The 72,089-nt window shown below is 45.2% G+C and overlaps 1 protein-coding gene across 4 annotated transcripts; it reads right to left on the bottom strand.

Moving 5' to 3' along the window:
- Window positions 1-22,036: 22,036 nt before the first annotated feature.
- On the bottom strand, window positions 22,037-36,910 carry LOC120699168 (quinone oxidoreductase-like protein 2 homolog). Of its 4 annotated transcripts, none has more exons than XM_039983057.1 (6): window positions 36,489-36,910; window positions 27,415-27,523; window positions 26,482-26,573; window positions 26,124-26,382; window positions 23,277-23,420; window positions 22,037-22,566 (listed from the first exon to the last, which is right to left on the bottom strand). In XM_039983057.1, the coding sequence occupies exons 1-6, from the start codon at window positions 36,833-36,835 to the stop codon at window positions 22,477-22,479; spliced, it is 1,041 nt and encodes a 346-aa protein (XP_039838991.1). In that variant the 5' UTR covers window positions 36,836-36,910; the 3' UTR covers window positions 22,037-22,476. The 4 variants fall into 4 exon arrangements, with proteins under 4 accessions (XP_039838991.1, XP_039838993.1, XP_039838994.1 ...); XM_039983059.1 differs by having other exon boundaries at window positions 22,140-22,654; XM_039983060.1 differs by having other exon boundaries at window positions 22,140-22,620.
- Window positions 36,911-72,089: the final 35,179 nt, after the last annotated feature.

The following is a 72,089-nucleotide window of genomic DNA, read 5'->3' as shown; positions in this document are numbered from 1 at the left end:
TTGGGTGCCCAAGGATGTCATCATCAATATGAAGGGGCCTCAAATGGTGTGGGTTCTAAAGGAGACTTAAAGCCAAGGACGGCTACGGGGGATTTGGATGCTTAGCTTACAAGTTGTTGTGAAGGTTCAAGCCAAAGAAGCTAAGCTCACAACTTGGACATTTATTGCCCAAGTCCCCCATAAGGTAATGGTAGCTAGAATTCAATTCAAGCATCATATAGCTCCATTGCTTTTTGCTAGGATAGTTGCATTGCATCTCCTAGTGTTATATATGGTGGGTTGCTTGTGTCATGACTCTAACCCATGAGCAACCTACATGATTTGATAAGTGTGTAGAAAGCTACACAAGATTACCCTTCATGGTACATGGACTTTATAAGGTATGTTCTTCATATGTGTACCATGAACACAAGCTATAGGGTAAACTTCCCAATAGTGTCAAAATCAATGTGCATACATTTGCTTAGTGATTCAAACACTAAATGCACACATTTAGGGGGAGTTCATCCTATGGCTTGTGATTTTGAGACTAACATGTTTACAAGTTTATCTTTTGTAGTCTCACGTGGAGTTAGCACTCTAAGAGAATGTTTCTCATGATCAATGTGAACAAACAACTCTATAAGAGTGATTAGATAAATTATGCTTTCATGCATATTGAGCCATGCTTATTGAACTTAAATGCTCATATCTAAGTTCATAGGCTATGTGCTCATACATTTGCTTAACCTTGGTGTACCAAGAGCTCACCTCTTAAAGACTTTCAATTGGTTGCAAGTCACTTTCAATTGGTACATGCAAGGTAAACAAAGTAATACCCTCGGAGGTATGCAAGGTTCTAAATTCCTCACAAATGGTATCTTTGTCAAATCCTATTTACATTAGAGCTACCTCCGTGTATGATGTGATCTAAGCTCTCTAATTATAATATCTAGTTGTGCACTTGATTTTCACATCATCAAGTTGTGTACATACTTATGGAGAGTTTAGCTCATGTCATGCTAGTTTCGTGATTTTGTGATCCACCATAGTAAAATTTTCAATTGATATCTTCATTGATATCATACAATTGGATCATGAGTCATGGAACTAACTCCCTAGGCTACTAATCTTCTCTTGAGCTATATTGTTTTTGCAAGACCTTTTTTAGGACCAAGACCTTTTTAGGTGATTTGACTCCAAAGGGGGAGCAATGTGGATCAAAGCAAGGTATTTTCTCAAGGAGAAGAAGCATATCCCAAAGGGGGAGAAATACCTAAGTGAATCAAGTCATGAGGGGGAAGTAGCGAAAAAGGGGGAGAATCAAAGGGGGAATCATGGTTTTAGGGGGAGGCCAAGTCATCATTGGATGGTGGTAAACATCCAAGCAAGCGTAAGCGTTTTTCAATTGATTTCAATTGGTATCAAGTGGTTAATTTGTCAAATTTTGCAAATTTATGCTTGCTTTGATTGTGTTGTCATCAATCACCAAAAAGGGAGAGATTGTAACGAACATGGCACCATTTATGCCATTTCGAGTGATTTTGGTGATCGAATGACAACACAACACTTGGACTAATATGATTGTTAAGATGACCATTCTCAGGCTTTTAGGTTCAAGTGATGACAAAGAGAAAGAGAAGATAGGCGTAGCAAGGCCCGAAGGGCTGCCCCTACGGTGCATCCGATGGTTGTCGGAAGAACCGACGCCATGGCAGATAGGCGTAGCAAAGCCAAGTCAGCTTATGGGCACCGGATTCACCGACGGGTCAAAAAGGGGCATCGGTGCATTGGGCATCCTATGTTCCAGAGACGATGCAAGTCGCACAAGAGCCAAGTCTTCAGCACCGGTTGAACCGGTGAAGCATCGGTGCATACCATCGGTGTAATGATGTCAGCTGTCAGGAGTTCAATGGCTACTTCGGTTTATGAGTGATCGGAAGAACCGACGCTACCCCGCCAGAGGCATCGGTTCTTCCGGTGATACGCAGATTTTCTGCTGACCGTTGGAGCAACGGCTACAAGACTTGGTGGCCTATATATACGCCTCACCCCGGCCATTTGAAGATTGCTGGAGTTGCTGGACATCCCACACACACCCAAGAACATCTCCAAGCCATACAAAAGCATCAAGATCATATCCTTAGCCCTTAGCACACTTTGAGAGTGTTGTGTAAAGGATTAGCTCTTAGTGAGTGAGATTGCAAGGCTTCGAGCCTTTGTGCTGTGGTTCATTAGCAAACCAAAACAAGAGCTTGGTGCGCCGGCACCTTGGAGCGTGAAGCTCGCCGACAACGTCATCGACCCTCCAACTTGGTGTGGAGAGGCGACGACATCTTTGTGCGGGGGACGTGGAGACCCCCATCCTTTGTGGAGAAGCTCCTTAGTGGAACCCGGGGCCAAGGTGACCGTGATTGTGTTCTCGGAAGAGACTTGGTGGCCGAGTAGCAATACTCTTAGTGAGTGCTACAACAACGTGGATGTAGGTGTGCCTTTGTGGCTAACCGAACCACGGGATAAACACCCGCGTCAAGAGTTTGCTATCTCCTATCCCGCTCTTTAAGCTTCCGCATTTCATACTAGCAATTTGTGTGCCTTTACTTTCATAGAATAGTTTCTTGATAGGAAAGGCTATAGGTTGCTAAACTCTTTTGGGATAGGGGTTTCACACTAGAACAACCTAGTTGCACATCTAGATAGCATGTTTTAGTTTAAGTTTTGTGCAAACTAGTTGGAGCCATAGGTCTAAGTTTTTAGAGTCCCTAATTCACCCCCTCCCCCTCTTAGGCTAGAGCACCCGATAACTTTCACTCCTCAACCTCCTTCTCAAGCTCTGAGATCTTGACATTTTTTCTCTCAACATCGACTTTGAGCTGGCGAACCTCCGTTTGAAGGTTAACAACTTTCGTGGCATCTCTCTCTACCACACCACGAAGGTTCTCAAGAACACTTTCATCTAGACTCATTTCTCCTGCATCTTTGAAATGGTCTCTTCCTGTTCGGACACTCTCCCCTTCAGGAGTCCATTCTCCGCTGTCAAAGAACCGCGAAGGTTCTCCAAAGCCTTTTTCTCCTTCTCCAAAGTGCTAATCCGCTCCAACAGGCGAGTCTTTTCAGCAGAGTGAGCAAGAAAATTATGCTCATCCTTCCTCGCACTACCCACAACCGCGCGGCTGGCAAGCAAAGCCTGAAAAGAAAACAAGGTTTAAAACCAACAGTGCCATTCATAGAAAAATTAACAACACTCGTCACAAACCTTCGCGCACAATGACGCTGTGATTCGGCCAAGACTTCCGGTCCCGTAAACTCCCAAACCCTTCATAAAACCTACACAAGACAAAACACATGACAAACCTACACAAAATACAAGACCTAAAAGAAGACAAGGCCAGAGAGCCATACCCTCAGCATCAAAATTCTCAACATCCCCAGGGAGAGCTGGCTGGTCCCTCAACGCGACCCCAGCAGCCTCATCCTCCGAAGGTTCCAGCTCCAGCAAATCCCCGAGCTCCTTCATCACGCTTGCAACATCTAATTGAAGGGGGAACCGAAGATTAGGTTCAATGTCAGGCCCTTGGAAAGCAAGGCGCCCAGAGATCGAGAAGGTACCTAGTTCAGAAAAATGATCTTTCGCTTCAACCAAGTGGACATCAGCCCCCGCGGTCCCTTGGGTCTTGTCGTCTTCGCCAGCATGAAAAGCAATTGAATCCTTCGGGGCCTCCATGAGATCATTCTTCCCGTCAGCACCCTGGGATCCTCCTGTGAGAATATCCTTCCCCCCATCCTTGTCATCATCCTTCTCTAGGGATAACTTCTCTTCAAGCAAGAGCCGGGGGGTGCTCCACAACTCTCTTAGGCTGAACCTTCGCGAGAACCGAAGGTGCCTCCTCGTCACTTTCCTCGTCCAGAAGATTCACAACGCGAAGGGAAGATTTACCCCCCCCCACCCTTTGCACTGCCATCAAGACAGCACCTACAGTATCTGGCTCTGCACGGAACGAACCAAATTGATCAAGATAAAGGTGAACCCTTTCACCAGTGCGCGAGCGCCAGGGAATGCTACTCTCCATAGCACGAAGCTCCCGCCTAAAAGCATCGCTACCCAAATCCTCCCTAGCAATATGAAAAGAGTAACCGCAAGGAAAGATACCTTTTCCCCCTTGAATCTTTCACCGCGCCCGCCGCAGGCCTGATCCTGGAGGTGCCCGAAGGTTTCTCAGCAACTACCTTCGGAGCCCTCGCAGACTGAGAAACAACGGGCTCAGCCTTCTTAGCCTTCTTGGCGATCGGACCTTCGGATAACCTCGCAAAGGGCGCAGAAGTATTTGCCCCCTTTTCCTCTCACGAGGAGCCTCGCGGGGGCCATACGAAACGCCCATCTTCAGAAAACTCCGGTTCACTCTAACCTTCTTGGAGCAAATAGCCTCAAATGAGTCGCGCTCCTTCGACAAAAAAGGACCAGCAATAGCAACTGCCTCCTGGTCGATCTCTTCGACGATCATATCGTCAGAAACACCTTCGGGTTTCCGCAAGCCAAAATCTGGGAAAGGAAGCTTATCTTTCAAGCCATCAACTTGAACCTTCGAAAAAGCCCCTGGTAACCAATCCCTCGTCAACGGCCAGACCTTCGCGGTAAGGTATTCTTCAATCAGATCCTGACTGCTCACGACACGCGCCGCAAAAACAAACGCGGAGCAGCACTCCTTGTAGCCGGCTGCTGTCCTCCGGAAGTCTGCCTTGGTAGTATGTTTGAACTCCGCAACCTTCGAGGCAAGGGGATAGGAGACTCCTTCCGAAGAATCAACACTAGGAAAACCAATCTTGGCATAAAACCAGTACTGCTCCCAATCATCTTCCCATTTGTACTTCTGGCAATAAGATAGCTCTATTCTGTCGATCCCTTGGGTCTTCTTGGTCCTCCTTGGGTGGAACGAATAGCACCCACTCTGAGCAGAATATACTTGTGGATCTTCGCCAAAAGAAACCTTCCGCATCTGTGGATGCATCTCGTAGAGTCTACAGAAAGCATCCACGCTAACCGGCCCATCGAAGGTTTTGACCGTCTAGAAGAACTTTGACAGCTGCACGATGGTGTTGGGGGTAAGATGGTGCATCCAAAGACCAAACCGGGCCAGAATCTTCGGAAAAACGGGGTCCAGCAGAAAACGCAGACCGGCAGAAAAGAAGTCCCGGAACACAACACACTCTCCATCGCGAGGGTCTGGTGTAATCTCATCACCAGGGGCACGGCAAACTCCAGGGCCAAAATACCCTTTCTGCACATAACTCTCGACCAACTCCCGGGTCGCCCACGACTGACCAAAAATGAGAGTAGCAGGATGCTTCTCCCGAGACCCCATCAGCTCCGAATGATCAGCGTCCACGTTGGTCAAATCCTCCTCTCCCTCAGACAACTGCCTTCTCTCCTCTTCCGATGGCTCGATGTCCTCGGATCCAATTGGCCTTGCAGTAACCTTCAACCGAGCCATCCCTAAACAAAGCAAATGTTCAGAATCGAAATGAACAAACCTCGAAGATCCCAGAAAAAGTCAAAGTGAAAACTCACAAAGACTTAGCAGAACAATCCTTCCCTTTCCACAACCGCCGCGAAGAATGGGACGGAACAGGTCGCTTTCACAACCCGAAGACTGGGACGAATCCGAAAGCGCCGCGTGTCAAAATTCGACAAGCGGGCGAAAGTTCATAAGGAATAAGAGCGTGAAAGCGACAAGTCCTCCCCGCCCCCTTTTATAGGGGGGTAACTTCGCACTGTTCACACAACGGTAAAAACGAGGAGAAGTCAGAACGATGGCAAATCAGACCGCGACACGTGTAAACAACACACCTTCGGGTCTCGCCCACCTCCGACCTTCGGGGGAGACGCTTTTGCACAAATGTCTTGACCGATCTTTGTTTTTTCGAGGGTTCGGCCGGCCGGAGTCGGACCTCGCCCGCGAGGGCTACTGTTGGGGATCGCCTCCTCCCGAAGGTGGCGTGACATGAAGGAGTACCGAAGGTTCCCGAAGGTCACCAAAGGTTATGCCGAAGCTTCAGCCAAGATGACGAAGCATCAACCCGAAGGTTCTTCGAAGATGATGAAGCATCGAAGAGTTCGTCGAAGTTTGGCGCCAGAAGATGGAATCCTGAGTCGCCAGGATGCTTCGGGAAGCGTGGAGGCAAAAAATGATGAAGGTGAAGTCCCTCGAAGCTTATTGAAGGTCGTCGCTAAAGGTCGTCGAACATCACAGAACCCGGAGGTCCACACTCTCGAAGGTTATGACAAGAACCTTCGGGTGCGGTGGGCAACTCAAGAATGGCGAGTGATGAAGGCGGCGCCACACGAAGCTTGTCAAGGACCGCTACCGAAGGTTCCCAAGGGGCAAAAAACACGTGATCCGGGTAGGAGTATCCAAGTCGGACTGTCCAACCTAGGGAAATTACCAAATACCCCTGTTGTAACCTCTTGACCTTCGTGGGGACCACAGGGGCATTTCTGGAAAGATGTAATAAGGTTGGGGGTATAAATACCCCCTCCCACCCAACGTTGTACACGTTGGAACATTTTGTACTGGCTATAGTGCAATTTCTATTGTGTAATTCGTGCTTTAGTGTTCTAACCTTCGTTCGAAGAGTATTCACTCTGTCTGATGATGGGTCCAATGATCCCAACACATGGCATCTTCGATAGGCCCGCAACCATATATCCTTGGCTTGGTTGGAAATCTGCCAATGTAATGTAACCACAGTACTCCGAGCATTACTCAGTGCCAACAACTTTTTCACGCAGCTCTTCAATTGGCCAGAATATTTAAACTCGGCCATGGCATGAAAATAATCACCAACTAATGGTGACTCTAATTTTATCTTCTTCTAATTTGATTCCTCAGGATCCGATAACTTTGCTGGCAGTAGCACCAACATATCGGTCATAACTGGAAGACTTTAGTGATGTGACAGCCCTTAACTTGAGAAAACAAATGCAAACAGAATGCCAATTCCATCCTTAACCAATAATTATTTTGAACAATGATGAACTGTACTGCAACTAGACTGTCCTTGGCCGATCTCTCTATTTCTAATCAGGAGATCGGTCTGATGGCTCGAAGCTGGTAGCTTCCCTGACTAAACCTCGATAATGCAATATAAGCCGATGAACAATGGACTGAAACAAAATCATCGGCTGATGGTCACAGCTACACTTAGCTCTGTCCACCTGGATCCCAAGGAAAATAATCTCCAAGTAGCCGATAATTTTGAGCAATAATTTTTTGTTCTTGATCACCTGGCTTCCATGGAAAATAAATTCCAAGCAGCCGATATTTCTGGATAATATTTCTAGGATGTGGGCAATAATTATTCCAAGAAACCATCTTCTTCCATGCCTCTACCATCTTCCGATCAACGGCCACTGATTCCTTACCCTCTTGGTATGTCAATGCTAGAGGTGTCTCTTTCTGGCCGTTGACTTCAACTACGTTTCCTGGAACAGGTTGCACGCTAATTTCCATCTTGATAGCTGATTGTGACTTGTCGGCTCTACTGATCTCAAATCCGTACTTCTCAAATTCCTTTCCGATGCATGAGCATAAGATCAAATCGATCTTAACCTTGTCATTATCATCAGCTGGAATTTCATCCAATTCAACGTCTTCTCGCCCAATAGCCAATTAGACCTACTGATCCGTTGCCAATTGTGGTTGTGCTACAACACACTGATGATCAATTGGCTGTGGTATATTCATTGGCTGCTGAAGTTGAGCGATTGACTGTTGAGGAGGGATCGCCAGCTGTAATTCTTGAGGTGTAAACTGCGACTAAACGTCTTCAACTTGAGCCGATATGACCGGCTTTGCAAATCACTGCGGTTCTAATACAACAGACTGATTGGTTAGTGGTTGATAAGCTGCTTGTTGTTGAACCAATCCTTGCGACTCCCGATTCCTTGGTCGCTGCAACTGGGCCGATAGCTGAGAAAACTGCTGCCCCCGGGCCAAGACTGTTGAGCTATTGGTCGAGATTGTTGAGCCACCCACTGTTTGTCCATAGCTCGTGGCTGATAAATTTCAGGCTGACGCATTTGATATGCCACTGACTCATGAACCAATGTTTGTGGCTAATATGCCATCGGCTGTAAAGCTGATACTTGTAGCCGATGGCTATCCAATTGATGTGAATAGTAATTAGACGAATACTGCGATTGAAAAATCATCGACTGAGGAACCGATGTTTGTTCACAATACTGGACCATCGCCTGTGATTTGGTCCAAGCTGCTGCATTAGCCGAGTATTCCGGCTATTGATAGCAAGATCCCATGTAGACTTGCCGACAAGCCATCGGCTGCAGAGCCGATGCATAATATTGATACATGCCTATCTGAGCCGATGTTTGATGCTGATAAACCATCGGCTGTGAGGTATGATTGTAACACCCGGTTTATAAAAGGACATAAACCGAGCAATCATATACGTGCCAGAATCAAGTCACACGTATATACAACAGAATGAACAATATATCACAGCACATATCACGTAAAAAGATATAATAAAGCGAATACGAATGTTAATTATTACATTAATGACAAAATGTCTGATACAGAGTATGCGGAAGCGTAATACATAATCGATAACTCTCGTCAGAAGCTGAGCAGGGCGCCACAGGGACGTCGACTAGGAGACGAACGCCTAGAAGTCCTCGTAGTCCTGGTAGCGCTGAGCGAACCCCCTCGCGTCGGCAGGAACTGAGCAGCAGTAGAGTGTTCCCAAGAGGAAAAAGAGTAGAGTAGGCAAGAGTGAGTACACAACTTGTACTCAACAAGTATAACACAAACTATGAGGCTCTAAGGTTGGCTGACTCAACTGCATTAGCTTTTAAGTCTTGGCAAAATTTTATTAGAACTAATTACTACAAGTTGGTGAATTACCATAAACCCAGTTACATAATAATTAATCAAAATTAATCATGTTACTACTGAGAACCAAACCGAACCAAGCCACCTGGGGAAACCTGCCTCGTCAAAGGAAGATAACCCCACTAATCAAAAGGAGGATCTGGGCCGCTCATGACCGTGAGCACGGCTAGTATACCAGTTTTACACTATGCAGAGGTTGCACATCTTTACCCACAAGTCGTGAGCTACGCCAGTTGTTCATCACACTTCCTTAGGTGAGATGACTAGCAAACTCACTACGAGGCCGTTACAGAGGACACGTTGGTAAGGTGTAACCGCTAAGGAATCAGGCTCCGCAACGATGGTGACCACCTCGAGGGGTACGCAGACCAAGCCTCGTAGCCTAGGGACCATTGAAGCTCAACCACCCCTCCTGCCCCGTCGGTAAGTTACTCCCGAACCAAAATGACCTAATTAGTAAGCCAAGACCGTCCCATTCCAGTCTTGTGGTAGCGCTGTTGTCCCAGGTTGTCGCTCTATGAATCGGTCCTTATGGAGAGTGGCCAACCAGGCAGTAAGCACCGTGCTGGCCCCCTAAACCATGTTTCTAACAAAACCAATTTTAACGAGACGTGAGCCCCTCAAACGGACCACTCTCAGAATTAAGTTGCATATACCATTAATCAAATTAATTAAAAAGGACCAAGTGTGTTATAGCGCGGCACCTAGCACAACTAACCAAAATGCATCCCAAGGGATATATATATATATAAAGGATGTAAAGTGGCTAGGAAAGTCCTTATAGGCATACAGTATTAAAATGCAGTATGAAAATGTATTTAAAGTGATAGGTGTTGTTCATGTTATACTTGCCTTCCTCAAACTGTTCCTACTGCTCGAACTGCTCAGAAGATGGCTCCTGGTACTGGTACTGGGGTTCCTCAGATGGATCGATGTCTACTCACGAGCACATGGCCAAAAACAAGGCACAACATAAACATACATGCAAACAATAGCAAAAACTAAGAAACAGTATATCAATACATGAAAACAGCAAACAAAGCTATGCTAGAACTATTCTATGCGTTACAACGATCGCGTGGACATAAAGAACGCCTAAAACGGAGCTAAAACGCAAAATCTAGGCCTAAAACAAGTTCTAGGGGCTTATCTGCGAGAAAAACTAGGTTCCAGGGGGTTTTCTGCAAAAACCGAGGGCCCAAACGTAATTAAACCTTGGATCTGGGGTCTAACACGTAAAACTACCAGAGCTGGATGGCGGGTTCTGTATCTAAAAAGCTCAGGGGTCTAAACATAAAAAAACAGGGCTTGGATTGAAATACTTTTAAGTACAACTGGACCGCGGGTTGAAATCAGGAAAACACTGGGGGTCTTTAGCAAAATAGCCAGGCGCTGACCGGTATCTGGGTCCTTTGACTCGGCTCAGGTGCCTATGGCCCGTTAGATCTAGATCGTGCGGCCTGGGAAGGACGCGGCGTGCGGGGCGGCGGCGCTGAACGCCGGCGACCTTGCTCCGCGGCGGAGCTTTGCCGGAGAACACCGATAATGGTGTTCCGGGGCCTAATTCAACTCGGATTTTGGTCCGGAATGGTGTACGCATCATGCGTCATTCACTGGTGGCATTAGCTAGGCCCGGGGTGGCTCGGAGGCATGGGTGCGGCGGCGGTGGCGGTTCCGAGCAGTGGTGATGCGCCGGTGAGTGGGGTTCGGACCTCGCTGGGGCTCGGGTGCGTGTGCAAAAGAAGCCGGGGGTCCCCAAGATGCTTACCGAGGGAGCGAGTCGAACTAGATGGCCGCGCAGGGTCGACGGCGACATCGACTAGCGGCGCAGACGCGGCTCGACGGAGCGTGCACATGGAAATTCCCGTGCAGTGCAGGGTCGGGGTCGGGGAAGAAGGGGTCCACGGCGCTCCTGACTCCAAGGCGAAGCCGTGGCGTCGACTTGCGGAGGTGGAGCGGCGGCAGAAGAGCATGTCCACGGCGGTGCGGCAGAGCTCCGAGCCACAGGTCGTGGTGAAGGCGGCGCTAGGGTTCTGGGCTGCGGGATGGGAGGAGCGCAGGGGTTCCGCGGGCGGTTTAAAGGAGACGGCCGGAGATCTCCCAGTGCTTGCGCTCCATGTTGAGTGCGCTGTCAATCAGATGGTTGAAGTCATCGAAGCGGAGGTTGAGCAGCGCGTACTGGAGGTAGTCCTCAAGACCCTCCATGAAGTGCTCCTGCTTCTTGCGGTCATCCGCAACCTCGGTAGGGGCGTAGCGAGCAAGCTGCAGAAAACGATCACGATACTCCGTGACCGTCATAGTCCCCTGAAGTGAAAAAGACAGATATATATATATATATATCGAAGGATTAATTCATGACTCAGAAAGATAGAACAAGGGGGTATTAGCTCAAAAGGAAACGCTGAATGATTATATCTGAGATTACCTGCTTCAGTGCAAGGAACTCCTTCTGCTTCATCTTCATAACGCCCGCGGGGACGTTGTGGCTGCGGAACTGCTCCCGGAACTGGATCCAGGTGAAAGCCTCACGGTCCTGAACTGGGTGGGACTCCCACCAGTCCAAAGCTGCCCCTCGCAGCTGTCCTGCTACGTACAAGACTCGCTCTCGATCATCGCACTTGATGATGTCCAGCTGGCGCTCCACTGCACGGAGCCAGTCGTCTGCCTGAAGTGGGTCAGACGTGTGAAAGAACGTCGGCGGGTGGCCCCTCAGAAACTTCGCACGCCTATTACGGGTCTGCGGAGGTGGAGGAGGCGGCGGCTGAGCGTGGATCTGTTGCAGTGCCTGAACAGTGTTGTTCAGGGTGGCCATCATCTGCATCTGGAGCTAAAAGAACTGCTCCGGAGTCAAGGGTGGAGGCATCGGCATCCCGGTACCCTGGTTGTTCTGACCCTGCTGCTGGCCAGAACCGGAACCGGTGCTCCTGGTGTTCACCATCTGATTTGAACAAAAGATGTATGAGCAAAGATATTGCAGGAATAATTTAGACGGATATGATATCTTTCTGCAAGGAAGACTTAGGCATGATAAAGTAGACAGGATAGAGTGGACGGTTTTACCCCCAACGATCTAACTCATTTTATTAGTGAATTAACTTTAACTTAATACTGATTTTCATTAAACAAATTTAACTACTAAACTATGCAATCAACAAAAAATCCAAAGCAAACATGTAGCATAATAACAAAGCATACAATTTCACAACTTAGCCGAGTTTAACACACAACCCGACTAACACAACGCATCGCAGAACGTGCTATCGTACTATTATAAAGGGTCATTTAGCTTACACCTATGATGGTCAAACGACCTTCTTCAGGCCAGAGATCTACGAAAACTAATTCTATAGAGAAGATTCATGGCAAGACGAGTAAAAATCTTGGAATTTCAAGGAATATAATAGCAGAATAGTTTCAGCAGACAAAGCTGAGAGAGAAGAAGACATAAAACTCGACTAATTCTATCTTGGCTTTCGTCCTACAGTCGATACGGCTCTGATACCACTCTTTAACACCTGGTTTATAAAAGGACATAAACCGAGCAATCATATACGTGCCAGGATCAAGTCACACGTATATACAACAGAATGAACAATATATCACAGCACATATCACGTAAAATGATATAATAAAGCAAGTACGAATGTTAATTATTACATTAATGACAAAATGTCTGATACAGAGTATGCGGAAGCGTAATACATGCGCTCCGTGTTTAAAGGAGACGGCCGGAGATCTCGGGGTGGGAGCAGGGAAGGATGGTTGCGAGAGTTTCGGCCGGAGATCTCGGGGGCGCGTTGCTGCGCGGCGCAACGGGGAAGGCGGAGCCAACAGGTGGGGTCGGCCTGTCAGCGAGGGGTGACAACGCGGCGTGCGGGAGCAGCGTGCTGGGTGACGCGGCGAGCGGGCCGCGCTGCTAAGGCAGTGGATGAGATGGGCCGCGCAAGTGTGGGCAGGCCCAGGGAGAGAGAAAGCGGGCCTCGCGCTGGAGAGAAGGAAAAGAGGTCCGCGGCTTGAGCTGCTGGGCTAGCGCGGGTGAGGAGGGGAGCTGGGCCCGCATGGGGTTCAGCTGGGCCAGGTAGGTTGGGCCTAGCGCGGGATTTGGGTTGGGTTTCCAGGGAAGTTTGGGCTGGGCCTGGGTTGAGTTTGGGTCCGGGCTGGTTGGGGTTCCTATTTTCTTCTTCTTTCCTTTACTTCTCTAACTCAAACCACTCAAACTAAATTTATTCGAATTCAAAATTTGAATGTGAATTCAAAACCCTAGCACTCAAACAAAAATAGCAATGCACTAGCATGAATGCAACAACAAAATTTAAACCTAGACAAATTTTAATTGCTTGTGAAACAAAATTAGATTAAATGCAAGGCTAAACATAATAAACCTTAGAAAATTAAATAAAGCCAATTAAATTTATTATTAATTGCTGAAATTTAAATTAGGATGTTACAATGATAATCAAACAGATGAACAATTTTTTCACCATCCACACGTTTCAGTGTATTATTCGCCGTGCTCGCTAGGCTGTTAGTCCAGTTGCTCATTGCTTGTTTCATAGCTTGCTCGAACATCTCCGTTGGAAAATTCATGATGATATCGTCGGGTCCCACCGTGTGTGCCAAAAGATGTGTTGACCCAAAAATCAACACACTGGAATCCGAGGGCAAGTGTTCGCCAAGCTCCGGAAAATCAACCAAGCATGCTAGTTAATTTAACCTATAATTGACAAGGGATAAACAAAGTAAAATTCGAGAGCGTATCGGCTGGGATTCCGAATATCATTCAAGTGGCGTATCGGCAAGGCTCTGCGGATACAGAAAACGACAACAGATCGGGTAATATAAACGTGTATTAAAAGCGATCTAAAGAAGATCGGCAAGGGGCTGCCGATATCGGTATGCAACAGACGGCTTTGATCTAAACCGACACATGCCAGAAAACAATGCACAAACCCACGAATGTATGGATCTGAGCAAAGCTGAGCTTACAACCAATCTAACCGGTTTTGCAAGATTTAACGTGAAAACAAGAGAACTAATAGCCGATTAAATAGATCGTGAAGCCGGGTAATTTGTGAATAGATCTAGATGAGACGACAGCGATACGCCCGAAAGTCAAAGCCTAGATAATATTCGATAACTTTTGAATAGATCTGAACGAAGCCACAGCGATGCGCCCGGAAGCTAAAGCTCAGATTTACTCGGTAAACGAAAACTTACTAGCAGATCAATTCGCTCGAACATAACGCGTCCTTGATCAACTCGAAAGAACTCGCAGAAAAAGAAAATGGCGAAGTCGCCGACGAAAAAGTAAATTGCAAGAAAAAAGTAGGATTTGTTTATTGATCGTGTGATAAACCTTTTACAGAGACTAGGGGTACATATTTATATCCCGGACTAACTTGCCCGACGAGCAAAATCTAAACCAAAAGAAAATATTAAAATACACGGACTCAATCTTTCCTTTCTTAGAATCCTCGCTAGTGAAGCTCCGTGCCGATCCCGTCCGCGAGAAGAGATATCTTGATTGGCTTCCCAACCGACGTATCGTCGGTCCTCAGGCCGCGTATCCACCGACCATGCATGTGCATTACGTATGGTCTCCAAAATAATATACCTCCAATGATCGTGTACAAAGCTCTTGGTCCACACGTGGATCTTCCTTCCTGCCGCACGAAAGTTTTCCTTCTTTCTTTATTCTAATCAATTATATCATCCTGACACCTCCAAACATATTAAAAAATATCTTTCGGCGGGCTCCTAAACACCCCTTTAATTAAGAGACTTCCTTATTTCTCATAGCATTGGCTGATCTCTTCCTCACCAGGATAAGCTTGACCAAAATATGGCATCATCATTTGCATGCGAGCTCCTATTAGCCTTTTCCTCCGATCGTCGTCACGATTTCATCGGCAACTGCTATTGACTGTCGGCTTACACATTGACCCAAAAAACTAATTGTTCCATAATTCAGAATACATTGGATTTGTCAAAATCCGGTGTCAACTGGGGCTCACATGTCCATGAGACGAGAGATGAAATGTAGCTAAGGGTACTTTCGTCCATACAGAAATACTAGAGTTTACATGTGGGACTAAGAGCACCAAAGATGTACAAAGTGGCATATCTCGGGTATAGAAACAATTGTAATAATGGTGTATCTTCAAATAGCTGAATTATAGTGGCAAATCATAGAATTTGAAAAATTGTATTGGCAAACGGAACAACGGGGAACTTGAGATCCCCGGTTCCCATGTTGACGGCCATCCAGATGGGCAGCTTCTAGACCGTGGATTCGCGACACATGGACCATGGAGAGAGAAATATACAACGATTAAAAATGGTTTTGTTTGGTTCACCCTAACACACCTAGTGCTGGAAGAGAATCTTGCATGCATGGAGTACTAAACGAAGTTTATTTGCAAAACTTTTTCACAAATGGATGCAACTTTGTGCGACGATTCTAATGAGCCTAATTAATCCATGATTTGCTACAATAATGCTATAATAACCATTCTCTAATTATGCGGTCAAATGCCTCATTAGATTCGTGCAAGGATTAAACTTGGAGTAAACCATGCTCTAATTATGCGGTCAAAGGAGTAAACCATGCGTGCAAGGAATAAGCTGCCACCATCAAAATTGGAGCTTGAGAGAAAGAATTAAAATTTTGTTTTATGTCAAGTGAAGTAGTATGTTGGTATCTCCATCGCTAGTCTCTACATTTTCAGTAATTTTCGAAAAGAAATTATGACCTACGTTTACTATTAGTAAGCTGCAAATAAAAGTTTTCCTAATTATCTGCAATGGTGGTGTACAGGAATTAAACAAATGAAACTAGATAAGAGACATCATACTTCATTATACTGTAAGTATCAATAATCAAAGAATAGCATAATGTGGAATATAGAGAGCATCATTCCAAATGTTAGAAGATCTGCCTGTGGAAATGCAGGGCACTCCCATATCAATATGTAGGAGAAATGAGCAATTATAAATGCAAGGACCTAGCACTGATAATCTGGATGATTCTGTTGCACTGCTAGTACATCATGGACTCCGGTCAGCCAATGGATGCATCCCATCTACAGGGCCATCATGACCACCTATTCTTAATTCTTAATAATTTAATACATATCAAGAGAATTTGGAAGTTGGAAGAGTAAGGCAAAATTAACAGAAATCAAATAGGCGATCAGATAGAATTTAACAACCAAATCTGTTAGTAATTAACTGCAACCATATCCGAACGAATTAGTTACTAACCAAAGCCACATCCGAATGAAATGGGGAGAAGATTACAGAATCATCAATCAGAGGGAAAGGATATGGATTTCCTTCAGACGTTGGCACCGCCCTCCATGTCCTTGAAGATATCTGATTTGAACTCACAGACTGGCGAGTGGGATGGGCAACTCCATAGGGATTCAGTCCTCTAATAAGCATCGTTTAACAAGGTGTCGACGGATCGCCAGTTCGGACCTGGGAGCACCACTTCAACTGGGACCCGAGGGCGACATTGCCAAGGAATCGCTGCTGCCGAGGATCGCGATTCGGAAGCGGCGACCGCACTGCAACCGGAGCAACGACAGAGCAGCAGCCACCGCTGAGGAGTGCCGGATGGATTCTCCCACCAAGTACTGCCGGGGGTTGGGCGACCACACTGCATGGTTCGCAAGTATTGCTCCCAGCTTTTAAAGAGTTCTGGACATTCTTACGCTGATGAGTCAGTCAAAGCGATGTAAACAAGTAAACAACTTAATTCTTGAGAATGATTTAGTGTCCCAACTTCTGTCATACATATCAGGGTCATTAATAAAATGATGTTTGTTCTCTAGGAAGGATACTAATGTTCTGTCCATAATTACTGACAAGCTTGTAAATTAGAACTAATCTGGTGTTAATTAAAAATAATTAGGAATATTCTAACGATACTATAGTGGCTTGTGAGAAATTAGGTGATCAAGCAAGTGTGACTAGAGAGCACGGTCACGGCTCTCTCCTATAAATATGAGAGGAGGGGCTCCAAATAAAAACACACAACATCTCACCTTGGAGCCACTCTTCTTCATCCTAGGTGTTCTAGGCAGCCTAAGTGTGTAGGAAAATAGGGAGAGAGTGAGGAGGAGTCGGAAGAAGTACCGGGTTTGTCGGCACTCTTCTCCACTTGTACCTCGACGGATGCTTATTCGGTCATTTTAAATGTTCGTGACTTCCTTATTTAGAATTAGAGTTTAATTGCAACTCTAGCTCCTACCTTTTACTGGATTGACTGTTTATTTAGAGTAGCAAATGATCCTAGCTTAAGACTCCTGATAGAGGCGGATAATCTTGGCAGGGGTTAGGATCAGTACGGTATAGCGTAGACGTGGTGTCTAGTCTAGACTTTACCACTTGGTTGTTTTGTATACTCATATTTTGTAGAGGTAGCCTGCAGGTGGTGACAGCCATATTAGAGCCCAGTGACCCTCCACATTAGGTTACGAAACAGTGCACAATTATCAGAATGTCTAGCTTTTAGTCAAGGGAAGCCGATGGCCTGAAGTACGAGGCAAAGTTATTTCTTCCTTTAAGCCTAGATTCTAAATCATTGGGAGTCCTCTCTACCCTGTTTCTCCCACACGAGTGTGTGTCCTTGGACGAGTCTGAACCCGTAGATAGTGCACTCACGTTCCCCTGTGGATACGATACCCTAGAATACTCTGGGGTGAAAGCCTATGACGATATCCATGTGCTTGCGGATCTTTCATTCGTGAAGCTGCGAAATGTCAACAAGCTTTCTGGCGCCGTTGCCGGAGAATGGTAGCTATATTATCTTCGGACTCAATCGTCCTCGTATCTTTTCTATTTTCTTTTCTTCTATCTCAAACCCCGCTGCCCATGAAGCAGCTAACCCCTCAACAACTCTCTTCACCCAAGAGCGAGTTTTATGAGCCACCAACACAAGCTGATTCAATCCTTTCCACTAGTTACGAACTCAACTCAAGCTTTATAGCCTTAGTTTAGGAAAATTCCTTTTCAGGAAGGGATTGTGAAAATCCCTACCATCATCTGCACGAGTTTGAGCAAGTGTACTAATGTCTGAGAATTTCAAACATGACACACGAAACACTTAAATGGGAGTTATTTCCCTTATCCTGTTCGGAGGAGGCGAAGAAATGGTACATTTGTATCATAGGTTGCGTAAACAGAAGTTGGAATGAACTTCGAAACAGATTTTGTTCTCCGTTCTTTCCACTCTCCCGGATATGTGCTCTATGAATGGAAGTTTTAACCTTCCGTCAAAACAACAAGGAATTAAGCGGTGTAGCTTGGGCCCGAATTACCTTACTAGTTCTAACAGGTCCTGACTTGTCATTACCCGAGTAAATAACTTGTCATTACCCGAGCATTTACTGCTTCAGTATTTTTTTACTAGTCTTGACAAGGAGTCTGCACACCACCTCAATCTCACTTATGGAGGTTCTTTCGCTCATCATACCGCAACCGAAGGCAGGGAAGTCCTTAACAGGATTTTGGACAGAACTTCTTTCGTTTGTATCCACCAGCCAACCCCAACAGAACTCGAGGTGCATCAAAAGAAAGTTCCAGAGATCGAACCAGAACCTTTAGAAAGCCAATCACTAGATTCGACCCCTGATCCCTCTCCTAAACTTAAACTCAAAACACCCGAGGAAGTGGATTCTCTACCTTCAGAGTTTCTGTGAAGTATCGAGGACGATCTCTTTGAAGATTTTGATAACACCTCGAATTACTTCTATCGGAGGCGACCACTAGTCTCTGTCACTCTCATGGATCCCTTTGAAAAGGACTATATTCAGAAGATGATTCAATAGTTGACAGCTTTGATGAGCAACAAATGGCTACAAGGAGAGTCATCCTTGAAACTAATCCAGCTCGATTCCTCCTCCTCGTCATTCTGTTGCCGTCTACAAAATCATGACGTGGACACTCTCTACAACCCTACTGTCGGAGCCAACCTCATGTCAGATGAGTTTGTGTTAGCCCTCCTGGGCAATATCACGCTAATTCCGACAGATAGGAAGCTCAGGAGACCCTCCGATTCTCTTGTGAGTAGCTACGGGATACTCAAAAACGTGTCCTTTTGGCACGGTGATGTCAAATTGCCACTAAACTTCTATGTTTTCGAAGATCTCAACATAGGGAAGGATGTACCTAAGTCTCTCCCATTAAGGCTCTCCTCAAGGATGTATCTCAGTCACGGCATCTAAACATCAACATAGGGAAGGATTCTCTCCACATTCCAATCATGCGAGCAACGAATTGCGTGGTGGAAGACCCCTCTGCCATCGAGCCAATTGAGGAAGTAATGGCCACCTCTGTTCTCGAGTCATCTGACTCAGACCTCGAGGAGGATATCGAGGGAAACCCCGAGGAAGTCATCAAGGAAGACAAAGATTTTGGCGAAACATTCAAAATCCTCGAGACTGAAAAGCCATCACAACCCTCGATTGAGCTAAAGCCCTTACCTTCTGGGCTCAGATATGCTTTCCTAAATAGCTATGTAGTCTCCCGTAATCATCAGCGATAAATTCTCGGAAGAGGAGACCGCCAAACTCATCGCTATCCTAGAAAAGCACCAACCAGTCCTAGGCTACACCCTACAGGATCTCAAGGGCATCAACCTTGCTCTTTGCACACACCGGATCTCCCTTGACTTAGAAATAGCACCTTATTGGGAACCGCAATGAAGGTTAAATAATGCCATGAAGGAAGTGGAGAAGAAAGAGGTCCTAAACCTCCTAAATGCCAGAATTTTCTATCCCATTCCGCATAGCGAGTGGGTGAGCCCCGTTCAAGTCGTGCCTATGAAAGGAGGCATGGTGGTGGTGGAAAATAGCAAGAACGAGTTGATTCCACAGGGAGACGTCACACGATGGAGAATGTTTATCGATTACAAAAAAACTCAACAAGGCCACAAAGAAGGACCACTTTCCGCTGCCCTTCATCGATGAAATGTTAGAGCATCTGGCGAAGAACTCCTACTTTTGTTTCCTTGATGGTTATTCTGGGTACAATCAGACCCCCATCCATCCTGAAGACCAAAGCAAGACCACGTTCACATGCCCCCATAGAACATATGCTTATCGACGTATGTCATTCGGGTTGTGTAAAGCACCCACATCATTCAAAGGTGCATGATGTCCATCTTCTCAGACATGATCAAAGAATCATGGAAGTCTTCATGGACGACTTCTCGACCCATGGAAAGATTTTCGATCATTGTCTAGAAAATTTAGACAAACTCTTGCAGAGATGCCAAGAAAAGGACCTAGTACTCAATTGGGAAAAATGTCATTTCATGGTCTAAGAAGGCATCGTCTTGGGACACTTGATGCCTGAAAGAGGGATAGAGGTGGACATGGCAAAAATTGAAGTTATCGAGCGACTTCTGCCGCCCACCAACGTGAATTCAAAGCTTCTTAGGTCAGCAGGGTTCTACCGGTGCTTTATCGCTAATTTCTCCCAAATAGCTGGACCCCTCACAAGCCTACTCGCTAAGGATGTCCCTTTCCAATTCAACGATGAGTACCATGAAGCCTCTGAGACTCTCAAAAAGGCACTCATCTCAGCTCCAATCATATAATCCCCAGATTGGAAGCTCCCGTTTGAGATCATGTGTGATGCTAGTGATTATGCGGTGAGGGCCGTACTTGGGCAAACCAAGGATAAGAAGCATCACGCGATCGCGTACGCCAGCAAGACACTCACGGGAGCTCAACTCAACTATGCCACAACAGAAAAATAGCTCCTAGCAGTTGTCTTTGCTATTGACAAGTTTAGATCCTACTTAGTGGTGGCAAAGGTCATAGTCTACACAGGATCATGCTGCACTCAAGTACCTCCTCACTAAGAAGGATGCTAAACCAAGGCTAATCAGATGGATTCTTCTACTCCAAGAATTTGACTTGGAGATTAAGGACAAAAAGGGAGTAGAGAATTCAGTGGCAGATCATTTATCGCACATGAGCATCTCTAACACATCGGAACCACCGATAAATGACTTCCTATAGGATGATATGCTCCTCAAGGTAACAACTTCGCACACCTGGTACGCGAACATCGTAAACTTTATGGTTTCAAGGTATGTACCCCCAGGGGAGAGCAAAAAGAAGTTGAGTTATGAGAGCAGACGCCACTTGTGGGATGCACCATATCTTTACCGAGTGTGTGCAGATGAGTTACTCAGACGATGTGTACCTACGACAGAACGACGCAAGATTATAGGAAAATGTCATGCAGCACTATATGGAGGTCACTATGGTGTGTCTCGCACCTAAGCGAAAATCTGGCAAACTGGATCCTTTTGGCCATCAATGTATGAAGACACCAAAGACTTCATATGGAGATGTCCAAACTGCCAGAAGCATGGAGGAATTACGGCTCGCAATGCGATGCCCCTAACTTACAACCTTTTCGTTTCTCAGTCACCATCAGATCAGACACATTGGCCGAAAACTCTAATAGCCCATCGTCAGACTGCGGCAGGCTACGTTGCTATGTTGCTGCTCCTGCAACCGAGAGGAACCTTCGACTCCAGAGCAATACTCTGCACGAAGTGTCCCACGCTTAATGTTAGCCATATCTACAAAACAAATGCAAGGCTTCAGTTAAGGATGAAAACGCAAACTTCTTATCACCTTCGATAAGGGATTGATTCTTTAGAATATAGTGCTATTTACTATTGTTCCCTTGACTCGTCCTTCCTATTGGCATTCCTATTTTCCTTCTGTTCAAGCTTCGCAACTTAGATCCCAACAACATTCGCTGTAGAACAGTGGATTGCTGGAAGAAAATTCTATGTACATATATAATCTTGATTTGAGAAATATTCACTCCAATAATCTAGAAGAAAGAGTGCACCAACTAATTCAACCCCAAAGCTTAAGCTCATGAGAAGAAGCTCATGGGAAGAGGTGGACAATTCACTTGTACTTCCAACAAGTTCATTAGGAGTTTAGGATACTTGATTTCTGTCTTATTCAGCCATGAAATGATATATGATTAAGCTAATAAGCAAGTTCGTGAAGCTGGCAGCCCCTGCTTGGGCTCACGACACATGATTGAACATAAGCATAAAACAGCATGTGTCCATATTACCAGAACTCAGAAGGGCAATGGGACATCCATGACCAACAACAAGAGGCATGCAATATAACAGAAATGAGAAAGATAATACATGGTAACATGTGTACTTTCCTCTCCAGCTGTAACCTAGATGGCAATGGGACATCCATGACCAACAACAAGAGGCATGCAATATAACAGAAATGAGAGATATTACATGGTAAAATGTGTACTTTCCTCTCCAGCTGTAACCTAGATGCTGATTATTCAGATTGTATTCATTTTACCTGCCACTACTCACAACACTGGCATCATATAGGTATTTCCCATCAGATGTATCTGCAGATAAACTGTTTATTTCTAGGATTGCTTTTGTCGATTTTGTTCACAAACATTTTGGACAGGGAAACTACTACAGTCTCAGATAATCCTGTGTCTTACAATTCATATAAGAGATGCACAATAGATGTCTCATGTTGTACAGAAGCATTTCGGAAGGATATCAGAGCCTTGATTTTGCTGACGAGCCCATTACAATCATGACCTTGCCAACTGCCTTCCTATCTCTTAGGGCAGCAAAAGCGAGATGGGCCTGTGGAAAGTTACACCCCAGGATAGAATTGGCTCAGTCAGATTACAGACGTTCCTGTTAGCAATATTGTTTAGCCGGCTGGTTGGGCCTGGGCGTGTTAGTGGAAATAATCATGCGTAGTCAATAGATTGAATTGATGGAATACCAATTACATATATAGACAAACCAGTCCTAGGGCAATCTGTCTCTTGACTATGGAAACAAGGATCAGGAGAGGATGCCGCTGGCTGGGCCTGGGCGTGATGGGCGCTGGTGGTTCAGGCACTAGGCCAAACCATCTACAGGGCCAGCTATACCGGCTAAACAATATTCCTAACAATTCCAAAGCTCAACCATAATCCATTTTAGATACTGAACACATGCATAATAATCATTGCTAAGTATGATGGGCCATGTACTCTGCACTCCAACAGAATGACTTAAAACACATTCTTTTATTCTAGATGATTAACGTAAATTCAGTGAAATTTAGTTTGAAGCAATTTAATAGAACAGTTATTCATTCAAATGGAGAAGAGCTGTTGTCTAGATAGTAGATAGTATACTCCAGCTGCATAGCATTGCCTCATTAATAGGAGTAATGAAAGAGCATTTTGACTCAAGAAAAAACATGATCAAGAGAAATTTTGACTCAAGAAAAAAAAACATGATACCCGAGTAACTAACAACAGAGAACGAACTAAAGACGATAACTGATCAATGTTGCTTACCTCAGCAAGCCTGTAGCGGTGTGAAATTTGAACTGTTATCAGACCCTTTGAGAGCCATAACAAGAGTTCATTGAGGGAGTCAATAAGCACTCGTGGCTCATGAGTTAAGTAGCTTCCCCAGTACAGACCATGAATTGTCCAGTTCTGAAGCAGCAGACCCCAAATAAATCAGTTGTTTCTTCTTTTGGAGGAATGAGTCAGTAATTTTAATACACATAATTTGTGAATAAAATAATTGTATCATCAGCAAGTATCCTTATTTCAGAAGTTTCCCTTCGCTGCTATATTGAGCACTTTTCTTCAGCAGTACCAATTTCCCCTTACACCAACTTCAAATTCAGTACTTGTTACGATTAAGAATGGAGGCTGAAATATAGGATGGATTAACCAGCCCCAAATGGGGATATATATAGTACATGAGCACCCAAACCCTAGACAATAGGAAAAGACTAAACTACCCTTGACTCATATACTCTAACATCCCCTCTCAAATGCAACGTGAATGCAATGTCATTGCATTTGGAGAGTTGATACTAAGCACTAGACTAAACATAAGCACTAGACTCAAACATAAACATGAAATTGATACATCCAAAGTCCGAAATCAAAGATGTCACCAAAACGTGCAACTCTTGAACTCGTCGATGTAGAAAATGCTCCTCCACAAGAGGGTATTGCCTTCACAACCGTACTTCAGCAAATGCCACAAGTCTTCACAAACCAGTACGTCAACTCTTCAAACATGAATCTTGTTTTGGAGACTTTGAACTTGAAAGAATAGTGAGATGTGTCAAACCAGCCAAAGATAGAAAGCACCACTGCAAGACGGCAAGTGGTGAGACAGGAATGTGATGACAAATAGACGGCCATTGATCATGACGTGGAGCAAAACGGCTCTGAAAGGGACCAAGAGGGCATTGCCGCACCACAATGATGATGACGAGATTAGCTAAATCGACGGGACTCAGCTAACCATAAAAAAAAGATTGACTGATCTGACAATGAATTTGTGGACTCACACGGCATTGACGAACTGGATGTATGCAATTGGACTTGGATAGACACTAGCATTGGTGGACACACTGGAATTGGGACGACGGAGATGCTAGCTGGACATGAGACAAAAGACTCTAATATAGCAGATACTAGCAGGAAGCAGCAAGCAGCAGCGATATGGCAGCAGCAGGACAAAATATGGAGATGAACTAGAAGCAATTGGCCAACACAAGAATACAAGGTGATGCAAAACAGAGACGTGCAGCACAGAGCTGCACAAACACCCCCTGTCCGCACTGCAAAAGCCCCAACGGGAGGCAAGGAAGAAGACCCAGGCGGGCAGCAGCAGCACACAAGAGACAGCCAGCAGGAAGATGCAGCACGCAAGAGACGGGCGGGCAGCCGCGACGGCCGGACGCAGCAGAGGACGTGCTGCTGCCACGGGCGGCAGGAGATGGCCGCAACAAGCTGATTCGCGACGGGCGGGCAGCCGGCAGCGGCGCCGTGGATCCACGCCGGGACGAGCCGCAACGGGGAGAGGAAGACGAGCTGCGATGTGCAGCTCCCCCTCTCACGGACAGAGCGGACGAGCAGGGACGGCATGGACGGAGCGGACGGCCGGACGGACGCGCGCGGGCGGCGCGGACAGCTCCACGACAGCGGCGCAGAAGGAGGCCGCGACGGCGGCGCAGGAGGCCGCGACAGCCGACGAGCAGCAGCAGAGGAGGCCACGACAGGCCGCGATGGGCGGCTGCGACGCTACGGGCCGCGTGCATGGCGACGGGCCGTGCAAGAACGGCCGCGACGGGCCGAGTAGACGGCGGACGGCAGCAGTGACGGGCTGTGCCGACCGCGAGGATGAAGACGGCCGGATCCGCGCGATGGGCTGACGACGATGCGGAGCAGAGGAGCGGACGGACGGCTCCGCGGGAAGATGTGCTGCTGCTGCTATGCCGCGGGGGAGGGCCGGCGACGACTGGGCACCCTCGATCTGCGGCCGGGAAAGCCAAATCAAGGCCCGGCGGCGTTCGATCTGCGCCCGGGGATGACGAATCGAGGTCCGGCGGTAGCTGGAGGTTGAGGATGGACGGCGACTTCTCCGCGACAGGCGGACAGCAGCTGCTGCGACTCAACTACTAAAAAAAACAAGAGAAATGGGTTTGGGGCTGGAGGAAGATGCCGCCCCAGGAGCAAGACGAAGCTCCCAGGGGCAGCGCAGCGGGATGACGAAGGGTGGCGGCGCCGGATCTACACAACCTGGAGCTCTGATTCCATGTTACGATTAAGAATGGAGGCTGAAATATAGGATGGATTAACCAGCCCCAAATGGGGATATATATATAGTACATGAGCACCCAAACCCTAGACAATAGGAAAAGACTAAACTACCCTTGACTCATATACTCTTAACACTTGTGTCTTCAAAGTAACTGAATTCTCGTGTCTACATAATTCACAGAATAACTTATGAATTCTGTAGACACCAGAATTAGTTTACCACTGATTACACAACTAGTTTTCAAATAACCAGCATTAGTTTAAGTTCTACAATCATTCTGGTGCAACCAACATTAGTTTAAGTTTGACGCTGACTACACAACTAGTTTTCAAATAACTCAAATGTAATCTTGTAGTAAGTCCAATATTCAGAAACCACTATTGATTTTAACAAGAAAAGATTGACGAAGAAAAATACAAATTTTAGAGATGCATATCAGAATCATTACGTTCTAAGAATGTGGTGAACTTAAAGTCTTAAACAGGGCACATAACAGAAGTGCTGAAAGCCAAATTACAGTATAGAGATAGCCTGAAAAACAACATTCTTGATATTTTTACGCATAAGCTCACCTTAACAAGAGCAATATTCGCTCGAATAACTGGTACATCACCACTGGCAAATCCAATGACCAGAATGTGCGCACCCCAATTGAGAAGTTTCAGGCTATCTTGAGTAAGCTTCCCCCCAACAGGATCATATAAAACATCAGCACCTTTCAGGCCTCTAGCCTTTAAGAAGGACTTGGCACTTCCTACAACATTATCCTTGCTTGAGTCAATTACATGATCAGCTCCTATGGACTTGAGATATTGCAATTTCTCAATCCCCCTAGAGTCAAAGATTAGGTATAGTTAGACACCACACCAAAACCTAAATGGCCACAAAAAAGTTCCAAACTGTGAAATAGTTATATCTTGTGGCAATCACCTAGCAACAGCAATAACGACAGCACCACAAACTTTTCCTATTTGCACAGCAGATACCCCGACACCACCAGCAGCACCAAGAACAAGTAGCACCTGAAATTACAACCAAATGAGAAGCAACAAAGTACTAGGGCACAAAGTCACATAGATGCATATGCATTTCAATTATTAAATTAAATCTATCAAGGGTATTTACATGTTTAATAAGTGTTAAGACAAGCAATACACAGTGATGCAGTAATCATCACAACCAACCATCGTATTCTTATCAGCTAATATTAGGTGATGTGGAAGGCATTATTTCCTTAACTACAGAAGCAGGGGCGGATGCAAAATCACAGCTGGGCCATGGCTGGTCCAATGTAAAACAATCTTAAATTGAAATATTAAGGCTGATTGGAAACTATTATAAGCTGATTTGTACCAGGCCTGGATCCGCCACTGTACAGGAGAAAAAACCCTAGTGATTTCTACCAATCGTACCAAAAGATATAATAACATCATATATAAATAATTTAATAGCACATGAACTATATTTATAGAAAGCAAAATGGAATTGTGATGATATAGATGCATACTGCATATATAACTTCAAGTCTACACAACGAAACTCAACACCTTGACTAATCTGTTATTCTGGTCTCTACAGAATTCACCGAATAACCATAAAAAATACACAAACCTATAGCCCTGTGATCCAAATGTTGGTCTACGACAACATGGACAGTAGAAGGGAAATTTAATCTAGTAAAACATTGTGAGATGTGTAAAGCTAAGAATTAATAATATTAAAATGCCCAAAAGATATCACATCACATATCTCAAAACATATGCCACATCACATTTACTCTGTGTACTTTTTCTTATTCTTAATGCAACTCTCTTGCATATTTGAGAAACAAAAAGATATCACATCACATGGAAGAAAGGAGACCTGGCCGGCCTTCAGCTGAGCTCTATGAACAAGGGCCAAATGTGATGTGCCAAATGCAACAGGTAAAGCCCCAGCAGCGACCAGATCGCATCCATCAGGCACTAAAAATCTGATTCCCAAAAACATGATACTGAATTAGCAGCAGATCTTAGATGAGTACTAAAAAATTAATACATAAATGACACATACATTTACATCCCACAGATATGATTGCAGTAATTCATTTTTGAACTGTTAATGCTATGTACTGTAATGTACTATGTTATGCATATTAGGTATGACTAAGATAAGAACTATGGTGAAGTATCTTGGTCTTTGGGATATTCTTTTTGATGTGGAACACATCAAAGCACTGCTGATAAACATATATGGATTTATGGAGGCTATCTACATCAGGTCACTACAGAGCTAAGTCTGCCTATGATGCTCTTTTTCATAGTGCTACATTTTTTGGACCATATGAACGCATAGGGAAACCTTGGGCTACCCCCACCCCCCCCCCCAAAAAAAAACTGTCATTTTTTCATGTGACTGGCTTCTCACAAGTGTTGTTGGACACTGATCACTTCGCTCAATGTGGTCTCCCTTATCCAGAGAGATGGCCTTTATGTGACAAAGGAGACGAAAATATTCAGCACCTGCTCATCGCCCCCTCCCGCGCATCTGGCCCAGCGCCGCGCCTCTCCTCCTGCGCCGCCACCACCGCTGCCTTGGCCGCGGTAGCACTGCAGCGGAGGAAGTATGTGGCGGCGCTGAGCTGCCGCGCCATCGGGGGTCATGAGGTCGAGCCGTGTCGCCGCACCATCGCCATACGTTCGCCGCTCACACCGAGATCCACCGCCGGATGGGTCTACTTTCTAACATTGCCGCTCTTGCTCCCACAGCCTACTGATTGTTCCTTTGATGATTGTTGGATGGACACTGAGAATTCAGTTAGCGGAGATGTGGGGATGGGTGCCTGGATCGATTGGAGACAATGTAATGATTGTGTCTTTAATGGAGTTTCCCCAAGTGTAGCTATGGGGCTGACCTTTGCTTGAGAGGAAACCCAGTTGTGGTGTACGGCAGGAGCTAATGGTCTGACCTGCTTAACCGCTAATTAAGCCTCTTTCTTAGAGTTTGAGTTTTCTTTCTATTGTAAAAGGCGCGTTTATAATCATTGTGTTGACGACTAAAATTGGGAGCAACCTAAACAGACCAGCATGTCCAGGCGATCTGACCGGTCTAGATGCTGGCAGGAGCCGACCAATCTGACCGGTGGGTCTGACCGGTCTGATCGGTCCATGCAGAGTCCGAGTACTAGTAATTTTCATAGATTTAGATCTGTAAAAGGATTTCTTGCGGGATAAGTCCATCCCACCCTATAAATATAAAGGGTCACAGCCGATTGAGGACATCCAATCGATCAAAAAACATATCAATACATTACTCTTCATTACTTCACATTACTTTTTTGTATTCTACTATTCTCCAAACCCTAGCTCCTCCTACCCCATATCTGTTGTTCTTCCTTCGTCTCCGCGACGTCTGAAGGCGTTCTAGGTGGCCTGCCGACCCTAGAACAACCCCGCATGCACTTGCCCTGACGGGGTCCCTCTCGGGCAAGTATTCGTCAGATTCGCTGGTCAACCCCGGCGAACCGATCTGACCAGTTACTCTGACCGGTCTGTGCAGGAGGTGCTGCATCAAGCTCCTCCTCACGTCGCACGCGCTAGTGCGATCGTGTGTTGGCCCGGATTGTGCGCCAACATATTTTGGCGACTTCGCTAGGAAAGATAGATCTTGGTTGTAAAGCCGATCTAATCTATTCCAGTCTACTACCATAGTGAAGATAACAAGTCCCGGTGAAGTTGATGCTAGCAACATCGTTAGGCCAACTGCCGATGAGTTGTCGGCTGAAGATTGTCAAGCCTATGAAGCCTTCATCAAGGATTGTGAAGAGGAGAGCATACGACGCAAAGCTAAAGAAATTGAAGAGAAGCGTCAATGGTACTTGTCCCACTTCTCCAAGAATCGGAAGAGTGATGTCTCCAAGGACAAGGAGGTGGTCATTCTTTCAGATGAGGAAGAGCAGGCCAAGTCAAACAACAATGTAAGTGCTGCAACATCATCTGTTACTTTAGAGCAAGTTAGTCAATTGCTGGTAAGTAGTCAAGAAAAAATGCTTGCTTATGTTCAAAACATGATTGATAAATCATTAGGAAAGCAACCTTTGACTGATGATGGTAGTGCTTCTAGATCTAATGTTGATGCTTTTCAACATAATGCCTCCTGAGCTGTCGGCAACACCTGCACCTCAATATGGCATGCCGACGAATTACTATAGTGGTCAGAGAAGCCCAGATCAGTACCGCAAGAATGGAGCGGTCAAACCGGTTTCGCAAACCAGTCAGACCAGTCATGGAAGACTGATCCCAACCGATCAGACCGGTTCCGGGGCTTTAGTTGCATGCCCAGCTTCTCTTGAACCAATTGCTAGTGTACCTCATGCTTCGGCTGGCTTAGCCGAGTGAATAATTCATACACTATGCCTCCTCAGAGTTCAGGTTTTTCATACGGTGAAGTGCCAAATAATGGTCATTTGCAGCAAATATCGTATACACAACCAAACCATGCACCACATATGCCGAATAATTCTAGGGCTAATATGCAAAAGACAAATGATTCTTATTTTAATCAAATACTTGAGAAACATAAGAAAAATTTGGCTATTATGTTTAAAGAAACTTTCGGCGTAGAACTTAAGGACAAAACTCTTGTTTGTCAAAGGCCTTATCCTGAGAATTTTGATTCTATTTCATATCCTCAAAATTTTAAGGTGCCAGAATTTATTAAATTCACTGGGGAGGATAGTAGAACTACATGAGAGCATGTTAGTCAGTTTAATGCACAGATGGGAATTTATGGTAGTCTTGATCATTTAAAAATTAGAATGTTCCCTTTGTCATTATCTGGTACTGTTTTTTTCATAATTTTCAGCATTAGCTCCTAATTCTATACAAACATGGTCTCAATTAGAGCACAAATTTCATGAACATTTTTACAATGGTGATAATGAATTGAGGCTATGTCATTTAACATCAGTTAAGCAGAAGCATGACGAGTCTGTTGCTGAGTATGTTAGAAGATGTAGAGATACAAAAAACCGATGTTATAGCTTGGTTATTTCTGAAAAGGATCTTGCCGAATTAGCTCTGATCTCATATTAAAAAAAATTAAAAGGTTATGAGTTCTGAAACATTAACCAAGTGTTGCAAAGGGCTTTGGCTCAACAAAGCCAAAGTAAAGAGTCTAAATTTAAATCTGATCGTCTTGGTATGCATGTGTTACATTGTGATTCTTCAGACGATGAGAATAGTGAGGTTTATGCTGCTGAATTTGTATGCATCTAGCGATAAACGAAGCACTTGTGCTTCTTTGAAGCCGATTCCTAAAAATCTTCAAGATTAAGTTAAATTTACTTTTGATGTGTCTAAGTGTGATAGAATTTTTGATGAGTTAGCAAAGCTTGGGAACATTAAGTTCTCTCACACTATTCCATAAATGGATGATTTGAAGCGGCGCGCTTATTGTAAGTTACACAATACTTTTTCTCGTGCTACCAATGATTGCAATGTTCTTCGTAGACAAATACAATCGGCCACAAATGAAGGACAATTAGTTGTTCCTGCGATGCAAGTTAATCAAAATCCTTTTTCCGTTCACACACTTAGTAAATCCAAAAGTATTGAAAAGGGAAAAATGTGATCATTGGAGAAGAGAGGCCTGAGAAGAAGACGTTGCAGAACAAGACTTCCCAAGCTGCAACAAGGACTTCAACACTCGGGAGGCAAGTCAAAGAAAAGAAGAATGGTAGCAAACTGACCGGCCAGACCGTTTCGTCGAGCGGTCTGACCGGTGTCCAGACCGGTCTGACCGGTAAGCCCAGCAAATCTGGCAATTCCTCCACAGTTCAAAATAAAACAAGATCAAGCTTCGAAGAGTTCTTGGCCAAGTATGAGAAGGAGGGACCTGCCTAGAAGCAGAAGGTACGACCCAATAAAGCCAAGTATGTAAAGACAAGAACTTGTGAGCAACCGGATTTTCGCCCATATCAAGGTAATGGTGTTGGTATGCCACATTCAGAGCCGGTTACTCCATGGTTTTGGTTGTATCCTTGTTATTATGCACCTTAAGATTATAGTAAGATGTATATGCAACCATATTATATTCAATATCATTCTGTATATCCAAGTTGTATCTCCCAAAGACAGATTAGCAATAATTTGGTCGAAAAGGATCTTAATTGCAGCAAGGAGGGTGAGAAGGATGTAAAGAAAAATTCAAAGTACTTACAGCTGAGGTGGTGTCCCTCAGGCTTAGCTCACCAAAAAAGAGGTTGCAACGTTTGCGCAAACAAGAGTCGATGGAGCAACAAGTGCAGGTCAAGCCAACAAAATCAGTAGTCACAAAGAAAGTTTGGCGGCCGAAGCGAGTTGTTTCATCATCAACTTGAAGTAAAGCAAGTCATTGCCGATAATTTTTATCGTCCTTAGCACAAAAAAGGACCGATGTATTAGTAATCATCGCCCTTAGACAATTTTGGTCCAAAGGGGCGTTCTTTGGCACGCAAGTTTTGCCAAAGAACAGGGGAGCATAGTATTTTGGCACTTGGGCAAAAGGGTATTATGGAAGAGCGTTGGATCATCACGCTGGGATATTCCATTCACAAGCAGCCTGAATTCGATCCAAAAATCAGAAACAAGCTTATTGGACCGCCTCATGGAATCATATTCAGATGCGTTTGAGCCCCCAACCGGTCTGCCACCCCAGCGTTCTTGTGACCACAGGATCCACTTGCTCCCTGATGCACCCCCTGCAGCAGTTCGCCCTTACAGATATCCAAAAATTCAGAAAGATGAGCTCGAGTCACAATGTGCAACTATGTTGGAGCAAGGCAGGCCAAGCACTTCACCTTCTGCTCGAGTCACGGTGTCCTCCTTGTCAAGAAGCATGATGGGTCATGGAGATTTTGTGTTGACTACCGAGCACTCAACTCAATTACAGTGAAGGATAAATTCCCTATTGTAGAAGAACTCATTGACAAGTTACATGGAGCTAAATTCTTCAATAAACTCGACCTACAGGCTGGCTACCACCAAATTCGAGTACATCCAAATGACATTGAGAAAACAGCATTTTGAACACATCAAGGTCATTTTGAATTTTTGGTAATGCCCTTCGGTCTAACAAATGCACCAAGCACGTTTCAGAACCTCATGAATTCGGTGTTGAAGCCTTTCCTACGCAAATGTGTCTTGGTCTTCTTCGATGACATATTGATTTACAGTAATTCTTGGTCTGAACATCTACAACATTTGCGCGTTGTACTTTCAGTTTTGCGTGCAAATAAACTTCATGTGAAGAAATCTAAATGTGAATTTGGCACAAGCTCAGTGCAATATCTTGGCCATACTATATCAGCCGATGGAGTTGCTATGGATACTAATAAATTTCAGCAATCACTACTTGGCCACAACCTCAATCAGCTCAGGAACTGAGAGAATTTTTGGGTCTAGCCGGCTACTATCGCCGTTTCATCAAGGATTTTGGAACCATAGCTGCTCCACTCACACAACTTCTTCGCAAGGACTGTTTTCACTAGTCAGATGCAGCTACAATAGCCTTCAAGCTCTTAAGGAGGCCCTTTCCGCAGCACCTGTGCTTCACTTGCCAAACTTCAGTCAATCATTCCTTGTGGATTGTGATGCGTCGGGTACTGGTTTTGGTGCGGTACTCCATCAAGGTGCTGGCCCCTAGCTTTCTTTAGCAAGCCTTTTTCTGCACGCCATATGAAAGTTGCAGCATATGGGAGAGAACTAATTGGTCTAGTTCAAGCAGTGCGACATTGGAGACCATATCTCTGGGGCCGAAAGTTTATCGTTAGGACAGATCATTTTGCCTTGATGTATAATCTTGAACAAAGACTATCTACAATACCACAACATCAATGGATTAGTAAACTCTTTGGTTTTGATTACACTGTCGAATGCCGCCCGGGACATCTGAGTACAGATGCTGATGCTCTATCACGACGTGATCAGACTGACCTAGGTCTAGCAATGATCTCATCGCCGACGTTCTAGCTTCATCAAGACCTACGATAGGAACTTCAAACCAATGATGCGCTTCGACAAATTCGTGATACCATTACGACAAATTGTTCGTCATTTTGTTTGCACCTGTGCCCCTTGTCAACGAAACAAGACTGAAAACTGCCATCCCGCAGGTCTTCTTCAACCACTTGATGTCCCATCAACCATATGGCAAGATATCTCATTGGACTCTATTGAAGCTCTCCCGAAAGTCCATGGTAAGAGTGTGATCCTCACCGTCATAGATCGCTTTTCAAAGTATGCTCGTTCATACCTTTGGGACATCCTTATACGTCATCATCAGTTGCCAAGACGTTCTTCTCAGAAATAGTCAGATTACATGGTTTCCCAGCTTCAATAGTAAGTGATCGTGATCCTATTTTTACTGGTCATGTGTGGCGAGATATATTCAAATTGGCTGGGGTCAAGCTGCATATGAGTACGGCATTCCATCCGCAAACTGACGGCCAGTCAGAGGCAGTGAACAAGACTATTGCTATGTATCTCCGCTACATAACTGGGGACATACCTCGTGCATGGCTCGACTGGACCATGGGCAGAATTTTGTTACAACACATATTATCATTCGGCCCTGCGCACAACTCCATTTCAAGTGGTTTATGGTCGCTCTCCTCCTCCACTCATTCCCCGTACAGCCAAGACACCTTATACAGCAACAGTTGATGGATTAAAGCAAGAGAGGGATGCTTTCCTCAATGATGTTCATGAGAGACTCCTGCAAGCACAACAGTATGCAAAAAAGCATTATGATGACAATCATTGTCATATGGAGTTCAACATTGGCGACTGGGTCTGGTTGTGAATCCTCAATCGTTCAACACAATCACTTCTTCCGGGAGCAAAAGGGAAACTCAGCCCAAGGTTCACAGGACCATATCAGATACTTGAAAAGATGGTGATGTTGCTTACAAGCTCAAGCTTCCGGATGGTGCACACATCGATGACGTGTTTCACGTCGGAGTGCTAAAGCCGTTCGTCGGCGAGCCACCATCCACGGCACCAGCTCTACCTCCACTGCAACATGGGCATCTACTTCATGCTCCAGAACACGTCCTCCACTACCAACTTCGCCACAGTGCCTGGCATGTTCTCATCAAATGGACAGGCCTTCAGAAGCCGACGCAACCGGGGAGCAGGTCGATTCATTCCGCTCAGCTCATCCTTCTTTCCAGCTCGAGGACGAGCTGTTTCCAGAGGGAGGGAGAGATGTTTCCCGCCAAACCAAACTGGCTGTAACTGTTTGACAAAATGCTTGTGACAAAGAGAAGATCATGTGCTAGCTTCTCCAATGGTGCAAATACGGCATAATTTCTTGGGGCACGAAGATCTTGACCGGCGAGGGCTGGGCAGCGCTGGCCACTGGTGTACATGGCAGTGATATGCCTCCAGCAAAAGCAGAAACGCATCTCCAGCTATGCCATGTTGGCACAAATGGTCGAAGTGTTCACCTGCTTTCAGCTGTGGCAATTCAAGGCAGTCATGGTTTCGTGGAGTTGTTGGTTTGAGTTCTTCACCGTTCCAGATTTCTAGGTCATGTATGGGGATATTTTGCAATCAACCGCCTGACTACGGTGTGTTTTTCTTTGAGGGCGGGGGGGGGGGGGGGATTTTTTTCCTTGAATATGCAGGAGAGCTGTTTTGGGTGGCACTGCATCAACCCAATTTGACCCACCTAAATCTTTAATAGTACTTTAGTGAGGGGGTGTCTGCCCTTGTATGACACTATTCTTCTATTAATACAATGACACGGAGCTCTTCAGCATGTTTGATGAAAAAGAAAGATACAAGCTCTATCCTTGATGTGAATGTGTGGGTTAACAGGAGTGTCCTTGTGATATGGTTCAGATGCTGGAAGTTTTGAACTGAAATTAAACATGAAAACAAATAGGGAACAGCAGACCTCCACTACAAGATTAGCAGCATCTAATTTGTTAGAATCACAACAAAGTCAATGTTTAACCAAGGTGACTGGTGAAAGACTCAACAATTCAACTGGTGCACTAGAAGAAACAGACAAGAAAGTATGCATTTTACATCAAACAGCACTAACATGGTGACCTCATATACATTGGAAAATATAGCACTTGCTTTCTAATTTACAGGAATAAATCAACACAAAAAGGCAATACAGCAGGCACAGTAACCTACAAGGTTCTCAAGGGTATGGTGCCTGCACTGCATACACCGAAAAAAAATGTTATTTGTAGGTGCCTAGCATCTACAACACAACAATGAAAACCCTGACATTCAGTGATACAATTGCAATGCAAGGACCAAGCTAACACAAATAATACTATCAAACAAAAATCCATTTTTGGACTATGAACCCAACAGATTCATATTTAGGCCTTGCTTAGATGCAAAATTCAAAATTCCAAAACTATCTTGCGGCACATGAATGGAGTATTAAATCTAGACAAAATAAAAAATTAATTCCATAGTTTGCTTGTAAATTACGTGATGAATCTAATGAGCCTAATTAGGCCATAATTAGACAATAAATTGCTACAGGAAAGCTACAATAAACATGTGCTATTGACGGATTAATTAGTCTTAATAAATTTGTCTCGTAGTTTACAGACAAGTTCTATAATTAGTTTTGTAATTAGTCTATGTTTAATACTTCAAATGTCCAAAGATTCTATTTCAAAAACTTTACACGGTGCATCTAAACACGGCCTCAGTTTAGCCCGCCACTTACGGCACCAACCACACAAAGTACCAGGACATTAACTCGTTTCAGTAAAACAATGTATTGTTTATACTCCTGAGATCCCCTTTCAGCACCTAATTTTCCAAGAAAGTAGGGGGAAGGAAACTATATACCTCGAGACGCTCAGAAAAATCAAGCGTCCGATCGAACCACCGCAACATCAAACAGCAACAAACCAAACGAAATCAGCAGAAACAAAAACTTACAGCTGCTTCTCCTCGGCGACGATGAAGTCGGCGAAGGACCCGAGACCTGCGAAGGAGCAGACGCGGTCGCCGGGGTGTAGGCCTCGGACCCCAGGCCCGACAGCGTCGATGACGCCGGCGTAGTCGGAGCCGGGCACGAACGGCAGCGGAGGCCGCTCCTGGTACTTGCCCTGCACTTGGAGGAACGTGGCGAAGTTGAGGCTGGTCGCCGCGACGCGCACCCGGACGGCCGTCGGCGATGAGAGCTCCGGCACCGGGTGGCCCCCGAAGACGCCGGCGAAAGGGGAGGACTCCTCGCCGGGGGCCACCGTGGGGTCACCAAGCCGCCGCACCACGAGCGCCTCCATTGTCGGGTAGGACGATTGGGCCTTTTTTTTTCGAACGGGTCGGGACTTGGGCAATGGACATTGGAGGAATGAGGCCAGTTTGCAAAAAGTTGGCGAAAAATTAATATAAACGTTTCATTATTACTTGACAAATAATGTTAAATTATAAATTAATTAGGTTTAAAAGATTCATCTTGTGCTAATCAGTTAGACTGTGTAATTAGTTATTTTTTCAACTACATTTAATGCTTCATGCATGTGTCGAAAGATTCGATGTGATGGATACTATAGATAACTAAACGGGGCCTGACTTTGGAGCTGAACGAGAACATCAAAGGCTTTTTGGATTTAGTGGATACACTAGAAAAGCTGGCGCAGCTTTACCACGCCTGGCTTCGAGTGAGCCAGTTCAGCATACTATACAATAAGATCAATTTCAGTGAAAGTTTAATGGACACAATTACATAGAGTGACACATCATCTAAAACTGTTAGAAATTATGATGAAACATCCCTCTCTCAATGCATAGTTTCACCTATTGTTGTTTCCCAGGTTACATGCAAGACACAACCTGTTTAGGTAACCGTGTACACACGACTTCATCACCATAAAACTCATTTCACCTCTGTCTTCATTTAGATGGAGAGCATTGTAGTGCTTAGGGGAATCTCATTTTGTTGTGCTTTATCTTTTATTATGTAGCTCATATAAATATTATCTTATAGTGGCACGTTTGCAGAGCATTGTAGTGTGTTTGTTTAATACATAAGATGGAGATTGGATAAATATAGCTTACATAGTAGATGGGACCATAATTCTGCTAAAAAGATATGTCTATGCAAACTTTACAACTACTCTTGGTAATTACCAAAATTTAGAGATACTATAGGAAAATGTTGTTACTGGTTTGAACAGAAAATTATTCAATTAAGTATTGTGTGGTACAAGGCAGTGGATTTTGTTGTAGAGGCACAAAAAGTGAAGTGCAGCAATTATAGTATTCTAAAATTGTACGAGTACCCTCCGTAGGCATTAGGATAAAACGGAATAGACAGATAGCAGTGTAGTACCGACCAACTTTGGGTGAAACCCGAATGAGGATCTAGGAGAAGAATTTACATGTAGCTTCATGTATAATCCTGAACATATATACTCCTCTTTCTTCTTGATGGGGCCCTCAATACAAAATTTTGTACTTGTCATTAGGAACAACATCACAAGCGTGGTTCTGCCAGCAGATGCTGCAAATGCTATTTGAAATGCAGCTATGTGCATCAATTTGTGTGGAGCATGCTCTTGTCTTTTTTTCTGTTTATGTGACTCTAGCATAGGCTTAGCTGCCTTCACAACTTTGGTCTCAGGAGGCATTCCTGATGAGTGGAAAAATTATAATTTTTTTCTGAAAAGTAGAATTTTCAGAATTATTGTTACAAGGTATGATACAAAAAGGTTAGTGCTCATATCACTACTACAAAAAAAGCTTTGTACCGACCAACTGTGTTTATCATAAAATGTTCCCCTCGAGTTGATCACTTCATACATGATGAAACGGCATAAATCGGCGACTACTTCTAGAAGTTGTTTCTCATGAAGTATCCCATAGTTCCTTGGGGGATGGTCCTGCAATTAACGAGAATCCATGAAAAAAGTAAGCAAGTGTTAGATATATGCAAAAATAATGTAACACATGTAAATCTATTGTTGACGCTCACTAACGACTCATTTCAGGCATCATCTTAAGTCTAAAATCATGAGAATAAAATCTCATACCTACTGATGTTATCCAGAAAGAGCCAATTCCATGTTTCCTCTTAGAAATATTGCTATATCGGAATTCGGGCAGAAATGCAGGCAAAATAGGCGTCAAGCATCAAGATAGAAACCCGACCATCAGAACAAGCTATCAGCTCCTGCATGAGTGTATGAAAGACGAGCGTCAACACTAGTGATAGGAGTTATTACTAACGAGTTCCACAAAGTGTTGATGTACATTTATGTGCAGGTTGCATATGCTTGGAAATGAGAAGAGAATGCAGCCCATGAGCAAGGTGATACGTCGCTGTCGACGAATCAGACACGTTCACGGGGATCTACGGGCCCACCAGAGCACCAATACTGACTCAAGACAAGCCCATACCCATATATATCACTTGGGGGCCCACCTAGCAGTCTTCTGACCAAAGACCGGGGCAAACAGGGCCAGCCCACGGTCGGCCAACCAGCTAGGTCGGCTGAGCAAGTGGTGGCGGCCCATGAGCCCCACCGCCTCTCAGTGACATGTGGTGAAGCGTGGTTGGCTACCTATGGCGGTTTGGCTTCATTCCCGGGGTGGCTCCCTCCTATAAATACAAGGGGAGCGGGTGAGAATTAGAACACACCACACCATCTCTTCTCTTGAGTTCTCACTTGAGTGAGAGTTTTCTTAGGGAGTTTAGGAGTAGAGGTACTCAGGAGGGGCGCCGGTAATGGCGCACTTCTCCAATTAGTACCTCTACAAGAGAGTGAGGAGGAGTCGGGGGATGTGCCGGGCTTGTCGGCGCTCTTCTTCGCTTGTACCTTGACGGATGCTTATTCGGTTGTAAGTGTTTGAGACCTTCTTATTTAGAATTAGAGATTAGATCGCAAGTTATTATCTCTGCCTTATATTACATGAGTGTATGCTTAGAGAGTAGCATTTGACTCTAGAGTTGGGCTCCGGATAGAAAAGGATAACCCTGATAGCCTCTAGAGTTAGTAAGGAATAGCGTAGACGTGGTGTCTAAGCTGGACTATACCACTCTGTTGTCTGATAGTCCCACGGTTTGTAGAGGTAGCCGGCAGATGGTGACAGCCCTGTTCGAGCCCTAGTAATCCTCCATGTTCGGATATCGGATAGAGCACATATTATTGGAACTATCGGCTTGTATAAACCGGTCGAAACCAGTAGCTCGAAGTATAACGGTGACGTGATCTCTTCTTCTAAACATAGATTCTAAAGGAAGTCCTCTCTGTCCTATCCTTCCCACACCAATGTGTGTGTCCTTGGACTATCTGAACCTGTAGATAGTGTACTCACGTACCCCAGTGGATACGATACCCTGGAATACTCTTGGGTGAAAGCTACAGCGGTATCCGTTGTTGACGGCTACTAAGTACCAATTTTAGGCCGTCAACTCCTGCATAAATACATAAAATGTGAGCATCAACCTAGTGGTAGGGATTTATTACTGACCATTTTCATGAGTGTTGGTAAATATGTGTATGCAGGTGAATTAACAGAGAAAACTCACTTCATGAGCAGGGAAACACACTCCGCAGATCAAGGCGAAATGCGCAACTACGTACAAGGATCAAATGGCCCACTAGATAGCCTCACATGAGAAGGAATGCAACCCACAAGCAAGGTGACACATCATCAATCTGTGGCAACACCCTCTCAACGAATTAGACTCATTCACGAGGATCCACGGGCCCACCAGAGCTACCAAACCGCCTCAAGACGAGCCAAGACCCACATACATAATATGGGGGCCCACCTAGCAGTGTCTAGACCAAGAATTGGGCTGTTTGGCCACCTTTTCTGGTCGACCGACCTACATGGTCGGCCGACCAAAGGTCGGCACCTCTGGTCCTCTCCCTTCCATGTGTCAACTCCTCATTCGATGCCAAGGTCGGTTCCAGGAGGAAGGGGCCCAATCTCGGGGCTGAAGAGATCATGGCACCCCCCTATATATATGAGAGGAGGGGGTAAGAATCAACACATTCATCCAAGTGCTCTCTCAAGCCTTCTCTTGGTTTAGAGTTGTCTTAGAGTAGGGAGAGGGTAGAGGTACTCAGGAGGGGCGCCGGTCTTCGGCGCTCTTCTCTAAATTGTACCTATACGAGAGTGAGGGAGTAGTTCGGGAGAAGTGCCGGGGTGTCGGCACTCTATCCCAGCTTGTACCTATACGGATGCTGCTACATTCTTTAGTATTTAGTAAGTATTCGTGGTTCCTATCTCTAGTATTTTACTTAGTATAGTAGATGCTAGTAGTGCTTGTAGTTGAGTGAGATCAATTCTCTTACTCGCGGATTCATCGCTCTGTATTCATACAGAGTGTTGTAGTTAGCTTCGGGACGTCATACGTAGTTAGACTGCAGTAGTAATCAGTAGCATAGGTATGGTGTCTAGGCTAAGGGTTATCCTTCATTTGCCTTATATCCCATGGTTTGTTAGAGGTAGGCTGTAGGTGGTGACAGCCCTATTAGTCCTTCGTAATCCTCCACGTTCGAATATAGAGTAGAGCTGTTGGCCGGAGTCAACTGGCAGACCAGTTGTAAGCTGGTGCCCGAAGCGAGTATTGTGCCCGAGAGATCGACCTTTAACTCAGTAGTAGCACTATCTTAGAAATCATCTCTTTGCTTATACCTATCTTGGTGTGTCCTTGGACCGACTAGAATAGGAGTTAGTGCACACACGTTCCCTGTGGATTCGATAACCCTTGGAATACTCTGAGGTGAAAGCTACAACGGTATCCGTGCGCTTGCGGATTTATTCGTGACGCTAGAATACCCAACAAGCTTTCTGACGCCATTGCCGGGGAACGGTTGCTGTATCTTTCTTCGAACCTAGTCGTCCTCGTATCTTTTTCTTTTCTTTCCTTCTACCTTAACCCCCGCTACCCATAGAGGAGCTATCCTTTAAAAGCTTCTCTACCCCACGGGATTTATCCTGTATCATTTTTAATTTTCTTTCTGCTATCTTTACCCCCGCTACCCATGGAGAAGCCATCCTTTCATAGCCTCTCTACCCCAAGGGGCAAGTTCAATGAGCCACCATCCTCTTCCACATCTGGCTATGAACCTTGTCCTGACCTTATCGCTATGGTTCGGGAGTTTCCCTTTTCTGGGTTAAGTAGCGAGAACCCAGACCACCATATGCGGGAGTTCGAGCAGCTTTGTTCATGCTTTACCTCTGCAAGCATGAAACAAGATGTCCTCTGGTGGATGTTGTTTCCCTTCTATCTTAAAGGGAGGGCAGAGCAATGGTACACGTCTTATACATATACCAGAAAGGGCAGCTGGGACTCCTTGAAGACGAGATTCTCTATCGTCTTCTTTCAGCAGAATGAGAAGGAAACTTTAGGCGCGGCCTGGACCAGATTTTCGCTCCTAGTGAAGTCCGACCCCACCATGTCGACACTCAGTCCTTTAGTCCTTTGGAAATTTAGGAAGAGACTTGATAAGGAATCCGCCGATTATCTCAACTCCATCACTGGAGGAGTAGACCTCCATAAGTTCCCGGCTGAGGTTAATAAAATCCTAGATTATATTGCCTAGTATACCTCCTTGTCAGCCGAGTTTGATCCTCTCCAAGAGGAGTGTGAGTTGACCCATGAGGATCTTCTAGCAGCTGAACCCAATCCTTCATCTCCCATATCCTCAGATTCAGCTGTAGAACCCTCACCCGAACCAAGAACATCGGAGGAAGAAGAAATTCGACCCCCAAAGTTCCATTCCCAATTCGAGGATGATCCGTCTGGAACCCATAAATACACCTCGAATCTCATAAATGCCCAAGTTGGGGAGGAACTTTCTTTTGTCCATGCGGATCAATCTCAAAATTCCTTGACAGAACCTCCCCTTAGGCCAACGGCACCTCCTTCTCCTCCTGGTCCCCGTAATGAAGCACCTCTTGAGGAAGACATGAAGGAGGATTGGTCAGATGGAGAGAAACGCTTTTCTGAATCAATTTGGATTAGCTCACCCTCCACGATCACTCCTTGCTCAATAAGGGGAACCACCATAGAAGCCCACATTAACCCCATCATGGAGGTTAATGGTTTGCCATGGCACTTAGCGTACACACTTTTTGGCAATGTTACGCTAAGACCATCAAACACACTCTTAAAGAGTTGTCCCTCAGGACACATCCTTAAATGTCAGGGGGTTGCAAGTGCCATGCCGCTCATAATAGACAAAATTGAGGTCAACTTAGATTTCCATATCTTTGATATCCTTGATTTTGATCTGCTCCTAGGCTCTCTATTTGAAAAACTTTTCACATCTCAAGGGAGTCTAGATAAAAAGCTTAGGAAAACCGTTTCTGCCACTGTCTCTTGCTTAGAAAATTCTATGGCGAAGCATTTTCCCGAGCCAAACCCTCTCAAGGAAATGATGCATGAATCTCCGTTCATACCATCTGAGTCCATTCTCTTCGAGGTTGCAAAATCTACCACTTCCGAAGAGAACAACTCAGAAGAAATCCTTCGCTTTTGTGAAGATGAACGATCATTATCCCTCTTGAGCAAGTTTGAGCCTCTTTCCTCTGGCCCCAAGGAAGTTGTTCTCGATCACGATCGAGATTCAACTATGATTTCCCACGATGAATCTCTTGACATGAAGAACCGACGGGCCACGGAATGTTATGAGACGCCGACTCTGGAGTCCATAGAAAAGGATTCCATATATGAGCATGGGAGCTTCATCCTAGTGATACCTCAAAAACCATGCTCTTTGAATACCTCTCCAGAGTCAGGCACGGATTGTGCCTAGAGCACACACGAGGACTATAACTGCCTTAAGGTCCTCTCTTGCAAAACCTTTAGAAGGCTAGTTGTAGATGCATATGTTTACCGTAAACATTGCAAATTTCGTGGATGCTCTGTGGTGCTAACCTTGTAGCTAAACCTTCATGACACATCAACAATTGGTGATGAAAAGGGGAACACATCATCAACAATAGCTGCAAGAGGATGTTCTCATGGTCGAGCTTATGACCATAAAAACAAAGCACTGCCAGAGATAGACCGGATTATCATTTATTTATTTCCCTTCAATAAAAGCAAGAGCATGTTCTAGGATGTATTTTTCCTTTGGGTATTTTTGGTCGCTAACCTTTCCAGGGGAAGATCAAGAAGAATGACGGACAAGTAACACCTACGAACATGAGAGCTACACCAACTACAACCCCTCGATATGCCTTGATGAAAGAACAACTATAGAAGGAAACTTGAACTCCATACACTTGAAGTTCTGCAAACTCCAAGTGTGGGGGAGGTATGTGAGTGACCCAAAGGAAGTTCTTTCTCAATCCATATCTTGTCTTTGAATTGGTGCTAGTCCTCGCATCTTGCTCCTTAAAAAAATATATAAAATTCAAAAAAAATATGAGAGGAGTTGCCTTGGTGGCAATATTGAGTTCCCATCAACAAAACGTCATGGTAAGTACTCTCAATGTCCTGCTTTTCACATTAAACAAAGCCCTGCCGGGAGGTCACCCGAGGATAGCTAGAGTAAGTCTCATGGTGAGAGTAAAGTTTAGTTTGAATAAATTCTCGAGCTCCCTGGTTCTTAAAACCAGCAAAGCCATTATTTTGTTTCCACTATCTCGTTGAATATAGCACTAGGTACAAGTACAAGTGTGGGGGAGATCTCTCAAGATCATCATTGTCATACACATTCGAGATCTCCCACAGATGCATCGCACAATATCGTCTGCACCAACATGACAAGAGGCAAGGCAAGGACACCAAATTCAGTCAGCCACCTAGTGGTTTGGCTGAATCACCACTACCTTGATCCCTACCTTCTTAAAGAGCGATAGTATGTGCATCCTCTACCTCTCAACTCTCTTTGATTCATGAGTTTGAATGATTTCTTTTAAATCTGACTCACTAAAATCAAACTCAAAGTGAATCAGTGTGTTGCACCTACTCTACATGTTTCCTATGGTTGGCTTGCATATGTTTTATTCCATGCTTATCACCTTGATGCTTGTGAACAAAAAATTATTAGGAAAACATGCTTATCTAAGTAGTTGATGTTTGAGATATGGTTTGAATGATATGATCTTCGCTCTTTTTTGTTTAAGTGCTTGGGAAATTTATTTGAAAATTTGTAAAACCTTTGCAAAGCTCCTCTTTGATATGCCAAAATCCTACCAAAGCCATATAGTGATACTTCTTGAAAACCATATACACATATGCTGCTTGTTTTTGCATTGAGCTTTGTCAAATTGTTGTAACCCTTAAGAGATTTCTTTTCATGCTTTCATGATCAAGATTCACATGCACACCATATACCCCCTTGCTATGCTTCTTTGAGAAGTTAGCATTGTACCATCCACTCATTCCACAAAATAAATGCTCCACAATATGTGTTGGTCTCTCTCCAGTTTTTGTTAAAAAAAAGAATAAGAGAGGCATGGGCTATCAAAAAAAAATGGACACATGAAGGTGTTGACACAGATTTGCGCCAACGCACTCAAATGCGCTAGAACGCGCGACGATCGTCAAAACGATCAACACAGCGAAAACCCTGGGCGGGCCGGTCTGACCGGTTTCGCCGACCGGTCTGACCGGTGCAGGCAGGGAACTCGCGAAGACCTAGAACAGCGAGCTCGGGAGGGACCCCGTCGGAGCTCGTGATCGTAGGGTTGCTCTAAGGTCGGCAGGCCACTTAGAATGTCTGCAAATGTCGCCGGGACGAAGGAAGAAAGCAATCTAGGGTTGGAAAAGGCTAGGGTTTGAGAGATAAAAGTAATGCGATTTTTTGTATTGATTCGATTGGGAATAATCTCAATCAGCCTTAGCCTTTATATTTATAGGCCGGGGAAGACGTACCCCTTCACGAGTAGGATTACATGAGGACTCTTTACAAAAACCCTAATTCTACTCGGACTGTACAGACCAGACCGGTCAGACCGGTCGGCCCGACCGGTCGACCTCAGCAGGTGCCAAATTTGGCTGTCAACATATGCCCCCCTGCTTTTTGGTGAGTTTCACAAGCTAAAAAGCAAGAACTATCCTGATGTACATGTTTTACACAGAGCATACAAGTCTAAAAAATAAAACTAAGGGCGATATCCTATACCGGCCGTCTTCGTCTTCACGCACTTTGCCATACGCTAGGATAGAATTTCTTCAAGTATCTCCCATTGATAGCCCTGGGTAGACGTTCACCTTGCACCGTCTCCACCATATACGAATTTCTGGAGATAACTTTGATAATCTTGTATGGACCCTCCCAACTTGGCGACCATTTGCCAAACTTGTTGCTTTTCATCCCAAGAGGCAAAATTGTCTTCCAAACCAGATCCCCAACCTGAAAAGATTTAAGTTTTACCTTTTTGTTGTAAGCTCTGGCCACCCGAAGCTTGTCTTTCTCAATCTCCTTCAAAGCCTTCAAATACTTATCAGTCACCTCATCAATATTATCCATCATCAAATCATGGTAATCAACAGCGGAAAGGTCATTTTGCTTTGCCAACCTATATGCGTCCAGATTTACCTCAACGGGTAAAACAGCCTCTTGACCATACACAAGATCAAAAGGAGTAACCTTAGTAGAACCATGTCTAGATATACGATGAGCCCACAATGCTTCGGATAACACTTCATGCCACCTCTTAGGATTTTCTTCTATCTTCTTCTTGATAAGTTTGATCAAAATCTTATTACTAGACTCGGCCTGCCCATTGGCCTGAGCATAGTATGGAGATGAATTGAGCAACTTAATCTTATAAGATTCTGCAAAGTCACACACCTCTTTTGATATAAATGAAGGACCTTGATCCGTTGTCAAAATTTGTGGAATGCCGAATCTATGAATAATATGCTCAGTAATAAACTCAATTACCTCTCTATGTGTCATATTCTTGAAAAGAACTGCTTCGGTCCACTTAGTAAAATAATATGTAGCAACTAACACGAAGCGATGCCCCTTTGAAGATGGATGATTAATTTGTCCAATAAAATCCAACCCCCAACCTCGGAACGGCCATGGTTTAATAATAGGATGCATCAATGCAGCAGGCACCAATTGCAAATCACCAAATCGCTGAAATTCTTCACACCCTTTATAGTATCTAAAACAATCGGACAGCATGGTGGGCCAATAGAAACCAGCTCTTCTGAGTAACCACTTCATCTTGGGAGCCGATTGATGAGTACCACAAATACCTTCATGAACCTCACCCATAGCAACCCAAGCCTGATCCGAGTCTAAACATTTGAGGAGCAAATCTTCGGCAGTTCGACGATAAAGTTCATCGTCAATTAAAACATACTTGAAAGCCAAACGCCGAATATTTCTCTCTGCGCCACGACCAGGATCTCTCAAATACGATATAAGAGGAACCCTCCAATCCTGGGCTTCGGCCGAGACAATTGAATCATCTTTTTTGGCCGAATCAGAACCAGCAGCTGCATCACCGATCAGACCGGTCTCTGGACTGGTCAGACCGGTTTCGCTAACCGGTCGGACCGGTGCGTCCAGAAACAGACACTCGGCTTTCATTTGCATCGGCTTGCGAATGTTGAAATATTTTTTTGTAACATTATAGCCAGATGCTTGTTGAGCTAGAGTATTTGCCTTTCCATTCTCTTCCCTCGGAATATGTTTGATAATAAATTCATCGAAGGAAGAAATAATATCGAGGCATTTATCAAGATATGCATTTAGAGAACCATTATAACACTGGCATACCTTAGATACTTGCTGCACCACCAGAAGAGAATCTCCAAAGGCTTCAACATGCTTCACGCCCATGGATTGCAAGAATTCCAAGCCAAATAGAAGAGCCTCATGTTCAACTTGGTTATTTGTGCACTCTTCTTCCAATCGGTTTGGAAATTCAAAAACAGCACCATTCGGAGAAATAAGAACAGCACCAATCCTTTGACCATCATCACAAACCGATCCATCAAAGTACAACTTCCATGGTGTGCAAGTAATATAGCCGACTTCTAAACCATGCTTGTCATTAATCCGATGCTCAACAATAAAATCCGCTACAATTTGGCCTCTCATAGATTTTAAAGGTTCACAAGCCAAATCATACTCAACCAAAGCATAAGCCCACTTACTGATTCTACCACTCAAAATCGGTTTTTGTAACATATGTTTGATCACATCGGTTTGACATACTACTATGCAAGTACTAGATAATAGATAATATCTCAATTTGGTACAAGCATAATAAAGAGACAAACATAACTTCTCAATAAATGTATATCTCGTCTCCGCATCAATAAGTCGTCGGCTTAAATATATAATAATATATTCCTTCCCTTCGGTCTCTTGAGTCAAAACAGCCCCAATAACCTTGTCTTCAGCAGCCACATAAAGTCTGAAAGGTACTCCTCTCCTAGGTGCTTTGAGTACAGGTGGTGAAGACAAATAAATCTTGATCTTCTCAAATGCTTCTTGCTGTTTTGCCCCCCAAGTAAATTCGGTTTCATTTTTTAACCGAAGAATAGGAGTAAAAGCATCAATCTTTCCGGACAAGTTAGATACAAATCTTCTCAAGAAATTTACCTTGCCCAAGAACTTCTGTAAATCCTTCTTGCATGTAGGGGCTTCAACCTTCTTCATGGCTTCAACTCTCTTAGGATCAATCTCTATTCCCTTCTCATGAATAATGAAGCCAAGAAACTTTCCAGCCGATACACCAAAAGCACATTTGAGTGGATTCATCTTTAAACCATACCGGCGCATCCTTTCAAGAGCAATTCTTAAATCGGCTAAATGATGATCTAAACCAGCCGATTTAATGACAATATCATCAATATACACTTCCAAGATGACACCAATCAAATCATGGAATATTAAATTCATAGCTCTTTGATAAGTAGCACCCGCATTTTTTAAACCAAAAGTCATAACAACCCACTCAAACAACCCGACAAATCCTGGACATCTAAAGGTCATTTTAGATATATCTTCTTCGGCCATAAATATTTGATTGTAACCGGCATTACCATCAAGAAAACTAATGACACGATGTCCAGAAGCCTCATTAATCAACATATCGGCCATAGGCATAGGATATTCATCCTTGGGAGTAGCTTTATTAAGATCTCTAAAATCAATGCACACTCTAATTTCCCCTGAATCTTTCTTCTCAACAGGTACAATATTAGAGATCCAATCAGCATAATGACAAGACCAAATAAATCCAGCATCAAGTAAACGATTAATTTCAGTTTTAATTCGGTCATAAATAATGGGATTGAAACGCCTAACCGGTTGTTTATAAGGTCTAAAACCGTCTTTAATTGGTAAACGATGCTCAACATGATCACGACATAAACCAGGCATTTCATGATACTCCCAAGAAAAACAATCAACATATTCCTTCAATAAATTAACCAAATCGGCTTTATATTCAGCCGATAAATTTTTGTTTACAAAAGTCGGCCTAGGAATAGTTCCATCACCAATATCTACCGTTTCTAAAGGATCGGCCGATGTAAACCCTTGGCCCAACTTATCTAGATCATTAGAATCTTCAATGGCTTCACACATATCGTTCCATCACCAATTCTGCGTTGGACCGGTCTGACCGGTCGGGGTGTCCGATCTGACCGGTCGGCCCTGTGCGCCGAACGGCACAGGACCGGTCTGACCGGTCGGCACGGGCGGTCTGACCGGTCTCTTCTGGAGCTTCTGTTGTACTCATCTGATTTACATTAAATGATTTAGCCGATTATCCATCGGCTTTAGTACGGCAGAGACAAAACCATCCTTAGTGCAACTGATCAAATCATAATCGGACAGATCCACGCCCGATAAACACTTGACGTTGTCGTGTGCACTAATAGAATCCGAATCGGCTAAAGCAACAAAGGATGAAGTGTCCCCATGGACAATCTCAACCTCATCGCCGATCCACTGAACAAGAAATTGATGCATGGTAGAAGGAACGCACTGATTTGCATGAATCCAATCCCTCCCAAGAATCAAATTGTAATTACCTTGCACTTCTGAGACGAAGAAAGCTGTAGCAAGCGTCTTACACCCAATGGTGAGCTCCATGGAAGCAACTCCTTTGGCGCTAAGGGGCTCGCTCCCTCCAACGCCACTGACTGTCATGTTCGTCTTGATCAAGTCTTCATCTTGGCCGCCGAGCTTCTTGTACATTGAGTAGGGCATAAGATTTACAATGGCCCCACCATCCACTAGCATGCGAGTCACTGGCTTTCCGTTGATGTGTCCCCTCATGTAAAGAGCCTTGAGGTGATTGTCTTTCTCGCTTGGCTTCTGGAACACAGCTTCACGGGGACCAAACTGAAGATGAGCCATGTCTTCCTCCGGAACCACAAAGTAATCCGAAGACAAGTGCACCACATTAATCTCCAAATTGGTGCGCTCCGGAGACACTTCATAATCCACCAATTCCTCGTCTTCGGCTGTCGGAGGAACTGCTGGGGCTTCGTCAACAGAAGAAACTAAAACGGGCGGCGCCGATTCGACTGCTGGCTCTGCAGAAGGCTCGACCGGTCTGACCGGTTGGCAGAGCGGTCTGACCGGTCTTTCTGACCGGTCTGATCGGTAGGCTGCAGCGGTCCGACCGGTCTGGCTGGCTGATCAGCTGTCTTGGCCTTCCAAACCTTGCTCTGAGGGAACATGGGCCTGTATCTGTTGAAGTCCTCATCCTTCTTCTTCTCTTTCTCCTGCTCCTTCTTTTCTTTGTTGCGAAGGCGCTGCAATTTCCTCTTTTGTGTATGAGTTAAACCTGAGGGGCACCACCTAGGCTGATGGTACATGTCCGTCGCGCTCTTGCTGCTACCGGCCTCATGATCATTGGCCATGACCGGCTTTTGCGAAGGAACATCAACCGATGTATCTATATCCATCGATTTCTTGCCCGTATCCTTTATGGGCACCTTGATTTCACCGATTTGAACCACAACATCGGCTTTAAGCTTCTCTGGGTCGGCCACAGGCTTCTGCTCACCTTTCTTCTCCTTAACGCGATTCTCGAACCTCGGAACAGGAGCTTGGCCCGGCCTCTGATGTGACCGGTTTGACCGGTCGGAGGTGACCGGTCTGACTGGTGCAGCCTGTTGCACTGGACCAGATTGGCGTGGTCCCAATCGGTCATGTACTGGTACTCTGGAGCTTTCCCCCTGATAATGTGGAGGATAAGGCATCGGAAAACACTGCATCCATATCCCTTCATGCTCCCACACCGGATTTGGTGCATTTGACGCCGGTGACATCCATGGCATGGTAGCATACATCTTCTGAGGAGGATACAATGTGACAACATCACCTCTGCACCTGTTGAACTCCCTCCTTGGGGACGCTGGACGATCTTGGTGCGGTGGTGATCGCGGTCTCTTTTTTAGCGGCCGATCGTTTTGAACGGCCTTTGTGTACTTGTTCAACAACTGGTTGAAGGTGGGCTTCTGATTATTAGCTCTTCCCTGCACCTTCACCTCATTGGTCTTCCAAGTACCCACTTCCGGACGTTTTGGCTTGAAAGTCCGGGGACGGTCACTAGGGCGGTCAAACCAGATGGAAGAACTGGTCTGACTGGTTGGACCGGTCTGACCGGTCGGAGACACCGGTCTGACCGATTGTGCCTGATCAGCAGACCGATTTTCTGGTGGAGAGCTTCCTTGCCCCCCCGAGTCTGGGATTTCTGACAATGATCTTCAAAGTATCCCTGCCATCATTAGTCTTCTCTTTGATAACTTCCCGGGCAAGGATCTTGTCACTCGTATTCATCGGTCTTGGATCACCGATGACAACATGCTTTCCCTTAGCTCCTTCGGCTTGCTCTGGCCGAATGAGCACCTTTGGATTGTTCAATTCCAGTGTATGAACAGGGAAATGAGCTTTGTCAATTTGCATCTCAGAAAGTACCAATCATCCTTCATTAATGGCCGATTGTACCTGTCGACGAAAAACATTACAATCAGTAGTAGCATGAGATGTAGAGTTATGCCACTTACAATATGTATGTCGTTTAAGTTCGTCGGGACATGGAATAGCATGTGACAATTGGATGTTACCATTCTTAAGCAATTCATCAAAAATCCGATCACACTTAGAAACATCAAAAGTAAATTTCAGCTCCTCTTGCCGATTCTTTTGAATCGGCTTGAGAGACGGAACCAAACCGGGTTTGGCCTTTGATGGCCAAACAAATTCAGCGGCATATACTTCCTTACTATCATCGTCTGAACTATCCGAATCATGATCAAGAACATGTGTGTTGGACCGATGAGGCTTGAAAGTATCTTTAGAATTTTTGTACTTAAATTCAGTGCCAATAGCTCGCATTTGCAAATGATTAATCGTAATGTAATCAAAACCTTCAAGTTTCTCCTTCAAATAAGAATGCAAGCCATTAAACGCTAAATCCGCCAAATCCTTCTCTGAAAGAGATGAATTAAAACACCGATCTTTTAAAGCTTTAAATCTTTGGAAGTAATCCAAAACCAATTCATCTCGGCTTTGTCTAATCGACGTCAAATCTAACAATCGAATTTCGGCTTCCCCACTATAGAAGTGATCATGAAATTTGCGCTCTAATTGATTCCAATTTAAAATAGATCCTGGCGCAAGCGAGGAAAACCAAGTGAAAGCAGTTCCAATCAAAGACAAAGAAAACAAGCGAACCCGCAAAGCATCATTAAGACCCGCTTCTCCCAATCGCAAGACATATTGGCTAACATGCTCCCAAGTCGTGCGAGAATCTTCACCATTGAATCTGACAAACTCGGGAACGCGCCAACCAGCAGGATATGAAATAAAATCAAACTCAGGAGGATATGGCTTTTGATATAAACGCGACCCACCCATATCAATCCCGAGTTTAGATTTAAGTACACCGGCCAAATCTTCTTTAAATCTATTAAAATCGGCCTGAGAAGCACCATTGGCTGAAGTATACGAAGAGGATGAAACACGTTGAATGGTAGGACCGGAGTAAGCCACGTTAGTGTTAGGAATCGGTCCTCGATGAGGTCCAGATCCCTGTTGTGACGTAACATGGGGCCCTGTATACATCACCATCTCATTAGTTCGGCTAGGGACGGCCGAACTAGGGTTGGACGTGTGCGGCACAGAGGGCACTGACTGCTGTCCCGTCAGACCGGTCTGACCGGTCGCGTAACCGGTCTGACCGCCAGTACCGGTCTGACCGGTCGAGGAGACCGGTGGGACCGGTGGCGCGTGGACAGTAGATGGCGACGGAGTTTGCCCTGGGAACGAGTTCGGCGGCATCCCATAGAATTGATCTTGGGTAAAAGATGTGCCAGCCGAATCTGCTTCTGTGAATTGAGCACCACTTTCGACAGTTTTACCCTTTTTAAGCGCTGCAATTTCATCATTAAGCCCTGCAAGAGTCTCTCCCGCGGCTACTTGCGCAGCAGATATTTTCGAATCTACCATGAGAGAGAATTGTTTAACTAATTCAGAGGGATTATTTGGAAGTACCTCGACCTTATCTTGGTTTAACTTGAACGATGGCATCACGAACTCCCCGACCCTCTTGAATAGGCCTCCTCGCTCCTTCTTGAATCCCTAAAGAAACTGCTCCTTCAGGTGCTCTTCAGTGAGCTCCTCCATGGTTGCCTTGATGACATTGTCGTTGTGGATTTCACCATGAGTACCCATCTTCTCGGAGAATCTAGATTAGATCAGTTTTAAAACCAGATTAATCTGTTCCCCAACGGAGTCGCCAAAAAGTGTGTTGACACAGATTTGCGCCAACGCACTCGAATGCGCTAGAACGCGCGACGATCGTCAAAACGATCAACACAGCGAAAACCCTGGGCGGACTGGTCTGACCGGTTTTGCCGACCGGTCTGACCGGTGCAGGCAGTGAACTCGCGAAGACCTAGAACAACGAGCTCGGGAGGGACCCCGTCGGAGTTCGTGATCGTAGGGTTGCTCTGAGATCGGCAGGCCACTCAGAACGTCTTCAAACATCGCCGGGACGAAGGAAGAAAGCAATCTAGGGTTGGAAAAGGCTAGGGTTTGAGAGATAAAAGTAATGCAATTTTTTGTATTGATTCGATTGGGAATAATCTCAATCGGCCTTAGCCTTTATATTTATAGGCCGGGGAGGATGTACCCCTTCACGAGTAGGATTACATGAGGACTCTTTACAAAAACCCTAATTCTATTCGGACTGTACAGACCAGACCGGTCTGACCGGTCTGAGACCGGTCGACCTCAGCAGGTGCCAAATTTGGCTGTCAACAGAAGGTCCAAGTATTAAAAAAAGAAAAGAAATATGGACACATGAAGGTCCATGAAAAAAAAGATATAGCCATTCTCTCAAGAGAATTTATATATAGAGAGAGAGAGATCATACAAAAGGAGTTTCCATTCCATTCACCACAATCCATACACGTGCACATCTTGATCTGATTGTATAATTTGTTTTTCTCTTTGGATCCGGTCTTTGACTTTGCAATATGTATGATACAAGTATGCCTTATCCTTCATGCCCTACCTTGAGCTCCACATATAGCCATCACTAGAAGTAGGATGAAGAAAAAGGCAAGTTGAATGCCTTGGTAAGGACACATACACATTGAGCGATCAGAGAGAGTCAAATGAGGAGCTAAGCAAGGTTTATTTTGAAAACTTATTGAAAAATCCCAAGCTACTTGACATGAGAAGTAGAAGGGTCATGTTTCGCGACCATTCCATGCATCAACTACCCAAGATAGTGTGATAGACACTTCAAAAGTTCACAAGTGCAATGTATGAGTTGGAATATCTCTTATACTCGCTTCATACCTTTGGAAGTCTTGTTTCACCTTAGTCCTTTCTACTTTACTCGAGGATGAGCAAAGGCTAAGTGTGGGGGTGTTGTTGACAGCTACTAATTACCAATTTTAGGCCGTCAACTCCTACATAAATACATAAAATGTGAGCATCAACCTAGTGGTAGGTGTTTATTACTGACCATTTTCACAAGTGTTGGTAAATATGTGTATGCAGGTGAATTAACGGAGAAAACACACTTCATGAGTAGGGAAACACACTCCACTGATCAAGGCGAAATGCGCAACTACGTACAAGGATCAAATGGCCCACTCAATAGCCTCACATGAGAAGGAATGCAACCCACAAGCAAGATGACACGTCATCAATCCGTGGCAACACCCTCTCAACGAATCAGATGCTTTCATGAGGATCCACGGGCTCACCAGAGCTACCAAACCACCTCAAGACAAGCCAAGACCCACGTACATAACATGGGGGCCCACCTAGCAGTGTCCAGACTAAGAATTGGGCTATTTGGCCACCTTTTCTGGTCGACCGACCTACTTGGTCGGCCGACCAAAGGTCGGCGCCTCTAGTCCTCTCCCTTCCACGTGTCAACTCCTCATTCGATGCCAAGGTCGGTTCCAAAAGGAAGGGGCACAATCTCGGGGCTGAAGAGGTCATGGCACCCCCCTATATATATATATTTGAGAGGAGGGGGTAAGAATCAACACATCCATCCAAGTGCTCTCTCAAGCCTTCTCTTGGTTTAGAGTTGTCTTAGAGTAGGGAGAGGGTAGAGGTACTCAGGAGGGGCGCCGGTCTTTGGTGCTCTTCTCCAAATTGTACCTCTACGAGAGTGAGGGAGTAGTCCGGGAGAAGTGCTGGGGTGTCGGCACTCTGTCCCAGCTTGTACCTCTACGGATGCTGCTACGTTCTTTGGTATTTAGTAAGTATTCGTGGTTCCTATCTCTAGTATTTTACTTGGTATAGTAGATGCTAGTAGTGCTTGTGGTTGAGTAAGATTAGTTCTCTTACTCGAGGGTTCGTCGCTCTGTATTCATACAGAGTGCTATCGTTTGCTTCGGGACGTCATACGTAGTTAGACTGCAGTAGTAATCAGTAGCGTAGGTGTGGTGTCTAGACTAAGGGTTATCCTTCGTTTGACTTATATCCCATGGTTTGTTAGAGGTAGGCCGTAGGTGGTGGCAGCCCTATTGGTCCTTCGTAATCCTCCACAGTCGGATATAGCTTAGAGTTGTTGGCTCGAGTCGACTGGCAGACCAGTTGTAAGCCGGTGCCCAAAGCGAGTATTGTGCCCGAGAGATCGACCTTTAACTCAGTAGTAGCACTATCTTAGAAATCCTCACTTTGCTTCTACCTATCTTGGTGTGTCCTTGGACCAACTAGAATAGGAGTTAGTGCACACACGTTCCTGTGGATTCGATAACCCTTGGAATACTCTGAGGTGAAAGCTACAACGGTATCCATGCGCTTGCGTGACGCTAAAATACCCAACATCCGTGCGCTTGCGTATTTTATTCGTGACGTTACAAAGTACCAACAAGCTTTCTGGTGCCATTGCCGGGGAACGGCAGCTACATTATCTTTGGAATTAGTCGTCCTCGTATCTTTTTTATTTTCTTTCCTTCTACCTCAACCCCCGCTACCCATGGAGCAACTATCCTTTCCACAGCTCTCTACCCCAAGGGGAGAGTTCTCTCAGCCATTACCATCTTCCTCATCTAACCATGAACTCGACCCTGGCTTTATATCCATGGTTCGGAAACGACTCTTCTCTAGATCAATGATGATCCCCTTGACCATTTGCGAGAATTCAAGAAACTGTGTTCGAGCTTAGTAATCCCAGGCATGACACAGTAAGTCTTGCGGTCGAAATTATTTCCTTTCTCTCTCATTAGGAGGGCAGAACAATGGTACACCCTCACGATAGGGAGTATGAACGGTGATTGGGAAGAGCTTCGAGCCGACTTTTGTCACTCGTTCTCTCTCATTAAACGTATAAACTCCCTACTGATTGACATCCTCGACTTCGAGCAATTAGAGAAAGAGACTATAGGTGCAGCTTGGGCTAGATTTTTATGCCTTTTGGCATCTAGCCCAGACTTATCTATACTCGAGGATGTATTATTGAACATCTTTTGCTCGGGTATAGACATGGAGTCTGCCCCAAAACTCGACTTCGCCGCCGGAGGTTCATTTGCACACCTAACTCCAGCGGAAGGGAGAGCAATCTTAGATAATTTCTTAGGAAACTCTTCCTTTCCCACCAACCAAGGAGAACCCCGCCGGAAGGAATCCGCGTCGAGCCAAGAGAGTCTCTCAACAATCGAATCTGAGCTTTCATCTTTCACATCCCAATATTCATCTATTGAGCCCTCTCCCGAATCACGAACACCGAAGAAAGAATAAATTCAACCTTCGGAGTTCTCTTCCCGATTCAAGGATGATCCTTCAGGAAACATCCAAAACACCTCGAATCTCCATGACGCCCAATTAAGGGAGGAACTTTCTTCTGTCAGTATCGATCACTTACACAATCTCCTGACAGAACCTTCCCTTAGTCCTACGGTATATCCTTTTCCTCCCAATCCTCTTAATAAACCATTTATCGAGGAGGTCGTAAAGGAGGAACGGTCAGATGGAGCGAGATGCTTTTCCGAAGATGTTTGGACGAGTATACCCTCCACGATGATTACATGCTCTATAGGAGGAACTGCCGTAGAAGCCCATATTAACCCCATCATGGAGGTTAACATCATGCCATGGCACTTAGCATATACTTTGTTGGGCGATGTTACGCTAAGACCATCCGACAAGCTACTCAAATGTTGTCCCTTTGGACACATTATTGAATGTCGGGGGGTCGCAAGTGCTGTGCTACTAACCTTAAACAAAATCGAGGTGCACCTAGATTTTCATATCTTCGATGTCCTCGATTTTGATCTTCTCATAGGCTACCCACTTGAAATTTCACTCACATCTCATCAAGGGAGCCTAGCTGGACTGCTTAGGGAAACTGCTTTTGCCACTGCTACTCCTTGTTTAGAAAATCTTCTGGCAAAGCCTCTTTCCGAGAAAAACCCGCTCAAGGAGATGATGCATACATCTCTGTTCATATCATCCGAGCCCGTTCTCTTAGGAGTTCTAGAATCCTCTGAAGAATACGACTCGGAGGGTGGCCTTCGCTCTAGTGAAGATGAACGATCATCATCATCCTTGACCGAGTTTGAGCCTCTTCCCGATGGCCCAGAATCTGTTGTTCTCGACCTTGATCGAGATACAACTATGATCTTTCACGATGAATCTCTTGAGATGGAGAATCAATGGGCCATGGAACTTTGTGAGGCGCCGACTCTGGAGTCCAATGAAAAAGATTCCTCAAATGAGCATGGGAATTTCACTTTTGACATAGCATGTAAACCTTTCTCATTCAATGCAACTCCAGAGTCAGGCATGCTTAGTGCACCGTGCACACACGAGGACAACAACCACCTTATGGTCCTCTTCTACAAAATCTTCAGAAGGTTGGTTGTAGATGTATATGTTTATCGTAAACATTGCAGATTTCGTGGGTGCACCGTGGCACTAATCATGTAGCTAGCTTCAACAATTGGTGGTGAAACAATGACCCATCACCAATTATGGTTGCAAGAGTTATCATGGTCGAGCTTATGACCAGAAACAAAGCACTACCGGGAGATAACCCGGACTACTATTATTTATTTACTTATTTATTTCCCTTTCAATAAAAAGCAAGAGCATGTTTTAGGATATAGTTTTCCTTCGGGTATTTTTGGTCGCTAACCTTTCTAGGGGAAGATCAAGAAGAATGATGGACAAACAACACCTACGAACATGAGAGCTACATCGACTACAACACCTCGATATGCCTTGATGATGGAGCAACTACAGAAGGAGATTTGAACTCCATACACTTGGAGTTTTGCAAACTCCAAGTGTGGGAGAGGTATGTGAGTACCCCAAAGTAAGTTCTTTTCTCAATTCATATCTTGTATTGGAATTGGTGTATGTCCTCGCATCTTGCTCTATAAAAAAAATGAAAAAAAATGAGAGGAATTGCCATGGTGACAACATTGAGTCTTCATCAACAAAACGCCATGGTAAGTACTCTCAAATGTCCTGCTTTTGACATTAAACAAAGCCCTACCGGGAGGTTGCCCGAGGATCACTAGGTTCGTACTCATGCCTATCTCTCTTTGAGTAAAGCTCAATCATGCTTCCTTGCTTCCTTTATCTGTCCTCGTACGCTCTAGTTTGAATGTGTGTCGCGAGACACATTCATGGGCGTTCTAAATCAAGCATGGTGCTTGGGTTAAAATGTTTTCTTCAGTCAAACTGACATGGTGTCAAGTTTGATTAATGTTCTAGAGTTAATACTTGTATAGATATTGGTTGCATATGTGGACTAACCCTTGCAGAAATATCAAATCTAAATGGGTGAGTCGTTGAGCTGAATTCAAATGGAAAGGTAAGCCAAGGCTTTGGATTAATGTTGCACAACATACTCATGTTGATGCAATCTTGATTCAGCCTTGCTTGAGTAAGTATCATGGTGCGATTAAATTTTAGTTTCAGTAAATTTTAGGAGCTCCCTGGTTCTTAAAACCGGTAGAGCTATTAGTTTGTTTCCATATTTTTGTTTTTGAATAAGCACCAGGTACAAGAACAAGTGTGGGGGAGATCTCTCGGAACTTTCGTGCATATACACTCGAGATCTCCCACAACACATGCACAACACCGAACAAACCAGAATGCAAAAAGCCAAGACAAATCAGAGCTAGTATTGGGCTGTGGACTCTCAGGTTTGGCTGACTAGCACTAGCTCCGTTCGTTCTTCATCGCGACGGTTTGCGCACTCTAACCCTCACTCTCTCCAACCTATGAGTTGAAATGAAATTTTTGATCAATCATTAAAATTAAACTCAAGGAGTATCCTCTGGTCTTGTGCCTCTCTATGATTGGCTTGCATACTTTTTATTCTTTGCTAAGCCTGAGCTTGTGAATCATATCTTAGGAAACCCATAATTGTTAAGTTGTTGACTAGTGAGATATGGTTTGATGGAAGAATCCTTGCTTTATCTGCTTATGTGTCTGGGAAATTTTTATCAAAAAGAAAACCCCCATAGCTTTACAACTCCACGTGCTTGTCCTACCAAAGCCATATGCTGACCTTCATGATACAAAATCTTACACATATGTGCCTTGTTGTTGCTTTGAGCTTCATCAAACTTTGTGACCCTAGTGAGATGTCTTTCATACTTGTTTGATCAAGATCATGTGCACTCCACCAGCTGAACTTCTACACTGGAAGTCAGCTATGCCATTCCATCCATCCACAAAATAAAACTCCATGTTTAATGATCTCTCTCTCTAGTATCCTTCAAATGAGGCATGGGCTATCCAAAAAAAATGAGAAAAGATGGCATGCCCAAGAAGCATGACCCAAAAAAAAAGAAAAAAATGGACACATCAATGTCCATGAAAAAAAGAGAAAAAAAATATATATAGCCATGTCCTCATGTTGTCCATATAAAGGAAAGAGAGATTCATAAAAGGAGTAGTGCATTCCATCATCCACCTTCCAAACACGTGCACAATCTTGATCAACTTGTGTGATTTGTCATCTCCATGGATCCTTTGTTTGATTTTGCAATATATGTGACACAAGTGCATGCTTCCACTTCTCCTACCATGAGCTCCACATAAGCTATCTTGAGAAGTAGGGTGAAAAGAGGCAATGCCTTGGTAAGGATATATACACAGTTAGTGACATGAGAGATCCTATGGAGAAGTAAAGCTATGGTTGGTCTTTGCAAAAATATTTTCAAAACCCCAGCCATATAGCAGGAAAGTGGAGGAGACTGAAGTCGACAGCATTCCGCTCTTCAACTTCCTAAACAATTCATGGTAGACACATAAAAATTCACAGGTAAGGGTGAAGTTTAGAAAAATCTGTATGCAGGTTCCATAACATATGAAGTCGGGTCCGCCTTAGTTCTTGCCTTTACTCGAGGACGAGCAAAGAACTAAGTGTGGGGGATCTTATTGACGCTCGCTAACGTCTCATTTCAGGCATCATCTTAAGCCTAAAATCATGAGAATAAAGTCTCATACCTGCTGATGTTATCCAGAAAGAGCCAATGCCACGTTTCCTCTTAGAAATATTGCTATATCGGAATTCGGGCAGAAATGCTGGTAAAACAGGCGTTAAGCATCAAGATACAAACCTGACCATCAGAGCAAGCTATCAGCTCCTGCATGAGCGTATGAAAGACGAGCGTCAACACTAGTGGTAGGAGTTATTACTAACGAGTTCCACAAAGTGTTGGTGTACATTTATGTGCAGGTTGCTTATGCTTGGAAATGAGAAGAGAATGCAGCCCATGAGCAAGGTGACACGTCGCTGTCGACGAATCAGACACGTTTACGGGGATCTACGGGCCCACCAGAGCACCAAAACCGACTCAAGACAAGCCTGTACCCATATATATCACTTGGGGGGCCCACCTAGCAGTCTTCTGACCAAAGACCGGGGCAAACGGAGCCAGCCCATAGTTAGCCGACCAGCTAGGTCGGCCGAGCAAGTGGTGGCAGCCCACGGGCCCCACTGCCTCTCAGTGACACATGGCATCGCGTGGTTGGCTACCTATGGCGGTTTGGCTTCATTCCCGGGGTGGCTCCCTCCTATAAATACAAGGGGAGGGGGTGAGAATTAGAACACACCACACACCACACCATCTCTTCTCTTGAGTTCTCACTTGAGTGAGAGTTGTCTTAGGGAGTTTAGGAGTAGAGGTATTCAGGAGGGGCGCCAATAACGGCGCTCTTCTCCAATTAGTACCTCTACAAGAGAGTGAGGAGGAGTCGGGGGATGTGCCGGGTTTGTCGGCGCTCTTCTCCTCTTGTACCTCGACGGATACTTATTCGGTTGTAAGTGTTCGAGACCTTCTTATTTAGAATTAGAGTTTAGATCACAAGTTATTATCTCTGCCTTATATTACATGAGTGTATACTTAGAGAGTAGCATTTGACTCTAGAGTTGGGCTCCGGATAGAAAAGGATATCCCTGATCGCCTTTAGAGTTAGTAGGGAATAGCGTAGACATGGTGTCTAGGCTGGACTATACCACTCTGTTGTCTGATAGTCCCACGGTTTGTAGAGGTAGCTGGCAGGTGGTGACAGCCCTGTTCAAGCCCTAGTAATCATCCATGTTTCGGATATCGGATAGAGCACATATTATTGGAACTATCGGCTTGTATAAGCCGGTCGAAACCAGTAGCTCGAAGTATAACGGCGACGTGATCTCTTCTTCTAAACATAGATTCTAAAGAAAGTCCTCTCTGTCCTATCCTTTCCACATCAGTGTGTGTGTCCTTGGACTGTCTAAACCCGTAGATAGTGTACTCATGTTCCCCAGTGGATACGATACCCTGGAATACTCTTGGGTGAAAGCTACAGCGGTATCCGTGCGCTTGCGGATTTTATTCGTGACGTTACAAAGTACCAACAAGCTTTCTGGCGCCGTTGCCAGGGAACAGCAGCTACATTATCTTCGGACTCAGTCGTCCTCGTATCTTTTTCATTTTCTTTCCTTCTACCTCAACCCCCGCTACCCATGCAGCAGCTATCCTTTCCATAGCTCTCTACCCCAAGGGGCGAGTTCTCTGAGCCATTATCATCTTCCTCATCTAACCATGAACTCGACCCTGGCTTTATAGCCATGGTTCAGAAATGACTCTTCTCTGGATCGATCAATGATGATCCCCTTGACCATTTGCGAGAATTCGAGAAACTGTGTTCGAGCTTGGTAATCCCAGGCATGACACAGGAAGTCTTGCGGTGGAAATTGTTTCCTTTCTCTCTCATTAGGAGGGCAGAACATTGGTACACCCTCACGATAGGGAGTATGAATGGTGATTGGGAAGAGCTTCGAGCCGACTTTTGTCACTTGTTCTCTCTCATTAAACATATAAACTCCCTACCGATTGACATCCTCGACTTCGGGCAATTAGAGAAGAAGTCTATAGGTGCAGCTTGGGCTAGATTTTTATGCCTTTTGGCACCAATCAGGTAAAAGTGGTTGTTCGTACGTAAACATCTTAGGACAATCAGGCAAATCTGGAATCAAATCGACCCTGGCCATTTGTTTGAAGTTTGTGTCAGTGCGGGGCTGAGAAAATCCTGTTCTTTTAGCAGTAGAGGTTGAATCATCTTTTGACTTCGCCTTTGTCTTGTCCTTCGCTTTAGCCTTTGGATCAGCCTGCTTCATTTTTGCCTTGTGCCACAAGTCTGCAATCTTTTTCCCGTCCTTTAGCTCATCATAAGCACGTATCACTCGTGGCACCTCATGAGGTGGCTGTCATTTCTGTCCTACTATTGGAGCCTTTGTCATGGCCGATGATCACAGGGAAGGTGGAAATGCCTCTCGGGATGTAGTCGGTCGTGATCACGGGGCAGGTGGTGATGCCTCTCGGGATTGAGCCGGTGGTGATTGCGGGGCAGGTGGTGATGCCTCTCGGAGTGGAGATGGTGGTGATCGCGGGGCAGGTGGAGTTTCCTCTCGTAGTGGAGCTAGTGATGCCCCTTGGGATGGAGCCGGTGGTGATCGCGGAGCCTGTGGTGATGCATCTCATGATGGTGGAGCCGGTGGTGATCATGGAGCAGGTGGTGATCGCAGAGCCTGTGGCGATGGTGGAGCCGGTGGTGATCATGGAGCCGGTGGTGATCACGGAGCCGGTGGTGATGCATCTCGGGATGGTGGAACCGGTGGTGATTGTGGAGCCGAGGGTACTTGATCAAGCAGTACGATATCTTGCTTATGCCAAAGAATTGTGCTACCGACACATTGTCCAAGGCAATTCTTCCCATCTGCAGTGGGGATGTCTATCTCATTATACTCATAAATTGAATTCAATACTTGCTCCACTTGTACGCATGCGTACATGGGTGGGACTGGCTTCCCCTCAAATAAACTCACGACGGGCTCCACCTGGGCCTTAGCGACTTCTTTTGTCTACCCGGCCCTGCCGATTGGATAGAGCAACAAGCAGGGAGTAGTAGTCATTATTCTATCCACCGGATGTATGAAAGGACCTTGGATGTCGCCTAGAGGGGGGAGGGGGAATAGGCGTTTCAACAAATTCTGCAAATTACAACTTAAACACAGGCTTGTCAGCACACTGACCGGTCAGGCAGACCGGTCAGACCGGTCTAACACTTAGAAACCTGAACAACACAACCAACCGGTCAGACCGGTTGGGATGACCGGTCAGACCGGTCACTAGCAGAACTTGCACAAATCAGAGTTTCCCCCCTCCTCGAGCTCTAGCACTATGATAACTTGATGTAGTGTTGCTGCAGGTAAAAGTAAATGTATTGCTAATCCCTGCACACACAGAAACAACACACCAAAGTATATCGATGCAGAATTATAAAACAAATGCTAGAACATAAAGTACTGAGGCAAACCACAATGGAGACACAAGGATTTGTTTCCCGAAGTTCAGATTCACCGTCGTGAATCCTACGTCTCCGTTGGGGAACTTGTTGGGTATGAGTCTCTTTCAACTCGATACCTTGAGTTGGGTCTCTTTCATCCACTTTCCCGATTCCACTATCTTGATCCTTTCCACCAAGGGGGCAAGATCATGCCCGCACAAACTTGCCGCCGCTCACCACAACTTTGGGAGCTAGCCGGTGACACCTAGCCATCTAGGAGGCAATCCTCCGAGAGTAACAAATGCAATTTGAAAGCTTTGACGGATCACAAAGGTGCTCAAGCTATGGTTGCTCACTTGCTGCTCAAATTGCAGCTCTCACAATGCTCAACAATCTCACACACGCTCAATCTCTCAACCCAATCCAAAGATATGCAATCTAAATGGCTTAACTCACAAAGAGTGTTGGGGAGAGACAGCTGGTCAAGAAATTGCTTCTAGGAGCTCAAGAAAGGTCAGGGAACCAGCAGCTCACGAAAGAGAGGGTTGAGGAGTATAAATACTCCATACACAAAAACTAGCCGTTGTAATTGTCAGTGCAGACCGGTCAGACCGGTCCCCCAGACCGGTCTGTTCAAGTAACTAGCCGTTAGACCCCTAACCGGAGACTGGTCAAACCAGTCCCCCAGACCGGTCAGACCAGTCCCCCAGACCGGTCTAGGCCAGAGAAGCCCAAACCCAAGTCTAGGTGCTCTACTTGATCCACCAAGTCAACACTTGATCATCCAAGTAGCACAAAGTTAGTTCTCAGGGCTTTTCTCTCAGGATTCTCACTAAGGTTGACCCATGAGCACTTTTGACCATGTCAATCAATCAATGTTGCATCCCTCTTGATAGTACGGCATACCTATACTCAAGATTAAATATCAAACATATTTCAACCACTTGAGCCTTGAAATGCTTCAGCTTAGCCATACTTTGATTTTCTTCAACTTCGGGATTTCAACATTGCATAACATTCTTTTGAGCAAATCCATACTTGAGCTAGTGACTTAGAGCTCCAAATCATTTTTGCAAAACTGTCATTGAATACTCAAGTCACTCCAATAAAATATTTAATGCATTGCATTGCTTCTCTCAATCAAGGCTTGGATATGATACTTCGAACACCCCACGGAAACTAGCACTTCACCTTAGCACTTGCACACATGGTAAGCCGTCACTTCACCAAAGCTTGCTTAGTCCCTCGCACTAGTCATCTCGGGTTATTTCTTCATCACTTACCCTTGCCATGTTGAGCTAAACTTTGCACATCAACAATGAATTCCATATATCATTCTTGTATCTTCATTTCTTTGTCTTGCTTTGTAATCATGAACCTTTGATTCTTTAGACAAAGCATACTTCACTTTAGCAAGCCATATTTAGAAACCATCACATAACGCATGAGCACTTGTTTCTATCCTTCTTCATAATGTACTTGTCTTTGCTTTGTAGTCATGAATGATAACCATATTCCATGCGAGGCAAGCTTCCATGTATAGGACCAATATGTAGCACCTAAGTGTATGTCTTCTCTTTTTGTTTAACTCCATGAAGCCTTGCAACAATACTTTCAATAATTTTTGTATCTCAAATATGCTTCAAATATGTCAAGCCATGAATAGAAACCATTTGTTGTCATTGCATGAATACTTGTCTCTTTTATCTTATTACAACATGCTTGACTTTGTTCAATATGCTCTCTTTTATTTGATTCCTTGATACATGAGACAATACACGAATTGATATACAAATAAATTCCTGCTCATGATATCTCAAATAAAGTGTTAGTCCTTTAATCATGTTGTCATTCAATTTACCAAAACCCATTAGGGGCCTAGATGCACTTTCAATATAACTCTCTAGTGGTCGAGGTGACACTGATCTGAGCACATGAACTCGGTTGGGCAAGTACCGGAGGGGGCGCCGGCATGATCACCAACTGCCAATCTTTTGATAGTTTGCTCCTCCACGGTCTCCCCATCTGGTAGATGCAGTTTCTTCAACCATGCAGTCAATCGACGCTTGTGCTCTTTCATTATCCAATCATCCGAGCGGCTGTTACTTTGTGAACAAATCATGCTCAAGTGTTCGTTGACTAAAGGTGTCATTATCGTGAGATGTTGCAAGATGCTATATTGTGCTTGCTACACACCTTTGAAATCTTTGTCGATGAAGATTTTCCTTCCTACTGTGCCAACACCTTCCAACCTCCCCAAAAATCGTGGAATTGGCAAACCAATGGACACATTCTCTTGTAAGTAACCAAGGCAAGACTCGATGACTTCCTCAGTACTGTATCCCTCTATCATGGACCCCTCAGGATGAGCACGATTCAGAACGTACCGGTTGAGGATGGACATAAAATGCTCATACGTCCACATTTCGTGTAGGTAGATTGGACCAAGGGCCCGTATCTGATCGACCATGTGAATCATTAGGTGTTCGGTTATATCAAAATATCCCGGAGGAAAGCACATCTCGAGTCGTGCCATAGTCTCCCCAATGAATTCTTTTAGATCCTGCAACTCATCTTCGTCAATCACTTTTTGTGAAATCCTATTGAAGAAGTAACACAACCGAGTGATTACCATCCTTACATATACTGGCTTGATTGCTCTGATTGCAATCGGGAGGAACAACGTCAGCAATACATGACAATCATGATAGTTATAGCCGCATAGTGACAAATCTTTCATCAAAACTAGTTTTCTTCTGTTGGATGTGAAACGACTCGGGACTCTGATCCCTCTTAAGCTCTCACACATTGCCTTCTTCTCATCACGTGTCAAGTTGTAGCTAGCAGGGGGAAGTTCATATCTACCACCCCCTTTCTCAACAGGGTGATATTTTCTTATCTTCATGGCTACCAAGTCCTGTCGTGACTTGTACGTATCCTTTGTTTTGACAGATGTCTCCAGGAGGAGCCCAATTGTGTTACCAAACACATTCTTCTTGAGGTGCATACCATCGATTGCATGGCGGACCTCAAGATCTGCCTAGTATGGCAAGTACTTGTAGAAGATGGAATTTTTCTTGAATGGTAAGCCTTCGATAGGTGCCTTATCTCTCTTTCTCTTCTTCCCATAAATGACCTGGACGGTTCCGACCATATTGAAAACATAATGCCCGTCTCGTCATTCTGGAGTAGAACGGAATTCAGGCTTTCCATCAAAATAATTATAGAACTTCTTACTTCGGTACCTATGTGTCAGACCCGGGACAGTGGGACTGCTCATAGGCGCAAAATATTCTAGAGTAGGGAATAGCACATGGATATGCCCTACCTCTATTGTATCTACACGAATATGAGTAGAACTAGTCGGTGTACATGAAAACTAGCCGAACTCCTCGACTGGGATCCTAACGGGACTCGACTAGTACTTTCCATGTAACTCTGTTCCCCCATAATTTATAAGGGCGAATAGGGACCCCTCCAGGAAGATAGACATCGAACAACACCTAAGGGAAGATAAACCACCACACAGGACGTAGGGTATTACGCTCCGGCGGCCTGAACCTGTCTAAATCCTTGTGTTCCTTGCACCATCGCGTTCAGATCTCGACAAGTCCCTACCTACAACCACTTCCCTCGGGATACCCCTCGGAGAACCCGACGGTAAAACACCGACAGCTGGCGCCCACCATGGGACCTCTCGCCAATGATCATCAGAAGAACTCGATGGCTCCTCTCAACAACTTGGTGCCTTCCGAAGGCACCTCCTTCTACATGGGCTCCTGGATCTTCGTCGCCGATGGATCAGGCGTTTTCAAAAGCCACCCAATTGATCAAAGCACACCAAAAGTTCTAGAAGCCGCAAAACGCCTCGAAATCGACGACTTCATCGATCGACTTGAAGAAGTCGGACTTCCAGCTTCCAACAGTGAAACCCGAATTCAACCCGAATTCAGCGCAATTAAACCCAAAACACTCTCCGAACTGGAAGAGTATTTGGATAGATTGCTAGAAGATACCAATCAAGAAACCACCATGGATGGAAAGATTCTATCTTCCGGCTGTATCCACTTCGCTGAACCAAGTCTTCGGAAGAAAAAGTCAAAGACCTGCTTCAAGAAAAGATCGAACATTGCCTTCAGCTAGCAGAAGACACGTTCAATAACAAGAGTTCCTATGATTACAAATACGAAGAACTCTCCAACCCATGGTCTCTCAGCTCTGCAAAGATGGAACAGGATCAAGCATTCATCAAATACCTCGAAGAACTTGACGAACCAATTCCTGAAGACGAACTAGCCGAATGGTCAAATGACATTGACTTGTTAATGGAAGGGTTATGAAATCTCGACAAGCTTGAAGCACTTTGGGAATTGATGAGGACACCACGAGTACGTCTACACCAGCAGCACCTTCTCCAGCGCTTCCACCCCAGGCGCCACCTTCTGGGCCAATCACTCGGGCCCGTGCAAGAGAACTGAACTTCGTCATGCTACTGAAGAATGAAGGCCCAGAAGAATAGAAGCTGGCCCAACAGGAGGCCCAACCTTCGCAACACTAGGTGTGAACAGTACCCGCGGTACTGTAGCGCGCCGCCCCTCCTGGCCGCCAGGGGCTGTGTCCCCTATTTAGATAGACTCCTCTTTTATTTTCAGACTTGAGTTTTGTTTTACATCTAGCTTTAGCTACGCTTGAACACGCGCAAATCAGCGCTGTCCTCGTGTATTCAGAACTCCACCTTCGAGAGATAATCAGATTGCTCGCATCCTTTTCTTGTTCGTTTTTCGATTGCGGACAGGAAACGATCTTCGTGATCAGGCTGATCTTGCATCAACAAGGTCGGTAACCACAGGGAGTTGGTTCAGCGATTGCATTGGTGCTTCGGGTTCGCTCGTCGTAGTCGGATCGTGAGGGTCATCTTCCGCCAAGTCGAATTTATCCCCACTCACCGAAAGATCAGGCACTCCGGCTCTATCAGGAATAGTCCAAAGCGAAAAAGCTATGGGATAATTCACAAAACAAGTCATCAGATCAATGGGATCAGTACCTATCCGAATCTCACCCTGCAGAAGACTCAGTTTCAATCGAAGACTACATGGCTCGGTGGTGCAACGTCATCCAAACTCCATACTCTCCCACTCCACAAGAAAATCACCGCATGCCATAGCTATTTTCTCTAGAACAACGTGACAACTTGGACAAATACAATAAATTCATAAATGAATTCTCAGTCCGAATCGAAGGCGAATGGTCCCCAGCAGACACCCTCCCTTATGATGAAGACCTTCGACTCACGGTCGGACTATCTTCTCGAGTCAAGACAAATGAAGAATTCTACCCGGACTCGGATCAAATCCACAAAAGAAACTGATTCATGAAACAATCTGCTACGGATAAGAAGACGAAATCCGACAAGGAGTCGACTTGCAGCGCTACAAAAAGAGAGCTCCAATCCTCAAATCAGAGGAGAAAAAGGAGACAATTCTCAGAATATGAAGAACTACTGTTCCAGCAAGGCCTTCCACTCAAAGAAGATGACAACAAGTCAGAAATTCACAATCACGATCATGAAATCTTCATGGACATACTCTCGGAACCTACAAATCGAAAGATCAATCCTATGGTGCTAGAGGACCTCGATTATGATGATTTCCTTTTCAATACGGAAACGAGCGAAACAGTAGCAATCAGCTACGAAATCCCTCCACTGCCACCAGGAATCACGGTCACCGTTCATCTGGACAACAACCCGAAGAACATTCAAGATCAAAAGAGAAATATCAATCTCACAACAGAGCACCATCAACAGCTTGGCGACTCGTTTGACTATTCTAACAATGACTTACACAATGTCATCAACATTGGTTGCAATGCGAAAACAGTCATCATCAACAAAGGAGAAGATCATGAAGAAGTCGAAGCCTACGGCCCGACATCTAACTATTGACTACCTGACAACTACGAGCACAACTCTCGAAAACGACGCAACAACTGAGCAGTACCTCTGTAACACCCCTGTGTTAATTGTGCTTGCTAATCACGTGTTTAATCATTAATCATGGCTTAAGCGCGTCATTAGTGTTAACCGAGTCCGCGCGTTAAACATTGTTTTAGCCGTGTTCGTCTACGTTTTTCTCCTTGATCCGAGCCTCAAATCAACTTTCGCCCAAAACGAAAGTTGTAGATCATCTTTTCCTCTACAACTTTTATTTTGGCCAAATTTCAAGTTCTTATGTGAAATTATGAGTTTTGGGTGGTCAAATCGGGTCAAAACTTTTCAAACGCGGGCACTGTTCGTCACTGTGCTTGCCGCGACCGGCGATGCGCCGGCACCTCCACGCGTCGCGCAAGTTGACGATCCTCGCCATCCGTGTGCGCCGCCATATCCGCTCCCAGCGCTATCCCTATCCATTTCTATCCCCTTCGTCCTCGTCAAGCCGAGTCCGAGCACGAGCGGAGCTCATCGCCGTTCGCCGCTCCGACCACCCCCTCGCTGCTCTGCTTCGATTCCTCGCGCCCCAAGCCGAATAACTTCGCACTCCACCTCCACCGCCCCTCTCTGAGCCCGTTCGTGCCGTTTCCCCAGCCGAATCGGCCCTGCGCCGGCCGGCCGCCATGGTTGGCCGCCGGAGCTCCGCCCCCTCCCGTCGAACTTCCTCTCCCGGCCCTCCTTAGCTCGATTCGAGCGCATGGTGAGGCTCCTCGCGACCTCCTCCTCCTCCCTGACCTTTCCCCCCTTGGATTCCGTGGCTGCCGGCGCCGGTGCGCTGCCGTGCCACCGTGGCCGCCTTGCGCCACCGCCTGTGCCGCCGTGGGCCGCCCTGACTCGGGCTCGCGCAGCGCAGCTGCGCGCCCCAGGGCCGCCTGGGCTCCCTGGGCGCGAGTCCGCCCTGCACCTCCGCCGGTCTGGGCTGCCGCCAACGGAACGCCGTGTGCCGCCCTCGCCCCTGCTCTTGCGCACCGCTGCCGCCCCGCGTGTACCTCCGCCCCACCTCGCGCGCGCCCCACTGCAGCTCGGCCGCCCTGGCCGTAGCCCGGCCAAGCAGCGCCGCCGGCCGGCCACCGCCGGCGCGGGGAGCGCCGCCGCGAGCCGCCTGGCCGCGCGCTGGCCGTTGCGCGAGCAAAACAGGGGAGGGGGCGGGCTGGGCTCCCTGACGGGTGGGGTCCAGTCGTCAGCCCCCTCTTTTACATTTGGTTTTCCATTTTCATTTATTTATTCAGCTGAAAACTTCAAAAATTTGTACAAAAATATCAGAAAATGAGAAAAATGCAAAATAGATTTTGTTAGGTTTCTAAAATCGAGATCTTTAGAGGAAAAATACTCATGCTTGGGAAATGTCACATTTGCCCCTGCTAAAAATTCGGGTGTGTTTAAGCTAGTTTAATTAATACCGGTTGTTCTATTGCTCTAAAAATTATGAAAATTTATTCAGTAGATTACTTTTTGTATGTGTAGTTCACTGAAAAATTTTCAGGTGCGTAGCCTATGTGCATGTTTGTGGATCTATTGTTGTTCAGTTTATTTTACTAGGGCAAAAATAAATGTCTTCTTTTTGCAACAAAAGTTTATAAATTTTTCTTGCATGTCTACGAGCCGTCTACGAGTTGGTCACTGAGCCGATCCAGGAGCCGCAAGCAGGGGAACTGCAAGCCGAAGTAGCCGTCGAGCCAGATCCAGAAGTCGCTAACCCCGCTGACTGGCAAGGCAAGCCCCGGAGCATGATCCTTATTTTAATTACTCCATGTTATATTTAATGTATTGTGCATTTATGTTCAAGGAATTGATTGGAACCATAGATGCATAATCTTGGATACCTAGTGTCTTTACTAGTTCAGTTATCGCTAGCACTGCTATGCTTAAGTAAACTCGGTAGAAGACGGGTGATTTCCTGTCACCCACGAGATATAGGGTTGTTACTTCAGGCAGTTATTTGAGGAATAATGCTATGAGAATGGAAATGGAGACCGGGCGGAGAGAAAGTTGGACATGACCATGGAATAAAGGAAAGTTGAGTCTCCGCCTGTGTCGATTGAGGGCCGTACCGTTGGTGGCCGTGCTAACCAAGTTTGAACAGTACTAACCACATGCCGGGAGTAGGAGGTAGTCGAAACCGGTAAGCTCAGTACCATATGTGCACCGGTAGGCGGTCTTGATACTGTCTTCACCAGTGGAGCTAGTATACAAACTCATGGCTGACCCATCGCTGGTATCGGTGGGGCTAGCAGTCCCGGGTGGCAAGGCAGTTCGGCAGTTCGGTGTGCATATGTGAAGGGTTGCCACGTAGGGTCCGACGGGGCCTATATGTGACGTGTGTGTTAG

Source organism: Panicum virgatum, chromosome 3K (assembly GCF_016808335.1).
Source record: "Panicum virgatum strain AP13 chromosome 3K, P.virgatum_v5, whole genome shotgun sequence".
NCBI lineage: Eukaryota > Viridiplantae > Streptophyta > Magnoliopsida > Poales > Poaceae > Panicum > Panicum virgatum.
The sequence above is the reverse complement of the archived record's forward strand: the minus strand, read 5'-3'. Positions and strand labels throughout refer to the sequence as shown.

Coding starts and splice junctions, on each gene's coding strand:
- LOC120699168 (XM_039983057.1), bottom strand. CDS start 36,835: ATGGAGGCGCTCGTGGTGCGGCGGCTTGGTGACCCCACGGTGGCCCCC. Junction 26,383..26,481: donor GTCGTTATTGCTGTTGCTAG/GTGATTGCCACA, acceptor CTTTGACTCTAG/GGGGATTGAGAAATTGCAAT. Junction 23,421..26,123: donor CGAATATTGCTCTTGTTAAG/GTGAGCTTATGC, acceptor CTGCTGCTTCAG/AACTGGACAATTCATGGTCT.